This window comes from Photinus pyralis, unplaced genomic scaffold (genome assembly GCF_008802855.1).
Source record: "Photinus pyralis isolate 1611_PpyrPB1 unplaced genomic scaffold, Ppyr1.3 Ppyr1.4_LG6, whole genome shotgun sequence".
NCBI classification, from domain to species: Eukaryota; Metazoa; Arthropoda; class Insecta; order Coleoptera; family Lampyridae; genus Photinus; species Photinus pyralis.
This window is the reverse complement of record NW_022170663.1, coordinates 16,506,815-16,566,747: the sequence shown is the minus strand read 5'-3', so window position 1 is coordinate 16,566,747 and position 59,933 is coordinate 16,506,815. Positions and strand designations below refer to the sequence as shown.

At 35.9% G+C, this 59,933-nt stretch overlaps 1 protein-coding gene across 2 annotated transcripts; it reads right to left on the bottom strand.

Annotated features, from left to right (window-relative positions):
* Window positions 1–19,608: 19,608 nt before the first annotated feature.
* LOC116173369 (supervillin) lies at window positions 19,609–44,665 on the bottom strand. 2 transcript variants are annotated; one of them, XM_031490799.1, is made up of 8 exons: window positions 44,517–44,665; window positions 24,648–24,882; window positions 24,199–24,421; window positions 24,037–24,147; window positions 23,665–23,988; window positions 21,268–23,211; window positions 20,937–21,220; window positions 19,609–19,896 (listed from the first exon to the last, which is right to left on the bottom strand). In XM_031490799.1, the coding sequence occupies exons 2-8, from the start codon at window positions 24,777–24,779 to the stop codon at window positions 19,654–19,656; spliced, it is 3,261 nt and encodes a 1,086-aa protein (XP_031346659.1). In that variant the 5' UTR covers window positions 24,780–24,882; window positions 44,517–44,665; the 3' UTR covers window positions 19,609–19,653. The 2 variants fall into 2 exon arrangements, with proteins under 2 accessions (XP_031346659.1, XP_031346658.1); XM_031490798.1 differs by lacking the exon at window positions 44,517–44,665 and adding an exon at window positions 31,149–31,286.
* Between the last annotated feature and the right edge of the window lie 15,268 nt (window positions 44,666–59,933).

Below are 59,933 nucleotides of genomic sequence, written 5' to 3'. Positions count from 1 at the left end.
ATCCAGCTGGACCTTGAGATGCGGATAAAAATTTTGTTTTCATTTTAATTACAACTGAGCTAGCTAGAGGTAATTCGTGGGATTCCCAGAAGTGAAGGTTAGGTCTCACAACAATAATTTGGCGCCCAACGTGGGGCAATTTCAGGGAAACGCGAAAGTAGGTAAAAAAATTTTGTAGGTAAATTCAGATTAGGGTTGTTTTGTCGTTCGGGTAAAAAGTTATTTTGGTACCCAGACATGTCATTTTTCAGGGAAAAGAGGTGTCCATTGTGGAGGTTAATTGTTATAGGAATTTGTGGGATGCGTAGGCGTAGGAACTTGTTAAAATGTGACAGGAAGAATTTGGTAGGGTGTGTTTTTGCAATTTAAATTAGATTAGGATGTTTAGGATAGGATTAGTTACGGGGTAGGTAGTGTTAGAATTAGTGTTAGGATTTTTTTTTGGAACGTGATTTTTATGCAAGACGAGAAGAAAGAAGAGTTGTTCACGATGGGAGTGTCATCTATTCAGGCAGCGAATTTTGCGGTGTTTATAGAAGCGATAAGAGAGTTGAAGAAGGATTTGGGCGAAGAAATGAAAGCGCAGAATGCGGAATTAAAAGCGGAATTAAAAGCGGAATTAAAAGCGGAATTAAAGGAAGAAATCAGACAAGAAATAGAATTAATGAGAAAGAAGCGATCAAATGAGATGGTAATTAAAGAAGAAGTTGAAGTTAAGGATGAAGTCGAGATTGAAAAAGTTCATAGGCAAGATGAAGAAGTCGTACAAGAGAAAGAAGATGAAGGGATTTTAGTTGAAAATAGGGTTGAAGTAGGTAGTTATTTTATTGCAGGAACTGGTAGGGGACCAGAGTTGAAGGTGAAGTTGTATTGCGTGAATTATAGGAAGTTTGAAATAGAAGATGAGAATAGGGATTTGAATTATTTAATAGCGAAGAGTTTTGTGGATAATAAGATTTATTGTAGGGGTAGAAATTTACAGGCGAATTTGTTTGAGATTAAGTATGTGAAAGGGAATAATAGTTTAAAAAGGAATAATAATTTATGTGTGGATGTTTTATCAAGGAAAGGAATAGGCGGGAAGGAGATAGGAACTAATTATGAGATTTTAGATAACCAGATAAGGGAGAATTATTTTCAGGATTTTTGGAGGAATTTTTATTATGATAGGGTAGTAGGAGACTTAGATTTGGAATTATCGATTGAGAATGAAGGGAATTTGTGTAGCTTTGAGCAGGATGAGGATTGTAGGAAGCAGGATAAGATTAAAAGAATTAGGAGTAGTGAGTTTTTGGAAGTAGTAGGCATTGATTATTTGAATAATTTAATTATGAGTGAAAAGGGTAAACGGATTGTTGTAATTAAAGAATTAAGAGATTGTTTTATGTGTGGGATTTTTATAGAGAAGCCCTGGATTAATTTAGAAAAGGGGGGAGGAAAAGAAAAGCGAGAATGGAAAAAGTTTAGGAAAAAGATTAGTAAATTAGTGGTAGTTCTTAAATTTTATACTAGGTTGATGAAATTTCTCAGGCTCAGCTGGTGACGTCACCGTGCGGGGTTTCAGTAATGACTAGGGAGCTGTGTTAGGCGATCGTGTCCGAATACCTAAAGCAGGTCCCGAAGTTGTTTTTAAAGTTAATTGGTAAATTGAAAAAAAAAAACCCTGTAATTCCAATATTTTGTTTTGTTTTCATAGTCAGGGGAGGATTGTAATTTTGTGTTTTTGTGTTCAATTTAAAGGGGGAAAATGTTGTGTTATTTTGTTTTAGTTGTAACTTGAAAGAAATTATAGAGCGTCTGGATGTGACAAATTTGTTTAGTTCAATTAATTAACCGGGGGGGTTATTAATAATTTGAGACACAGGATTGCGTAAATTTCATGTTATAGTTTTGGTTCAATTTCTTAGAAGTGTTCTGTTTTTATTTTATTCCTAGAATTTTTCGATGTAAATTTCTTTTTAAATTTTATTTGCCGTTAACGAGGTATAGCGCGAAGTAGAGATAAGGTTCTTCGCAGAATTGCCGGGCGTACGTGCCGTTTAGCAAGAAGTTGAAAAATCGACGCTTCGCGTGATTGGCGGACGGGGTGTGGAAGAAAGGAGAAGGGCTTTTGGCTTAAATAGAAAATTTTGGAAGAGAGCGGGGCTTTTTGGTCGTTACAAAGCCAACCGGCGCTTCTTCGGTTACGTTATTTTTGAATTTTGTGGAAGTTTTCCTGCGTAGTTGGATCCAGGTTTAATTAGAATTTTGTGTCTGCCGTTTTAAGAAGATTTATTGAGAAGTTTAAGAAGTTTGTCGTCGTCCTGTTTTTTTTTATTTTGCGGAAACACGGAAGTTTTGAATTTGTGGGTACCCGAAGAGAGAAGACGTCGGTGTTTGAGTGGTTGGTTTACGTGATTGTGTACGGATACTTCTTTTTATCGGAATACGTTATTCGGACTAATTTTAAAAGTAAGTAGTAGTTAGTGTGTTGTTTTGTCATGTTTTTTTTTTGTAATGTTTGAGTAATTTGTTTTTTTTTTGTGTGTGTCATTTATCTGTTTAAAATTGTAACATTTTGTAAAACAGAAATTTACGCAATTTTTTGTTTGAAATTAAACCAGTCATTGCAATCCAGGTTTTGTTTATTAGAGTCAAGGAGAGGTAATTGTCGGCGTCTCTTACTTTGTTTCAAGTTGATTAAATCTGGGGGTAAAGTTTCATATTGGAATTTAAGGATTTGGTTAAGCCACCTATTCATGTCATTGTTGGAATGCTGTGGGGTGGCAGAATCCAGCTGGACCTTGAGATGCGGATAAAAATTTTGTTTTCATTTTAATTTCAACTGAGCTAGCTAGAGGTAAATCGTGGGATTCCCAGAAGTAAAGGTTAGGTCTCACAACAATATATGAAAAATTATTTGAAAAAAATTCAAAACTAGAATTGGACGGACGTTTTGGTTCTTTGGTTTTGGCCCACTTGTTTCAAATTTCCAATCATCTCGGTAACGCGATCGGGATTAAACAAGTAAACAATTTTCTTTCTTTAAGAAACTAATATCTACTCGTACTACAAAAGATCAGATCAAATGTTATGTAACAAATTTCGACTAGCTGCAAGAGTAAAGCCTTCCGTATCAGAAGTGGATTCAGATGTACGCTTATAAATTTAAAACTGTAGAAGAATAGATGGAGGAAAACAGATGGTTCGCGATAGTGTCATTTTATTATGCAGCTTGACGTAGAAGAATGCTCTTAAAAATAAAAAACCGAACGTTTACTTAAAATCTAAATTTAAGTTAAGAAAAGTTTAAGAATAAAATCTTTTAGAGAAACAAGCAGAAAACGTAGCAACCGAATCGTTAGCTGTAACATCGTTGAACTTTAAAACTAATAAAAAGGCCAAATGAAGAGTAAATATGCAAACTGTTTCTCAAAAGAATAAAGAAACAGGAAAGTGTTAAAATCCCTAAAGAACTTTTTCGTGTAAACTTTTATAGTCGCAGGACTATAAATTTGATCAGACTTATTAGCATACGTTTATGAACTTTGCGATCCTTAAACGAGTTGACGGTTTCGCAAGGGCTGGTCTCGCGAAAAGGCTTCTGCATTGTACGAATGCAAAGTAACGCGCCCTCTCCCCCATCCGGCAACATAAACAAAACTCGACTCTAACTTTTCGTCACTCTTAAAACCCTTTTAAATACTTAGGGTTTACGTACAGATCTTAAATTATAATTATCGCAGAAAGACGGCTGCGGCTATTATTTTAATAATTCCCCACTTTCAAACTTTTGCAGTTTAATTGTTCTTTAAAGAGCTTCTAATATGGTACATTGAGCGGATGCGATCCTTCAAAGTGACTCTGAAAACGGTGCTTCTCTATCGAACTGCTTTTTTCGCATGTAGAGTCCGTGTCATACTACCGCAATTATTCGTAATTGGTCCACCCTTTTCTTCTTATGAGGCCTTAATTTCAAAACGAACCACTACAAATGTTAATTTTCATCAGAAAGAAATATTTGCGAGATTTACCGATGGCGGGTATAGTTTTGTATTAGGATTTACCGTCACTTCAATTGCAACCGCTATCCCCAATCGTAAAACGTCCCTCTAAGATTTACACATTATTGTATATGCAAAAAAATTTTTTACAAGGATATTTTCTCGAGGTTAATACAATGCCGAAGATGAGAGCGAGCCACCCTGTAGTGAAAAAAAAACGTAATCTCGGTTTAAGTATTGGAAATAGCAGTCGGGACATCCTGTATGTAAAATCATTCAAATTGTTGCATAGGATCTGAGTAATTTAATTCAAATAGACACAGAAATAGAAGTAAAAATAAACGAGACTGTTTTTCAGGTGGATCGTAAAGGCGTATGTCTGCGGGAAAAATTCAAAAATTTAAACCCAAACCTAAATGCTCTTGTTTACAGCATGTACGAGCATGATAATACGAAGATTTTTTAAGGAATAGTGTGTTGGTTAAACCCTTTAGAGATTCCGTTCCACGTAAGACCTTTACCAAATGTTACCCGAAAGGTTTTTACAAAATCTTCCATCAAGCAGGCTCGTGAGAATTTCTGCACATATTATTATTTTGTAGTGCTATCTGTCCGTCTGTCTGTCCGTGTGCATGACAACGTCGGATAGCTTTGAAAGTTGGTACACATGTGACATAAGAAAAGTCGCTATTATTTTTCAGCTACGTAGACTAACGGGTCAAAAATTTACAGCCCAAAAACGATCTCGAGGGTCGTTCGGTATTCAGCTGTAGCGGAATTTTTAAATATCCTTTAGCCGAATTAACTTATTAAAGGTTTTCCAAATCCTGTATTATGGTTTTAGATAATTTCACCATATACATCGGTAGGTACTCCAATTTTAGGGACGTCTTATTTTTTGTGATACTACATTGTTTTGTGCAATACAGAGGGAAATCTTATCTCCACGTGGATCCATCGAAACTATACACAGATAGTTACGTATATCTTATCAAAACATGTGTATTATTAAAGTTCGAAAAATCGATGTAAATAAACTAATTATTAAAACACTCATAATTAAATTAAAGTAAAACTGTTGCAGCTTGGGTGGGGTAGAGTGGGCACAAAATAGATATTGCCACAAAATTTTGAATTTTCCTATAAACTTTTCGATTTACTTACTGCAATTATTTACTGTGAGAGTTTTAATTTTTACAACTGTAACGGGAGCCCGCTAGAGTATTTTTTCTTGTGGCCCCTATCTCAATTTGTGACAAATTTAGAATATTTCGACCAGGGGGCGAGCGCCAACTTTGTAACCGTGTTGCGTAGGGGGTCTTGGTTTTTCGCGAGGTTTTTTGTTGTTCTTCGAGAAATGGTGAAAATCTTGCACCATAGGCGATACAGCGGTGTTTCAATACTTGAAAGGTGCAAGGTAGGTATGCATTTTCAGACCTTCAGACCGCCTAGGTTCGCGAGAATTAGTGTAACGTTAGGTCACTTCTTTCGGTGGCATCCCTAAGTACAGTATCCGATATGGGCTCTACTCACAATGCTATATACATTTTTTTCTCCTAGGAATTTTTATTAGATTTTGGTGTTTGGAACGATGCTTTACGGTGGCTTTCCCAAATTAAGAAATAAATTTCTAGCTCAGTGTTAAATATGGTGGTTCTGCAAAAAAACAATGTGAACTAGATGTGTGAAATACGAACTAATCACGAGAAAAAGCGTGAGAATTCAATTCCAATTTCTATAGTAAGAAAAAGGGCGACGCGACGGTATAAACTTAAACTCCCGCAATAAACAACTTTGTGTTTAATTAATACAGCTGGAAACCAACTCGATCATTTGGATTCCGCTAAATCGAGCATTCTCGGGAATTTTGTGAACGAATAGGTCTCCTTCCGTTACGAGCCAGGGTTAAACGACATCTATTCTTGACCCCATTCCACAAATCCTAAAATTGATGATGTCTCAGTTGCCCAAAGTTGAAATGGCCGGAGGGTAGATTTGGGCGCAATATAAATAAGGTAAATTGTTTTTTTGTATTTACGTTTTAATACGGACCGTGTCCTAAAAATTTTGAAGTTTAAACCTTAAATAGAACCATTGAAGCAGTGTATTCCCATATTTCTAAATGAAGCAGCATTTTCCAAGGAGAGGAAAAATCAATTGTAACATGACCGAAATTTATTTAATTTAGTACGCCACGTACGAGAACGCAGTACAAATTTTGGGATACTGGATGTTCCAACAAACATAAAATTGATTTTTTGGAAGGCTGTAGAGGAAGGCAATATATTGTATTTATTTGCTATCAAATGGTCGAAGTGGCGGAAGAGATCAATTTTTGAATTTTCAGGTAAAGAGCCCGTTATTTTTTTACTAATTGGATCAAGGTAATTTTAACAAAGTGGGCTAGCCGTGGAAACATTTTGGGACATAAACGTAAATGTAACCATTCTTACACACCGTATTCAAAAATTGTTGTTTCCTTCTTTGATTATACTTAAAATAGTTCTAGAAACACCATATACATAAACACAAAAGTCTTTTTTATGAAAAATTATGAATAAATACTATTTTACGTAACAGTTCTCTGGTACTAGGGTAGCAGTGCACGAAAAATGTTTTTTACATCGATTGTTTATGATTAAAGAGGTTTACTCAACCTCATGTTCATCAATATAAAAATTTAACCCCTAGCAGTTTTAAAATTATGATTTTTTTATTGAAAACTCTTACTTATACCAAATTTCTAAAATAGGGGTTGTCAGTTTGCTTTGGTTTGGTCGGTTTAAGATTTTAACAGTATTTTTGGAATTTGTATTTTTATTCAATATACCGCTTCATAGCGAACGTGAACAAGAATATGTCTAGCGATTACAACACGTACATTTTCGGTAAACGTGTGCGATAAGCGAAGAGAGATACCGGACCGTAAGGGGGTTTATCGGCAGACGAGTTTAGACTTTCAAAGAGCTAGCACGTGTTATTTAATAACTGCGATTATTTCGCAGCTAATTTCGCGAGTGGTTATTTACCATAGGTGCGCTGAAACTTTTGTTTTGGGTAAGTTTATCTACTTTAAAAATTCTAAATAAGAACGTAGCTGCGAGTTACCTGCACGTTTAGTTGTGCGCTGGAACGTTTTAGCCTAATTCGTAACAAGGTCTTTTATTTACGGGTTGTAAACATTGTTCAAAGGAACATTCTCGAGTCGCTGAAGCGCTCTTCAAACAGAAACGGGGTTTTTAAAACTCACATTAAAACTCATTGTGATAAACAAAGAAACATATTTTGGACCGCCAAATGTAACGTTAACGGTTGGTTAAAGGCAAGTTCCTCAAAGTTGAGTGTAATCATTAGACAGCGCATTTTGTGATGAATAAAAAAAATGTATCCAACGGCATACGGCAGTGAATTTGAGACAAATACCTGCAATGAAACCTAGTTAATAAATTGGAAAACATTAATACCAACACAGTGGTACATTGGGTTATTTATTCCTGTGCATAATCACATTAAAGTAGTGGTCGGTTATTTTTAGGAATTTGCATAAGGAATTTCGTTTGAAGTAGTTAGGAATCGGCCCGTGAAAATTACTTGCACGAAACAGATTTTGTATTGTACTTATTGTTAAGAAGCGGATCCAAACAAAGGATTTTGGTTATTTTGTTCATTGATTTAAAATTTTTCATTTAATTTGAGTGATACCATTCCTATGGTTGGATTAAAATTTTGTTAGCATTCAGAGGTATGTGTATATTTTGAGTAGGAGAATGTACCAGTAATTTATTATGTGTCAAAGACGACAGTTTAGACAATCATCAAATTTGTCATGGACACGTGATCACGAAATAGGCATTTTTTATATTTCTTTTTATGAAAATCAAACCAATACTTTACATCCAGGAAAAAATGGAAATCGATCGCCTTTGTTTTCATTAATATATTTAATCAACTAAGGTCATATGAGTATTTATTTAAAGGCCAAACTTCCGTGTGGTAGGTGGTATAGAAAAGATTCTTATTACTGGGCTAGCCGTGGGTAAAAATTAATTGTCATGTTATAATTGAGCGAGATCTTTGATCCTTCTAAACCGTTACATAAGATGCCTTTATCATCCCTCGTTGCAACAGAACCACCCTGAATGGCTGTTTTCATATCCTTAACACCCTCCACCCCTATCTTATATTCACAAAAGAAATCGAATCTGTTAATAAATCTCTCAATTTCTTAGACTTCCAACTCACTCCTGCAAATCAATGTCTATAGAAGACCTACCACCATGTTATCCCCTTCGATGTCCCCCATCCCCTCACACACGGGTTATCCTTGCGACGAACTCAGCAATGATGACCCCGCAAACCTTATAATGAAATGGTAAAAATAAGTTGGATCAAAAGCTAAATGTGTAATTCCCAAAATAGAATTTCATTTTAAATAACCTTTGGTAGTGGGCAGGGTCGATACGGTTGATCACGGGCCCTACCAGAAGTTGCTACTCCTTGTTCCTGGTCAAGGTCAGGGAAATGATTCGGGTCACAGATAATTCAGTTGAAGAAAGGGTCAACCCAGGGGAAGGGTACGTGTTCAAGGCGGTCGATTACTGGCTAAACACATAATTACGGCACACGGAAAATAACAATTTCTCAAAGCGAAAACGAGAGAAAAAATGCCCCTTTCTATATGTACGGATGTTTGTTGAAAATCTTCTAATTAACCACTAGTAAAAAATTCTCGGCTCACTCGTAATTATTATCTTCGTACACTTGGGCGTCCTTGCACATTTTATCCTGGTTTTCACTTATCATTGCAACATAAATTCGGCAACTAATAAATAAACGGAACTGAAATCATAAAATATGAGTTTTCTCCTAGGTTTTCTCTCATGTTCCAAATGACGAGAGCTTTCGGGTACTGCAAAAGTAATTTAAATATCCCCCGGGAACGGTTAGAAAACTGGTCAATTATACACTCGAAATAAGAGGATCGCCTCAGTATTCCTTTTATTTGGCAAGATACGAATAATTTGTTATACAATTTTTTATGTGACATATCTGATCGCATATTGAAACTTACGGCACCACTTTCGGTTGGAAATCGATGCAACTTTCGTTTTTCAAATCCTGTATCCAGATATTTAAAAGAGCAAATCAATCTGTACGACAACATAAAATATGCATATGGTTGATATACAAAACAAGTAAAAAGGTTTTTACCTTAGACAAGAAAAGAGACCTTGCCTAAGGTTTTTACCCTAAGGCGAGTAGCTTTAGAGCATTTTCCAGACATTTATCAGTACTTTCCAAACGGGTATAGCTATGTTTTTCTTTATTAAAAGCATCTATGGCTAAAATTCAATGAAATATCTCAATAAATAAGAAAGTTAACATTGCTTAGTCTACGCTTTCGCACATCTTATTTTGCAATATGTGATATGTTTGCGTTTACTAGAAGCATCTGTGGTTAAAATTTCAACGAAATATGTTCATAAATGTTCGCATTGCGCAGTCTGATTTTTGCTATATGCGATATGTTTGCCTTTACTAGAAGTATCTGTGGTTAAAATTTCAACAAAACATATTAATAAATTAATCGTCAAGATTTTTTTTGCCTCAGGTACCAGAGCTACGAGTAGGATACGAACTAAATATATTATTGAAAACCATAGGACTACACCATTTCCAACTGTAGTTCAAAAAGAATCACATTTATTTTCAAATATATCATTTGTATTTTAAAATTGTCGGATGAATATTCAAAAGCGTCATTTGTAGTTTAGAATGGTCAATCGAATATTAAAAAATATCATTTTTTGGCAACTCCATCACCATCTACACTTCCGGCCGTTCATTTTTGATGAAAGCCTTAGATTTCTAAGATTTTCGAAATCCACTCACAAACAATTTATAGAAAATCTCCAAACAATGAACGAAAATCTTAATAATTTTCTTGGATTAACTCCCTTGTTAAACTTTCAATCTTTTCTCATTTATTTTTAAGAAAATGTAATTCTTTTTGAGAGAGCTATTCCCTCCAGCAGGAACCAGGTATTTGCACTCCATCAATTTTCATTAACACTTTTTAATTCCTCAAAAAACAATAACCGGATTTGTTAGATACTACCTTCCCTAATTTCCATTATTCCACTACTTCCTCAATTTTTTTACCCAAAATCGTCCCGAAACCTTCATTTTCATGCTTACTTTCTGTCAGTACATTAATCAAAAGTTTTATATTAAAATTGAAATGTTATATTAACATACGATTTCGAGTAAAATTTAATACAAAACTCGTCAGCAAATGACATTACTTGACCCAGAGGTTAAATTACTCGGCTCCAAAGGACCTCGCACTTCAATATTTCCTCACCAGTAATGCGTCATTTTCCTGACTCTTATGTAAATAACTATTCCATGACATAGGCAGAGCGGACTACGTTTTCTGCCGCTTGCCAGTTTACTGGCCGCATCTGTGACATTGCTAAATGTTTATAATGCCTCCTGTCATCACTGACAGATTGACATTAATCAAAAGTTCTAGATACCGGGTGTTCAGAAAAGCTGGTCGACTCCATAAATAATACGGTGTAGCCAACTTCGGGTATGAAACTTCAGGGCGGGTGCTTTGTTACAAAAAGTTATCGCCACCTCCCTCGTATCACCTCCCCTGGCATCCCCGGGGAATTTCGAGACCGGATTTGGACTCTGAGACTGCGAAAACCCCCCAAGTAACCATTTCGGAGCAATTTCTCGGCACTATTAATTGGGGCGATTGAGACGTCTGCAAGGAATACATATATCCATTGGTGATGTCAAAACAAAAGCTATTTCGGTTTAAAAAACAATTTATACTTGTTTGTCAATGTCGCCTTAATTAATTTTTTTTCGAATAATTCCCCATATGCCTCACTTTTATTAAGCGTAGTGATCTTGTTTTTCGAAATTAAGCAATAATATTAATCCGAGTAACTTTGATAATGGGAATGTTTGATTTAGTAATAGGTGCAGGGTGTTTACAGTGAAGTGGTACATTTTCCTAATTTCAAGGTGCCATAACTATTTTATTAAGGATCCTCAGATCCTTTATAGTTTTGTATTGTCGTCCGTCCGTCCGTCCGTCCGTCCGTCCGTCCGTGTGCGCTCTAACTCTTTTTAAAAGTGGCCGATTGTGTTGAAATTTGGTATACGGGTACGTTGGACATTAAGAACGGACGCTTTTGATTTTCAGGAAGCTGGTTCAACAGGAACAAAAGTTATACGACTTCGAGTGAATCGGGAACAGGAAAAACTGCGAACTCAATATAATAAAAATTAACATATTTCATTCCCTAGGTCATGTATCGAGTTCGGACTTTCGCTAGATTATTCCCTATGACTCTTAGATGTGTAACGATTCAATATAACTCTTCTCTGTGGTCTCGGTCAAAAGTTTTAGAGCAAAATGTACCCAAAATTATTCTTTACACATGAATTTAGAGTTGTAAAAGCTTTCAAACGCATTATCTTGATGCTGAAGGAGTTGATAACGTGCACGTTTGATAACCGCATGTGTGTGATTCAAAAATGTTAAATTATTTTTCTGAGGCCACATGGATTTTGATCAAAATATGTCAAAATCGTTAATTATGCACCAAGAGCGTTGGGAAAAAGACTACGCGCATTATCTCAATGCCCAAGACATGAATTTGATGCATTTTTGGCGACCACGTGGATTTTGATCAAAACATGTAAAAATCGTTATTTATGCACCAAGAGCGTTGGGAAAAAGACTAGGCGCATTATCTCAATGCCCAAGACATGAATTTGATGAATTTTTGGCGAAAACGTGGATTTTGATCAAAACATGTCAAAATCGTTATTAATGCACCAAGATCGTTGGGAAAAAGATCAAGAGCATTATCTCAATGATCTAAACATGAATTTGATCTATTTTTATGGACCACATGGATTTTGATCAAAACATGTCAAAATCGTTATTTATGCACCAAGATCGTTTGGAAAAAAACCAAGAGCATTATCTCAAAGCCCAAGACATGAATTTGATGCATTTTTGTTAACTATAAAATGTATTTTGTAAGATTAAAATAAATTGTCGTTAAAAGTGATTGTAATACTGAGGATCCTTCGATATTTCGTTGTATCGGTTTATTTTCAAACGGAACTATCACTATTCCAGGAGTAATTTTATAGAACGAGTGGCAGTGCCATTTACATACAGTATCAAACATAGGATGTTATCGTACGAACGCCAAAATTCTACCCCATTATCAGTTAAACTAAATAGCATACCTAAGTATGTTACGTTTAAATGAAACGATAATTATTGATAAAAAAATGCGAACCTGGTATTGCAACAGTGATTAAAAAATCTATCCCGCGCCATTTGAAATGAAGTGTAAAATTACACATTCAACACGCATGGTTTGATTTACAACTTCATGAGCCAAATAAATATAGGTTAAATAGAAACTGAGTTCGATTACCACTATCAAAAGAACCAGAATAATGAATTATATCGTGTGTGCTCTACTCCTAACATCTTCACTTTTGGTTTGTATCCAATTTTTTTTTCAGTTAGTAACATACTAAGTTTTTCGTCCTTAGGGAACCTTCGTAGGACCAGCTGTTTTAACAGGTAGGTAGGATATCGGCTAAGTGGAATTACTGCGTACTTGCATTGCTGCTTCTCACAAAATGTATTGGTTGGTTGGTAACTCTCATTCAGTTCATGGTTATACGATTTTACTCATTACAGGTTTTGGACGAAGGTTTAATGCATTTCATAAACTTCTGTTTCCAGATACGGCCATGGAAAATGCCGATGGAAAACCAGACCAGACGGAGGAAGCTGACACCTTGCCAGAGTCGCGGTTCAATGCTGCAGGTGATGGTGGTTGTGATCGCTATTCACTACCCAAACTTGGTACGTTCGGATTCCACAAACTAAACTCATGTTTCATCGATTCTTCTACAGATCAATCCGACTTAAAAGAGCCATGTAATATATCTCGTGAAATTGATGACTCCCTCCACTCCGATCTTACAAGTTAAAAACGAGTAAATAGTTGAGCAATATAAAACGGGGCTTTTTAGTTCTTAGCCATAACCTATTTCCTAAAGCAATTTGTGAAACTAGCCATTAACGGCAATCAGAGATTTTGGACGCTGTGTCCAAGACACCATGTCTATCATGGGGATCTTGGAAAAAGAGTTATTATGATGGTAAAAAAGCAACCTAAATATTCCTGTGTCCAAGACACCATGTCTATCATAAAAGAGTTATTATGATGGTAAAAAAGCAACCTAAATATTCCGAATACGAAGATTATCCAGAAAAACCGAAATGTTCTCATTTCGTGAGTATTTTTTTCTGATGTTTTTTGAACAGACACAACAAATTTTAAAAAAAAGCACTTTCTCATTGCTACTTAATACGGTGACAATTTACAATTAAATTGGTTCAAATTCCATATGAAAATGAAGAAAAAAGTCGTAAAACTGAAATTTCTTTGTTCGTGTAGCGATTTTTTTGAAATTTCAGCAGTGGCTCTTTCTATTTTAAAGCTATCGATTCCAAACATATCACTTATAGCGTGCGTTGTGCGTGTGCGCAAACCAAGTGATTGGTGAAGCACGTAGGGGCAGGTCAGAATTGTCAATATGAACTTCTCTCCGAAAAAGAGGTATCGGGATAAGAGGGTGCTCACAAAATGATATGGATTAAATTTAAACTGCAGCTGATTAGACGAACAAATTTGGCGCTCTTTCTTCTGAATGTTCCGAAAGTTCATTTATGAAGGGGTTCAAGTTTTGGTCGAGACACCCTGTGTAATAGCAAATTAAGTACCTGTGGTAGGATGGTGTCATAAGGAACTAATCGAGTTATTCGCTCGGCCACAAAAGAAATTAGGAAGAGCTCGTTGATTTTCTACAAAATTGACGTCGAAAAATTCATTCAAAGTTTTGTAGAGATACGTATCCGGGCGGCATTTCAGAAACAGTACATTATTGTAATAAATCTAAAACATCAAGTCACCTACTTGCTGGAAAGTTTTCCCCCGATTCATTTCATCTTTCATAAAATAGGAAAAGTGTATAGGTGATTTATTATGTGCTGCGAGATTAGAATGTTTCTAACACGTCTTAAGGCAAACGCTATGAATAACAATAATGTTGCAAAGTAACGCCTGTGGGTATGAGTGACTATGATAAATAACCTCGGCCGTATTATAAATTTAGGTACCGAAAAGTTTCTCGTGAGTAATAAGGGCGCACTGTCTACAAGTAGTTGCGCGCGTAATGAGTTCGCGCCCTCCTCTTGTTTATTGTGCGCGGCTGTCGACGAAGAAACAAATTGGTCGGTAAATCTGAATACCTGTAGATTAAAAACCACGTGAAAATCGCTCGCATTTCAGATAGAGTTGTATAAGTAGAAATAAGGTTGTAGCAAAAAAACAATTTCCAAAAAAAACAAAAGCTTATAAGTAACTTTTGATGTACTGATTTGATTTCATTTCATCGCACAAAATCTGCAGCCCAACCTTCAGACTGTTTGAGTTTGTGGATTCTACAGGCCAAATTCTATACGAAAATGTTTTTTTCCCGACAACGATCTTCCTGATGGTGGAGTCAAATCTTCAAACGCGAATTGCGGGTGAAAGCAACGTCGGAAGTGGGTACCGTCAAAGGGAAGGTGATAGCCCCAGACAACGATCTTCCTGAAGGTGGAGTCAGTATAGGAGCCTCTTGAGTTAAGTAGGTATTGCTGTATGATAACGAGCATTGTCTTGCTAGAAAAGTTGAATTCCAAGCTCATGAAAGAACTTAAGGAATTCCTCCTTTGCGTAGATTTCTTCCAATGTCTTTCTCATTGAACTTTTTCTTCTTTTTTATTTAATTTCCTATAATTATTTCTTTCCTATTATTTTCCCAAATCTCACCTCTAAATTCTAATCGACGTTCTCCCTTATTTCCTCGTTCAGCTCTAAACTTAAATACCATTTTCCTTAAATGACTTTGGTCTGCCTCGTGTGGTTTACTTCTTTGACACTTCCCTATTCCTGGACACTTACCCACCATACAACAATATAATTGCTTATATGTAACCGGATTTATTGTTTTAGCAGTACTGGCCACGTTGCGTGAACAAATAACCATTGCATCCATCCAAAAACGACTACACTACTTCAACCTGCTGCTAAAACCAAATGTTCTTTGAATTGACACATTATGAGAAATATGGAAAAGGTAAGAGAAATTAACATCTAATTATATTGTCTGTTTTCTAAGTGGACCGAATTTCAGCCAAAGCCTCCGTATCATCCAACCCGCTAATACAAAGAAATATTCATGCGTGGTCCTGATGTCAACCAGGGACCTTAAGTACCACAGTCGATCCTCCACTGAAATGAACCAAGGGGCGAGCACCACCCACCATAATATAGTATTCGGCATTATGGATAAACAGAAATTTTCTGGTGAGTTGTCATAAATTCGTTTTGCGTACCAATACCAAATGGAATTCATAACTTATGGCCGAAATTTTACGAGAAAAGTATATCAAGTGTCAAGCATCAAGAGAGAGAAGTTTATAAGAGATTTTAAGAGAAATTCAAAAAAGTGATTCAAAAAATTTAGGAATGATTCAAAAAACTGATTCAAAAAGTTAGGAGTGATTCAAAAAAGTGATTCAAAAAAGTTTTTTGAATTCTAAAAAGATGTCAAAAGGAATGTTTAAAAAAAAACAAAGAAATTTTAAACTTTTTTATTCTATTTTTCAATAGATACATTATCCAGCTACCGGCAAAGTGCAGTCAAGGCAGTACAATATTATTCTAGAGATGAACAAAGGAAATAAGTTTCATTTTTTGTATTACAAAGATCTTCTTGTAGCAGTGATAACTTAAAAAATAAATAACTTAATACGTATATTTTGTTCTCAATTTTAAACCTATGCATGCACAAATGGAAATTGAAGTTACTAGTGAAACACCATAGTCATTTACTTTGATTGACTACTAGTAGCTACCTTAGAGTAAATCTGGATGACGGATGGACCGGAATGATGATGATGACAGCGCCGAATTCGAAGTGGTGATGGTGAATAGTAGGTACTCATCCCTACAACAATAAGATTATCTAGTAAACGTGTAGACAGGATTTCTTTGTCCTACCTAAGAATGTTGGTCTCTGTTGACAACTGCAGAGGTGATTAGTTCCTTCAGTCTTCGCATCGGAAAAGTGTCGTCGTTTCAGATAGCTAGCGATGGAGATAGGTACTGCTTGAGACCGCCTAAAAAGTGAAGATGAATTAGAAAAGATCTTTTGATGGGTAAGTACCTATGTATCCCAAAAGAGCTGAGATATTAATGAAATAAATCGAGCAAATCAGTTGAATTTGGCCTGTAGAATCCATAATTTCAAACAGTTCTAAGATTGGGCTACTAGTTCAAAAGTTACAGCCCTTTGAATTTTCTTTCGAAATTGGTTTCTAGTCTATAACTTTTGATTGAAAAGTCTGATCGAAAAAGTACGAATTGTTTTGGATTCTACGCACCAAAATTAATAAGAAAAAGTGTTTTCCCGAGAAATTTTGGTGTATTCGATTTTTGGTAAAACGAGCGAAGAAAATACCGGACAGCTTGAAATGATGATTTACAACACGATCGTAGCACCGACAATCTTATACGGAATTAACACTTCAGCGCCAACAAAGAGCAACAGACGAACATTGGGGAGGGCGGAGTGGAAGGCACTCAGGATACTGAAGAAAACAGCAACCTCACAACAAAGCAGAGAAGAGAACTATTAGAGGAAAAGACGTTTGCCAGGAGACTGAAGATGAGGCAGATGAGATACTGGGGACATACCAACAGGAGGAACAAAGACCATATCATTCGGGCTGCCAAGATTCTATGTGCCTCGGAATGGAACGTAGGCCGACCCTGCCAAACATGGAACACCACCATAAACCAAACGGTAGAGGTCTCGGGAATTACCATGGGAAGATGGGAAGAGAATAGCAGAGACAAACATCAAAGGAAGAAAGAAAGCAGAAGAATACTGGAGGTGGAGGAATAATCAGCCACAAGGACAAGTAGCCAAGGGGAGGAGGAAAAGGGGACAGAAAGTAATGCGGGGAGAGAACAACAATAAAAAGAGCCTAACACGAGGGAAAACAGGGAAGGGAACGAGACCAAAGGATAGGAACATCGGAAGCCAATGAACGCCCGGGGAAGAAGCTGTCACTAGAAAGCAGAGTTCCCTCTAAGGCAGAATACCAGTGGCGAAGCTGTGGCCGTACCCGTTCGGGTCGGATAACACCCAGTTAGCCGCCCCCCACAACCCCCCCAATCCACAAAATCCACCACATTGTTTGGCATATGTCGCGGCCCAGCGCGATGGCAACAAAGTAGTGGAGAAACGTCCCTGATAGTGTCTACCAGGGACGCATCCTCACGACAGTTGACTAAATCCTGGGAGAGGCGGCGACGCCAGGCATATGTCAAAGTTTCAAGTTTCAAAGGAAGGTTATACACTGCCTTCTTTTGAGCCCCGAAAAAAAAATGGTCTCAGATCGACCCGGAACAAAATTTTCTTATAGAATGTGGCCTGTAGAATCCATAATTTCAAACAGTTCCAAGATTGGGCTACTAGATCAAAAGTTACAGCCCTTTGAATTTTGTTTCGAAATTGGTTTTTAGTCCATAACCTTTGATTGAGAAGTCTAATCGAAAAAGTACGAAGCGTTTTGGATTCTACGCACCAAAATTAATAAGAAATTTTGGTGTAGTCGATTATTGAAGTACAATTGCTCTACAAATCCTACATGAAATTGCACATTTTCAACTGCCCTTTAAGGAAAATTGAGTCGGACGTGGCTATTAAGTGCATAAATTAAAATGTACTTATGAATGTAGTTACGTACGTTGCGACATCTCATAGGAAGTGGTTCAACTATTACACGAATTTAATTTGGAAAAAAACCAGGGGGTGATTTTCAATTTATCTTAATCAATGGTAATACGCGTCCGTCACGCTCCCACCTCCCTTCCCGCATTTCCGCGTCGGTTTGAGTGGATCTTTAAATTCTGCTTGCGATAAAAAAATTAATTTGACCAGCCAATTTGCAATTTTTTTACCCAAGATTTATGCACTTTGCTTTTTTAACAAATCTGTTTATGCATGTTCTCCTCCAATACCCAAAGCTTCCTTAAAAATACAGAGTACACCACATCCTTAAAATTTTAATCATACTTGCCTTAGCCATTTTAAAAACCATACGCCAAAGTAGCGCCCCACGTCGGCCGAGAAGTTCGTCACAGTTCGTGTATATATGCAGGACCTCCGATGCCATCATCCAATCAGAACTTACGTGTACACCCATACAGAATCCAAATCACCTAGGATCTAAGGCTACGTTCAGACACGGCGGTAGACGCGGTTTTTTGATGGTGATATTAAACAATCACAGAATTTTGAGCAAGACGCATTATTGGTCCATACCCTCCAGAAATGTCAATTGTCCAGAAAGATCATATGATTTAACCCTGCTACTCTCTTGTAGAGTTTGTTAAAGTTGCGGGTTTATGCCAATATTTCGCAATCGACAGATGTCTATTGAACAACAGGGCCACCGTAAGAATCCATGGAGTACATTTGGACAATATTATATTCCAGAGATAGGCTTTTCAAATAAATAAGGAATTTTGTTAATATACATACCTCAATCACAGTTCTGTTCCATTTTAAAATTGTGCTGTCATTATACTACCGTTTACTGCAACCAATGAAAAAGCGAACAATTTTATGTAAAATTTCAATTCATTAAAAGTTATATACAAAACACGCAACAATTTACACAACGATCTAGGTCTAATACAGGTTTAGTACAAAATCTAATTTAAGTTATTATTAAAGAGCTACATGAGATACATACAAAATTTATCTTGTCTATAAGACAAATCACAAAAGTTATATTGTTCATTACGATAAAAAGAGAATTCAATGTAAATTTTCAATGCCGAAGAACCTCCAAGGCACGGTAATTATCCAAAATGCGCCAAAATGGTCCTAATTAACAATAAATGCGTTAATACCAATTTTTTACGACATACAAATAAATAAGGGAGTATAATGTGCATTAAGTACAATAAGGAAATATACAGATGGCAGTATTTTTTATAAGAAGTGCATTTAATTCTCTAGTTCGAACTTGACAATTTTCGTGCACGCGTATCACGAGAGATTGTACAAAAATATTATTTACAAGACCAACAATTTACAAGGCAATTGACTTTAATGTGTAACTCAGTTGATCACAAATCCTATCATTACAATTTACAAACTATATACACATATTAGAAACACTTAAAGCCCTGTGGTATCAGTCGAGATACAAATACTTAAAGCACATATCACCAAAACTTTGTGCCAAAAAAACACTTACACTAGAGAGAATCACAGAATACAAAGTAAAAGGTGGTTACAAAACAAGGAAGCGAATTAATATTTTTTTTGTACGATTAATGGCACTTACGAATTAAAAAAAGCTTCAAATTTTATTACACGTACTTAAAACATGCGGCAAACCTCACTTCCGACTTCACGTCCTGAACAGTACAGGGTTTGGCCGTTTAAAACACAAAATATAATCAAAAAAACATATAAACAGAGGTCAAAATAGACCTTTTTCTTTTTTTACTGACGTCTGCTTCCAAGTCGGAAGTTTTTTAAACTCGTCCAAGGTCATGGACATTAATTCCGAAAACTCCTCGGCGGACAAATAATTTTCTAGGTGGGTAGGATCGACGCCGTCGGGTAAGGGACGCTGCAAAAGCTGCTCGAGTGGGTAGGACGATCTGGTAAGTAGTGCCAGTTCCTTTTCTACAGCTATGATCTCTCCAGGTTTTCGCCCATCCTAGCGAAATGTAAATTTAGTGTTGTATGGTTAGCAAAGGGAACAGAGTAAGGCTTATTTTGAAGTTTTATTTATTAAAATCGGTCGATTCGTTTTCGAAAAAATTTTGGATCTGACACAATAAATTAATTTTCACTATCCCAAGATTGTCACAAAGGTAACTGACAGCAAATTAGACTCTTTCTCTCCCATCGGATGAGGATAAGGGTATCTTTTTTACAAAGTTCTGTCGTGTGGGTAAGTAAGGGACCGAAAAGGGACATATAAGCCGTGAAAGCTTTTTGATGTACTATTTTTGTAGTGGTACAAGATCACGGTCAACCTTCGCTCATCTGTTTACCCAATGAAATACATTATTTACCAATTTTAATATGTAAACAAACACATTGCAAATGGGTTGACTTAAAAAATTAAGTCAAGACTACCCATAACTAAAATTAAGATTAAGGGATGTCGAGGAGACAAACTCTGGACGGCAACAAAATCAAATTTTTACGAACGCAAGGGCTGTTATAAAGGAACATTAGAATGTATAAGAAAAAGTGAGCGAAAAGGGTTGAAACTTTTTCGAGGCTTAGGGAAATTTGGTGATCCACTTCCAAAAAATTCAGAATCACTAGAAGACCTTGACTCACGTGCGAGTTCCCGCATTCCCATCCATGCTCTGGCTTCCAAGATTTAAGGCCGGCGCGCACTTATGCGCGACGATGCGTCTTTTTCGCTTTCATTAATTTCATACGCCGATTCGCTGCGCCGCTTGAGTGAGTGATTGCCTATTTAATTCAATGTAAGCGAAAAAGGTGCTTCACCGCGATACGCCCCGCCGTTGGCCTTTATACACCATTTCCTGACGATAGAAAAAATCGCGCTGGTCGCGGGGTTAGTAATGCTAATGGTGGACCACAGCGGCAGATAGTCACTAAGATAGTAGGGTTCAAGGACTTCAAGCACCCACAAAACGTGTCCATTTAAATGACTATGAGATCCAAATCATAACTATAAGATAGTATTTTTGGGGAACAAACTTGCGAAAAACTTACCTGCATATTTAGCTCGGTCACCTCGTCGCAGTCTCTCCAAAATGGGAAAAGATTAGTAAATGCGAGTGGTTCCAAGCCGGCCCAAACCAAATACGCCGGTATTTTCTTTTCATTCGCGTCGCGCTTACAGTAATTAACTACGGTCTGCATTGCAGCTTTGCGCTCTTCCTGCCAGCGAATGGCGCCTGAACCAGTTTGATCGGCGAGAATGCTGTCACTTTCGACCTCAGGCCACCAGCCATGCCATAACCAAACTTCATACATATTGTCCAACATGAATAAAGCTAAGGAACTTAATCAATTAATCGATTCTCGAACGCAAACAACGTACCTGGTTGACTAACGGAGTATAAGTCATTTTGTAGGTAAGGGTAGGGGGTAATGTGGTTGCTTCGGTGCGGGCACGCCAGCTCTTTTCCTTCGAATTTTCCCGATAGACTGGTGAGGTGGAATAATCTCGGGGTGAAATTGAAGACTTCATTATTTTTGGACAGAGACACATACAACTGACGTTTCTCTCCTCCTAAAGCTTGCAAAAACTCCTTAGTCTCGGAATTCTCTTCGATCATATTTAAACTGAATGCGTCGCAGTTGGACGAGAATTGAAATTCTCGCGGGAGATTTTCGATTATTTTCTCCGCCACCCTTCGGGTGACTGACAATGTTTGACTAGAACTTTTACTACCGTTCCATACGGTAACTTCGCCCGTTTTACAACTGACCAGGATGTAACACGATCTGCTTCTGAGAGACCGCATGCTGCAAGGTACCTCAGTTAGGAAGCTTTCTAATTCTATTTCCCCCCTGCATATATACAGACGGTGTGTGCGACTGGGGGGTTTCTCGTGCTTTCCGCTATGAATAACCATGTTGCCTTTGAATAAGTTGAGAAATACGGGAGGTTCGGCGCCTTGCATCACTCTTAATTGTCTCGCGTTTTCCGAATCCAACTGAACGGTGAGAAGCGCCGCGGCTCCTTTTTCGTTAACGGTCGCGTTGGTACCTTGCCAGCAGAAGTATAGGCACAAATCTCGGCCGGACTGCATATGTTTTGAAGGTTTTCCGCTTAAACCACGGCCGGTAGTGTTAACGCAGTACTCCCATCGAACGATGTAGCTATTACCGTCATGGAATTGACCGATCGATTCACTAGAGAGTTCTTCGTGAGAATAATCAAAAATTACCCAGGTTCTAACTGAACGCGTAGAAAAATTGCACATACGATTCAACTCTTCGTCATAAAAGCTAATTCCGCGCCCCAAATGCAGACCGTCAACCACCAAGTCTGGCTCCACGTATTTGTCAACGAGCATTTCTTCGATGTCGCATGGATTAAAGTCAAACTTCGCCTCAATTTGTTTATCGTCACCGTCCTGTTTCACCCTAATGACCCGACTGTAGTCCGGCCAATCCACGAACTTCTCTTTAAATAATACTGTTTCTCTATGCTGCGTTAGTTTAGCAAACAACGTCCATTTAGGCCGAAAAGTGGCGCTCAAAGCTTCAGTTTTACAATCCCGCGCGCCCAGGATAAGAGAAACGCTAACAGGGTTAATCCCACAATCCGCATAATTGTAACCCTCGTTCCACAACTCGCGGGCCAACCTGATTGCCTTCTTCTTCTCTTCGAGCAAGGCACTTTTTCCGCTCCACACGTACATTTCGCTACCGAAATCGAAGACGAACGTTTTAAACGGACTTAACATTTCAATCTTCGGCATCGCGCCCCAATAAACATCCAAAGGTATCAATTCGTTATTCCTGTACTCGTAAATCATATTCGTTCCCAATATTGACGTCTCGTAGATCTCGTCTTCGTCTGGATGCCCCGCTTTAGTGACACAAACGTCCGAATTTGCTCCCAGTAGTTTCCAGAACTTATCGAGATCGCCCTCCTTGCAGCTCGAGATCTTCTTCGAGTTAATCGTGACGATTTGATCGCATTTACAGCCGAGATCGCCGTGACGTTGGATGCTATTCACGATATCGGCGCTACGTGACTGCTCGATGACGTTGGCGTACGCCCCAATGTAGTTGTAAATGGCGTTCGAGGTAATCAAGATGTAACAATCCCCTTCGTTGATAGACGCCGCGATCGGCTCCACTAACCTTGTCTGTACAAAACGCCTGCCTTTAACTTGGAGCAGCATCAAGTCTGTGAATGGAGGGTAGGTCGAATTCAGTGACGTTGAACGTTTTAAGGCGAAAGAACTGAAATCTTCTTTGCTGGCAAGTCCCGCTAAGGCTTCTATGGCGAAATTTGATGATTTTGCAACTAAACAAATTTACGAAAAAAATCGTTAGCTTGTAATTACAAGACAACATCTAAAGGTTTGCGTGCTTGTGTAGGTAATTAGATGATGACTTGCTGAAAGTGCAACTTCCATCAAGGTTATGAACAATTAATGAGTTAACGAGTAGGGAAAATGAGGATTGAAACAAAAAGGAAGAAAGGATGATCGGAGTGTGAAGAAAGGAAGCGCAAAGAAGATGTCCTGGTAGTCAATAAAAAAAAGGCAACCAAAAGGTGTGTCATAGAGCGTTTCTTTTAATTTTTCGTCAAGAAAGTGACATGACTCAAAAAAGGACGTGACATTTTTTAATATCTGCAGATCAAAATATCATGCGAGGAAATCGGGGGAGCCGCAAGCAATTTAGTGAAATAAGCAAATCAACATGCATTTATTACAGCAATGCGTAAAGCTACATTAACACTTTAATAACATACTTTTCTCCACATTTATTCGCTGCATCTCCCGTTCGGCAAGTCCAGTTTTCACCTCCGTGTACTCGTACGAAATGTCGGGGCGAGCAGCAAGCGCCTTAAGAGGATTTTTCGTGGCCTCCCTTCGTCTTTGAACTCGCACCGTTCGCTTTTGACCAAGAAGATCTCCGGACTGCCTCGCGACCACATCGAAATCGTCCACTGAGATGTCAGGTATGATCCAGGTCCTCTTCGAATCTAAGCTCTCGAAGAAACTCGTAAATGTAATATTGTCGGGTCTTTCAACTTGTACTCTTCGGCTCGACGTAACCGATACTTCTTGCGCGCCTGAAAGGGTCTAAGATGAGAACTCGCGCGGTAGTAATTGTGACAAACCTGAATCTGTATCTCTAGAACCTGGCAGGGAGATGCTTCGTTTGACTGTGGAGGAATCATTCTTTTCTGGAGATGACGGTAGAGAAGTACAGTCGTTGGTGACATCACCACCTGCATAACATCGACCAATAGAGATGGAACGCAATAAAACATTTGCCTTACTCTCTTTTCCTTTGAACGTCTTCGCCACAGGTGTTCGCTTGGTTTTAATCAGCGCCGATATGTTGATGGGAATGGCGGGTGAGTGATTCTCCTGTTGCATGCGTCCAGCAACGGAGAAATTAACAGCATCGGACTGCTCTACGCGATTTTTCCATTGCTTTGACGCCGCGTCCAACTCGTCCTTCCTCGCCGCCAAAATCGACGTCTTCTCCGTGAGTTCCTCCTTCAGCAAAAAACGTAAAACTACACATGTGGTAAGCGCGGCCAGCACGGCAAACAAATCCAAATAAAACCACATCTAAATACTGCCTAATCAAACGTTCGCATGGAAATGAACCGCGATATGACTACGCTGATAAACTACGCAAACGTACGGAAATAATGTTAGAGGTGGTATTTCATTTTTAGCACTCTTCACCACGTAATGTCAAAGTTATTAAATTACTTACATTGTAGATGTTTTTCACGTTGAGCAGACTAAGTTCTTCGTTGGCGTTGTTAAGTTTAGGTATGCGTTTTCGCCAGTCGGTATCGCCGCTTTGCTGAAGTTTCGCCTGCAGTTCCGCTATTTTTTGTGGCATCGCTGCATTTGTTAGGGAACGTCTAATTCCGGATGCTCTGGTTTCCTCCTCATCTCGTACTACACCTTGACTTTTGCTTTTAGAAAGAAAACCATCACTCACGCTGAAAAAAAATGTCGTGTAAAAAAATACGCTTATTATAGAAAAAAAATCTATCTGTGACACATACAATGACAGGTTTCACATGTGTACGTAACAGATGCACCCAAAAGTTGCTGTCTAAAGTCTTGTGCACCAAAAAAACTCTCTTGGGATTATCATTTGTTTTTCGGATATAAACTAATAAAATGCTCTTATGGTTCTACGTAAATCTAACACCTTACAAAATATTTCAAGGAAGGATTTAAAACAATCCATTTACTACAACTCAGTGGCTCTTTACCTCAAAAGTTACAAAGGCATCAAAGAGCCTTTAATTCCAACAGATGTATTAGACTGAAATGCACATGAATGGTGTTGTCTGGAGCACGAAAAATAAAAAATCTTTGATCTCCTTTGGAAATAGTTATTTACATAAAAATCAGGAAAATGATACGTTACTGGCGAGGAAACATTGTAGCACGAGGCCCCTTTAGGGTCGAGTACTTAATTTTCTAGTCACGTATTAAATTTTACCCGAAATCGTATTTTAATATAAAATTTCAATTTTCATATAGCGCTTTTGACTAATGTCAATCTGTCAGTCTCATTGTAGACATTTAGCAATGTGACAGGTGCTGCCGGTAAAGTGGCAGGCGGCAGGAAAAGTAGTCTGGTCTGCCTCTGTCATGAAAATTAAAATTTCCTGATATAAAATAGGCTTGATTTCTCAAAACACCTTTTAATTATTCACAATCGAAAAAGTGACTTTTAGCAGCAAGTCGAGTGTTAAAAGGTGTTTTGTAAATGCCTAGGTTTTGGCCAATAGCGTAGTTTATGAAGACTCGAGTGGAAACTATACTGATTGCTATATCTTGTAAAATAAGAAGAAAATCATCAGAAAAATGTTAGCCTATCGACCTTCGAAAAGTTAAATGTTCCACTTCTACACAATTTCCTTGACTAGCAAAAAATAAGGACAAAAACTACGGATATACGATCATTGGTTCTTGCAGGGCGCAGTAATTTCATTCTATAATTCATGTTACTATATCAGTTTATTTCTACAGGAAATATGGCTCAAAAAATTAATACACTTGTTCCATACGATTAGTATATGTTTGTTATACGCTGAACCAACAACGAACCTTAATTTTATTGTGCTACTGTATATTCAGCTCCAGCTATTGACAAATCAGCATGAATTCAATATGTATGTATTTAGTACTGCGAATTTTCACTTTAACTTCACTTGGAATATTTCATTCTCTGGGAAGTATAAAGCGTGCAGCCACCATGCGATCAACTTTCACGCCTGATATTTCAACCAAGATTGACAGTAAACTAAATAAAATACCTCTCCGATACAGAACGATAAACCCATTAACCCCTGGAAGACAATAACCCTCGACAAAAACCCCCTATGGCATGTTCTACAGTTTGTAGATATGTGTATGTGGATCCTTTTCTAAAGCAAACAAAAATTCTTAAGAAATTCACCAGAAGGGTGACACCCCGCAGTGTTGGACACTAGGTTATTTCAAGGTTTAGGTTATTTTTCTTAATTTTCCAGGAATGCATAGGTATCAAGTTTGTTCGGGGGTTATTTACTGTCCTAGAGTTATTTATGCGGAGGTTATTGTCACCCGGGGGTTTTTGTCGGGGGGTTAATGGATAGGGGTTTATGACCGGGGGTAAGTGTCCTTTGCTAAGCTACAAGCAATTCGTTAAAGGGATGAAAATATTATACATACCAAGGGAAAAGTGTGTGCGGGAAGAAGTTTAATCTCTTAAGGCTTAAATGAATGACAAAACACATTGATTTCTACCACGGACTGCTTAAAAATCCTTCAAAAAGTCCCCCCCCCCTCGCTACGGCACTAGTTTGCACCCGCATTTTAACATTTTAACCCTTCGAGTTATAACCCGAAATTTGTATAATTTTCGTTATATCACAAGATTTAAAAAAGGTTAAATTTCCCCTTCCAACCCCGCTCAACATGGAAGCTTAACCAATAGCATTATATTATCACATTTCGGAAATGACATTGCCAATTAGTTGTTTTTCTATTTTCATGGTTTCGTGTATCTGCGTTTGTCTAATTTTTTTAATTTTGAAAAACTTCACTGGCATTTCACAAAATCGCACCGTCACGGCGAGGTCACGGTCACTAAATTGGTTGCAGAAAATACAACAAACACTGGGAGCTACCAAAATATGTACTTTACGTTTGTCACCATCATATTTTAGTTTTAGGAGGCAAATAAAATAAATAAAAACGCTTCGTTACCGATCTACAGGATGTTCTACCGTACACTTTACAATATTTAAACCTTTAAGTTATAAACTTATGCAAACACAATAAGATATAATTTTCAATGCCAACAGCTGCCAAAACTAATAAAAACAAGATATTAACCAAATGAAACCAGAACCTACTAGACCATTTTAAAGACTATAGATACGTACTTTTATTCTAACATTTCTAAACCAATCAGACAAGTAAGTTCTCGTTTCACAGTGACGTATCAAGTTCAGAGGTAGAAAATGGAACATGACCCCTGAAAAATCAACACTCTGTATATACTCACTACCATTGACTTGACCAATTATCTAAGCCATTCAGCGTAATTTTCTTTCAAATATGAGCGAAATCTCTAAAAAGCTGCAAGAAATATAAAGAAAAAACTTACAATGTACATCGATAACGAAGCGTTTGCGGCCCTATTTTTATATGAACTTTTAGTCATGAAATTAGCACCTTCCGTACTTACATCATATTTAGGAACACCCTGTATAGGTACAAGTAATCCCATTTTAAAAATTGAAATGAACCTTTTTTAATGAATGCACCATTCACAATTCAAAAATACTTAATATACAGAGTGTAGCATCTAAGATCCCTCGGATCATAATTCCTTTACTATAAAAGATACGGAAAAAAGTCTTAGAGCAAAATTGTACACAATTATCGTCGCCATGTTTCTAAAACATTTTTCATCGCCAGGAGCGTGCTGTATTTCAGTGGCTTATCAAATTTGCGGTTTTTTATGGAACACCCCCTACTTTATTGCAGATTTGGAAAGTACTTATTTTTTCATTAAACACGTTATACTCTGAACCTTCAGGGTCCTTTCTTCTTCGAGGGATCCTTACACGGTAACCGCTATTTAAGGGTCCATTGTAACGACTTGGCGGAACTCATGAAAATGTACCTGTAGCCGTTCCGCTCGGGAATATCTTGATGGAAGGTTTCCGGACTCATGGATTGGCCGTAGGGGCCCAGTAAGGTGGCCGCCAAGATCGTCAGACCTCTATTTTAAGTTAATAGATTTGCTAACCCCTATGTTCGTGTGTGATTTTCATTTTTTGTAGTTGTAAATCTACCTACCCACCACTTTTTTCAATAAGCAATCATATTTTTGTTTAGTTAACAAAAATGGCAGACTTACGTTCGAAAAAGAGCGTTTTTCCAGAAATTCGCGTTTCATCTTTTTAAAATCGTCTTATAGTGGAGCGAAATCGGGCAAAAAAGTCGTCTAGAAATGTGACAAAAATTTTTGAAGGTATAACAAGATCAGACCTAGTAGAGTATGTAGATATTGTAATTCTTCATCCGAAATGGCGTTTTACGACATTTTCCGGTGGTCATGACATTTTTTATAGTCAAAAAACCACTCAAAAGTGTCTTCATAAAAATTTATGTTTTTAGAGATTTACTCCGGAATATCTCGGCTCCCGCACGAGATATTGTTATAATTGTTTCAGTTCTATAATGCCAAATAGTAAGCGCTTCTAACTATGCCTATTACATCGAAAACATGATATAACTACATTATCATAATTGCCATCAAAGTCGATAAATCGATTATTGAGAAGCGTAAACTTCACTCTGCGAGAAACTTTTTTATTATTTGAGGAATCTCTATACATGTATCGTACGAATTGTAGCTGATAGTCACCAAAAGTTTTTGGTGAAAGAATTTTAGTGATAGGTCTTACCGTTTTCGAGTAAATGTAATTTACAGCTTTTTTCTGAAATCAAATACTTTGTACTCCTCGTTGTATTCAGAAGTTACGTTCAAATCCATTATACGAGTAGGGAATATCTATTTGAATATTAACCAAAATTTAATCAGCTAGTCCCTTGAGCATTGTCTACATATTACTAAAAACAGAATTGGAAAATTCGAAACCGATCCTGAGTGATCATGTACACAGAGTACAGACAGACGGACAGTCCAAAATCATGGACTCGCTTTTTGTCGCTCGTTAATAATGCATCCTGAAATTTAATATTGTTCCCCATAAACCTTTTTTAACCACTTTAGTTTTGAAACATGTATAATTATTGTAGAACTTAGAACTAAGACCAATCAAATCTCCCAAACTTAGTCGATCTTTGGGTACGACCGCGAAGACGAAAATGAGTGTTTTTGTACATTCCTCCTTTCTCATGTAACCAAATACAATAAGTAATTTATGACTCTTTCACAAATTGCATTACATCTATTGGTTTTAGTGAAATTCTGTTAGGTGTAGAACTGAGATAGTGCAGTATGCGGGCGTAGCTATATAAAAGAAAATCGGGAAGCCCGCTAAAAGCATTGCTTCATAAGGTTACTGAACCAACGTATCCCTTTCATTAAAGACATATATTTCTAAAACACGACTCGCATTTTTAATTCCACCGGGACCCGGGTAAGGGCGGTTATATCACGACAATTCAACCTCAATTTGATTGGTTATTCGATTGTAAATGAGGAGAATATTTTAAAAGCAAATTATTCATGAGGGGACACTGCATACCGCCTAGCAGACCTGTAAAAGATACTCGCAAAAAGTATCTAGTTACATTATAGTTACTTCTAACAAAAAGTAACTATTACTATGCGTAAATTGTTACTTCACATAAAAAGTATCTTAAGTCCCAGATACTTGACATCGGTATCTAGATACTGTAACTAAATTATATGAATGTATCTCAGGTACCTGAAAGTATCTAAGATACTTTGAAGTATTTAAGATACTTTACAGTATAAGTCAAGGGTAAAGCTCGGCATTTTTTTGATATTTATTGTGATATCACTTAAGAAATTTGTTTATTACCTCAAAATCAAGCGAAATTGAGTGAGTATATGGCATGGATACACTTTACTATAGAAAGCATTAATGACCTAACCAAAATTTCTACATTTAGATCATACATAGTGGTACAGGTTTTTGTAATATTCAGATACTTAGATTATTTAAAAAACCTTTACATGAAAAGAAATTAACAAACAGTTCAATAAGCTAAATCCAATAAATCCCCATACATAGATGTATGGTGTAGGGAGGATATAAATTTTGTACTTCTATTACATGTAGGTATGTATGTATGTACCTAAGTCACATTTATCTTAAACGTTTTTATTAGACCGTAAAAAAATTAAACGTTCAAAATTTTCGTCACTTTTGTATGTAAGGTACTTTTAAAGTATCTAAGATACTCTGAAAGTATCTTAGTTACTTTTCGTGGTATCTAAATACTTTAGAAAAGTAACATGTACAAGATACTTTACAAAAGTATCTAAAACATAGTTACTTTTCGGCTCAAGAGAAAAGTATCTTAGAAACCTGGTATCTTAGATACTTTCAGTAACTAGATACCGAAAATACTCTTTTTCTAAAAATATTTACAGCTCTGCCGCCTAGGTATCACGTTGAAATAAATCTCGAATTAAATTACAATTGATTTGTGTGTAATTTTATAATAAATTTTATAAACTTTGCAGGAAGGTTTTCAGCGAGTGATAGCCACACAGTATTTCATTAGAATGAGATTCCTAAGATTTCTTTAGGTTACCTAGACATATTAATATCAAGGAAAACTACTAAGAATGTTTCCAAAAAGGTTTTCAAAAATATTCCCAAAAATATTACGAAGAAATGGACAGTAAACTTTCCAGAAAGATGGTACCAATCGCAAAGATGTGGTGCTAGTTATAGTTCTACATTAAAACTTCATTGCAAATTCCACATTTTCATCTTAAAAGGCCGCCAAATACAACTTTCGTTAATTAATTACTTAATTGGGGGGTCACTTTGAAAATATTTTTACAAAATCGTAAAACACAGACCCAAATTTCTATCTATCGATAATAGCAACTAAGAGTGCTATCTAAATAACTTACTGTGAACCGGAAAATTCAACTGCACTTTCTCGATATAAATAATTTCCGTAGAAATTTACAAACAAGCTACCTTGTACCAATTTGGCTTCGTAATGACATATACAATATACATACCGCATTGAGGTTATCAATCATTTTATCTCGGTTCGGTTTTGCAGAACAAAATACTTGCAAATTCGTTACAGATGAACGATCCCAAACTACACCCGAAAATGTTAATACAAAATCCCTGGTTTCCTGTTAAATTCGGGCGCACTTCAATTAACCTACGCACCCACACAAAAACATAACAAAGGTTACGGACCATAACAGAAAAATAGAGGAATCCGAGCATGCGTAATCGAGAAGCCTTATCTAATCTGGTACATTTGAAAAGTTACTAAAAAGTCCCTACTTTATCTAAAGTAGGCTAAGGAAGGATTACAAGGAAATGCCTCTTGGAAGCCCTTCAGACTTAATCCGAATTGAACTAAATTTACCTACACTTTCATTTTGCAAATGAATGTGTCAATGCCACCGTTACCACAGCGATATTCCACTATGTAGTATTTGTTTGCAGTACTTTGAAATTTGCAATTGAAATTAGTTATGTAAGTTGAATTCCGGATTGTATAACGTAGATGATGTCCGCAAGTGCGACGAGCTATAATTACCCGAAGTAGGATCAGATTAATGATATTAACATCAATTAAAACTGAGCAAGTCGGGTTCTAAAGAGCAGGATGAAACGTAATTTATTCCCCGAAACTATTATAAAGTTATATTTGGCCGAGATAATTAACTGGATTAATTTCTGACTCAGTTTCGTAAAAGTGAGGTAACTTGGGGGAAAACATTGACTTTACGAGTGCTTTGTTTAGTTTTCGGCGAATTATCTCGGTAAAACCTTGATACTGAAATGTGTAATGTGTTTTGTCAACAATGACAAGATAGATATAGATGTCAACAATGACAAGATCAGGAGCCGACTGGCCCGGGGGGGCGGGTGGCGATTGCCACCTGGCCTGTAGGTCATATTGGCCCGTTGGAAATTTATAAGTATGTGCTGTATTTAGTTTCTTACGCTATTAATAAATTACTAACACGTTTCTCTCATTGGGGTTGATGTTAGGTTGTTCATTAAAAAATTCTGTTTTTATATAAGTGTTTTACAATGAATTTATCATTTTTTCTCGTATTTTGCAAGTGCTGAAACACAATTATAGGCGACTCGCCTCGTTTGTACCTATATTTTGTTACTTTTAATTATCAGCTGCAATTTAAAAAAAACTATATTCTAATTGATTATCGAGAAAGGAATACTTTAAAATGAAGCAAAAAATGTGTTTGTGGTGCACCGCAGAGCTCCCCCCCCCTCTTCATTACACTAATACTTTAATGGCCCGTAACCTATGCAATTCCACCTGGCCCGTAAGTACCCAGTCCGCCCCTGGACAAGATATAGAATATCTCCAAGAACGCAGGGATTTAAAATTAATAGGCATCTCTTCCCAAGACTGGGAACTGAGAAGCGAGTGCTTTTACGGGCATCGCTGATCACCATTTTAGGCTTCTGCTTCAAAAACAAAATGGAGTTTCATGGAAAATATTTTCGGTTTTATATTCCTCTACTCATAGGTAGTTGATAGTGTAGTGGTTCCGGTATAGTAGACCGTAAAATTCTGTTAGGTTTCTTAAAACAAGGTAAGAGTGTCACAAGGGCATAGTATAGAAAGTTGCTAGCTAAAATACGCGCAAAAATTGTCTAAGAAACTTGCCAAAGATGTCTTCTACTTGCAAGAGAACAAACAATTGATTAAATTCGAAAGAAAGGGCACATAATTTGTCGGCAATTGCGTTCGTTTCCCAAATTTTGCGTTCTTTACTTTTCTTTCTCAACAACCACGAAAGGACTTTTGTTTTACGTAAGTTTCTGAGGTTTTCAATGTTGTACCCCTAGAAAGAAAATTGTAGCTGTACATACAACCCTGGACACTACAGTAGGTGACTATTATTGCTTAGGGGTGTAAACTACCTCCACATACAATAATAGATAAATAAACTGTTCAAACCAATATAGACAGGAAGCGATTTAGTGCTACAGGGAAATTTAAGAACAAGTTAAAAAAACGATTTACATAAAGCGCATTTCCACTTGCATTCATTTCTTATTTGTAAAATGCAACTTTTGTTAAAATTGTAAAAATCCGGCCACAAATATGAAAGATAGCGTTGCACATGTGCAATCCATTTTTGACGTGCTACTTCAATTTCAGTTTATAAGAAGAGTTTCATTTCAATCTTTTTCTAAATAAAAAAGTTGGAACTGCGCATGCGCAAACCTAAATTTTGAAGCTAACGTTAGATTTTCCTTTGTTCCAAGTGGCTATGTATCGAATTTCATTTAAATCCCTCCATAAATAAGAAAGTTGGCACTGCGCAAAACCAAATTTTGAAATTGGCGTTAAATTTGCTTTTATTCCAAGTGGCTATGTATCAAATTTCATTTAAATACTTTTATAATTAAAAAAGTTTGCAATTCGGTTTATAAATGGTCCAGATGCGAAAAGGGCACTGTGAATTTTGAATCGATTCGACTCAACTTTTGGCATTGCGTATTATATGGCTAAAGCTATGCCCATATTGAATTTCATGCAATTCAGTTCGTAACTAACGGAGATGTAAAAGCGATCGGACATTTCTAAACAAAGTTATGGTTCACACGGACAGATAGAGGGACAGACAGACAAAGGAACAGATGGACAGACCAACAGGCAGACGACAGACAGCAATGCAAAATTATAAACGATATCTAGGATCGTTAATAAACGGCAAAAGTGTAAAATTATAGAACATGTAAAAAACGGTTTTTTGTTTTTTTTACAATAACTTTTTTTATAAGCGGTACAGAAAAAATTCCTTCCTTGGTGCAAGACTCGACACCATAACGAACCAAATAGAATGGAAAAAAGTAGAACAATAGCTCTTAAGATAAAAAACTAGTAGCGTCTCAAAACGAGCGGACGGACGGACGGACGGACAGACGGACGGACGTACGGACACAGTGGCCACAATAGCGCATTTTTTTTATTTTTGTGGAAATGCGCTAAAAAATGAGCCACTTCAATAGACAATATTTCGCAGCAGCTGCCAGTTACAATGTATTTAGATGATTGATCTTTTTAAAATTACTACTAAACTGGGAGTAGGGCCCTGAATTTACCTTTTTTTAGTGTCTAATTACAAGGAAAAAACGACGCACTTTTCTTTACCTTAGACATTTATAACAGCTATGCATGTAATAATAAATTGTTCCCAAGTAATGAATTGTAATTACCCATTGGCGATTTATTTGCATCATCGGAAGAAATTTGATATCACTAATCACTTGTATTTCGCAAGCAAATTTCCTTCCTGCTAGAAAACCTACGCAATTAATTATTATTGCTTTTCGATGTTGACCATGTACGTTTTTATTTTTATACGCGTCTAAATTATCCTTGGCCTTTATGCGGCTCAATTGCGCTCTAGCTGACTTACAAGATGACATACTGTTACGAACTCGTTTCAGAACCATACAAGTACATGGTTCAGTAACCGGCAACGAAATTAATCCTCGAACGCATGAATGGAATAATACAAACCGAATCGAAAGCAAACGTCCGGTTAATTTATCACGAACAGAAATAATAATCGCTGACCATTTCCAGTTAGAAAAAATAATGTTTCATAACTTAAACTTATGACCCGCTTACAGTTGCAATCAAACGTAAAGATTTCCGATACGAAGTCACAACCTGCAGCTCACACCAATTGAAGGCTTCGATAAACATCAAAATGAGTACTTTGATTTCTTCTTTCGGTCACGGTGTGTAATTTGTATAAGAACAAACAGGAATGACTTCATGATGCACATCGATTTGAAAAGGTCATTGCCAACAACTGTTTTTCTCATCATCGCTCATCTCTGCAAATTTGGGAATTAATTGGCGACATTATTAGGCAAAGACGCTCGGATCTTCGTTGTTTCGCGTGTTTGGCTTCTCCTAACTCTTAAAGTTTTTTAAAAAACATTTGTAAGGGTAACAACTAAAAAATTGTTTCCAAAATGCGAGAATTTTAAACAAGCTTAATTACAGGATTTCAAAAACATTTTCAGTATTTCTATTACATTTTGAGATGATGACAAGAGTCCAAAAAAGTAGATAAAGTCACTCGTTAGGAAAATGATAAATTTCCAGAATATAATTCACGAAGATTCAAGATTCGTGAAAATTCCAATCGAACGAGGATCTCACAAATTTCAAATAGGTGTAGGTTAAACGGATATTTTTGGATAAGACAAGTCAGTATTGGTGGTTGTGAAGTTCTTTCTTGTAGAATAAAGTTTAAATTCTGAGAGGTTTTAATTTGTCTTTTTAAAGGTGAATGTTCTAGTTCGAGTTAAGCTCAATCGCTGTGTCAAAGGGATTACTACAATACCAAAAATTCAATTGAATAGGATTTTTCTGTATATTACAGGCAGATTTAGGTGCAATGTTTTAAAGTAGCTGTATACAAATATTTAGTTTGATCCATACACCAATGGAGAACTCAAAGAAAACTTCCCAAAATCAGGGTAAAAAAACTTCTTCAAACAAATAAAAGATTGAAGAGTGCTAGGAATACAAGCCGCATTTCCGCATCGAATAGCGAACGTGATTTTTGGACATGGTAGTTCGATCTTAAGATAAGACGAGATTTGGTCTAAACTAACAAACTATTTAAACTACCAAAACTAAAATCTCGACAAAAAATTCAAAGCACCTGTCTAATAATAATGGATCATCCTGTATGAAGTATAAAGGAAGGGAAAAGATGTTTTAAATAAACGCTAAAAATATTCTTCCACGACTTTTAAAGTTTAGATCAAATTCAAAATTCAAAAATTGGAAAAATTTAAAGTATGCTTTCCCTCAAAATGAAACACATTTTCGTACACTACTTTTGGACTGAGAAGATTTATAATTTTAAAGTACGATGGTTTTAAAAATCAAGGTTATTTATCCCTAACAGACTTTTGTGTCAACAGTTTTTCAAAATAGTGAATTTTAAAGGATACATGTCGGCTTTAAAAATACTCTACAACGATTTTTCGGTTTAAATAATTCGGAGTTTCAAAAATAGAGCAGTGTGCTTTCCCTCAGGCCCTTAAACATGTTTTTACACTACCTACTTCTAGTTAAAAAGATGCAGAATATTCCAATCGCTTTCAAAATGAAGGATATTCACTAATTTTGTACGATTTGAGGTTTTAAAAATCAAGGGAAATTATTTATCCCTAACACATCGATTTGAAAAGGTCATTGCCAACAACTGTTTTTCTCATCATCGCTCATCTCTGCAAATCGACACAAAGACGCTTTTCGTTGTTTCGCGTGTTTGGCTTCTCCTAAAAAGTTTTTTAAAAAACATTTGTAAGGGTAACAACTAAAAAATTGTTTCCAAAATGCGAGAATTTTAAACAAGCTGGATTTCAAAAACATTTTCAGGAGATGATGACTTTAAAGTCAATGACTATAATTCTTCACGTGAAAATTCCAATCGATTTTTCAAATAGGTTTTAAATAATTCAGTATTGAAGTTCTTTCTTGTAGAATAAAGTTTAAATTCTGAGAGGTTTTAATTTGTCTTTTTAAAGGTGAATGTTCTAGTTCGAGTTAAGCTCAATCGCTGTGTCAAAGGGATTACTACAATACCAAAAATTCAATTGAATAGGATTTTTCTGTATATTACAGGCAGATTTAGGTGCAATGTTTTAAAGTAGCTGTATACAAATATTTAGTTTGATCCATACACCAATGGAGAACTCAAAGAAAACTTCCCAAAATCAGGGTAAAAAAACTTCTTCAAACAAATAAAAGATTGAAGAGTGCTAGGAATACAAGCCGCATTTCCGCATCGAATAGCGAACGTGATTTTTGGACATGGTAGTTCGATCTTAAGATAAGACGAGATTTGGTCTAAACTAACAAACTATTTAAACTACCAAAACTAAAATCTCGACAAAAAATTCAAAGCACCTGTCTAATAATAATGGATCATCCTGTATGAAGTATAAAGGAAGGGAAAAGATGTTTTAAATAAACGCTAAAAATATTCTTCCACGACTTTTAAAGTTTAGATCAAATTCAAAATTCAAAAAATTGGAAAAATTTAAAGTATGCTTTCCCTCAAAATGAAACACATTTTCGTACACTACTTTTGGACTGAGAAGATTTATAATTTTAAAGTACGATGGTTTTAAAAATCAAGGTTATTTATCCCTAACAGACTTTTGTGTCAACAGTTTTTCAAAATAGTGAATTTTAAAGGATACATGTCGGCTTTAAAAATACTCTACAACGATTTTTCGGTTTAAATAATTCGGAGTTTCAAAAATAGAGCAGTGTGCTTTCCCTCAGGCCCTTAAACATGTTTTTACACTACCTACTTCTAGTTAAAAAGATGCAGAATATTCCAATCGCTTTCAAAATGAAGGATATTCACTAATTTTGAGTTAAGAAAATTCAAAATATTGAAAAAATTTGAGGTACACTTGTTTAACATATTCTTACCCGACTTTTGGGTTTGATAAATAAATAATTGATTTCACCCCCATAATTAAAGATCCTCATTCTTGGAAATGTCCTTTTTTGAAAAAATTTAAATTTAAATAAATATTATTATCCCTCTCTTGTTTTGGGCCCTCAACAGGCATGCGCCCAATTACAGAGTGACCCGCATAATGCTATTTAGAGGTGCCGCTGCAGAAGGTCTTAAGTTGGTCTATACTACTCCGGTATTTACCTTACGAATTAGGAAAACTGCAGGAAAACCTAATTCCTTGTTTGATGTGGGGGGTTGATGTGTATAATTTTTTAAAAAAATATGAATAAATAATTAAGTAAATTAGTCGGGTACATTAGAAAATGCATAACGTCAATTTTGTTGTTAAATTAATTTGATTTGCGTTCTTATAAGAGTGCAAGATATTAAAAAAGCGCTAATTGAACATAATTACACGTATACATTAAGAACCGTTAATAAATTATGAAAAATTGCATCAAGTACTTGCAACAAACTTATTTGCCTACTTTCAGAAGTTACTCTACCCATCGCAAAGAAGAACTACGACCTCTGGAAATCTCTTTGATTCATAACCTAAACATAAACAAGAGCTACATTATCCAATGTCAAAACAAGATAATTACATAATAAATAGAAGTTGACCACAAAATTAATTAGTGACATTAACTAATTGGATATGAAATTAATACACACTCTCGGAGATTGAGCAAAAATCGAAGACATTAATAATGCAGCATATTTACACGACGCACCTTCCAAAGACCAACTCCCCATTAAAGCGTCACTCTATTATTAATGTCAAAACGATCAACGTCTGTCATGCCACTATCTCCTCTTAATGGATCATTAACTAAATCAATTAAGCTGTATACTTAAGAGTGTCTTGTTATCATAGATAAATTAAAACGTCTTCCGCGTTCCACGTTATACATCCCCATCAGCAATCGTTCCTTACGTGTCCGTAGTTCGACCCCGAAATACCCAATTATGGAAATGTAGCACTGATTCATGAATTTTACCTTCAATATCTGCGGTTTCGCAGATGGTGTGCCGCAATAAAGTCATTGAAACAAGTATGCAATTTACAGACGGAATTGATTACAGTAGAGCGTTTCGAATGCGTTTTCTATGTTCTCTCTTAAAATAGACCACCCGCCGGCTGCCTCTGACAATTAACACATCTTGGAGGATGGCTCAATGTGTTAATGTACATTCGAGTGTAAACTGCAAGTCAGGGGGAAAAATCGAGACGTTCAATAAATTCCTTGGGGTCCTCGATTTCCGTAAAATTGTGTTTTTTATATAGCTATGGAAACATCGTATTTTTCCAAATATTTTACACAATGCGACCTAAATTAAAATGCTGCTTATTACCAATATTGCAAAGCATTAAAGGCCAGATCTTTTGACGGTCTAGTACAGCAAAATAAATTATACATTAAATATTTTGTGGGTTATTACCTGCAATCAAGACTGAAACATGGCTTTTCCCAAAATAATGTATGATCTAAATGGGAAAATGCCACTTTAACTACTTTGTATATGATGAATTTTCTTACAGCAAATGTAACACTAATACTTTGATTGAAGCCCTAAGGTTCTTAAAAAATGATGATTTCGAAAAAGGTTCTATCTATAATAGCTATTTATATATCAAGTACATAAAGTGGGTCTTTATGGACGAGACGTTTATTTAGCCGAGCGAGCTTGCGAGCGAGGCACAAATAAACAAGGCGAGTCCCTATAAGACCTATTTATGGACGCGATATATACAAGGCTTTATGTACGACTGCAACAACCCTTAAAAATGAAAATTTCATGGAATTCAATAAACGATAAAATTTATATATCATTGACAACACATGTCAAGCAATTGTCAAGTATTTCTAAAATACTTGAATTTACCTTGGATTGACACCTAAGTACGACTGTCACATTGACAGGCGGCCGTTTTACTTTATCATTATGGACTAGGCCATAATATTGCAAATTATGGCCACTAATTGCGACTGAAATCACCGCATTATCAAGCAGTCGTACATAAAAAAATTTGCGAGAGACGCAACACGAACACGAACGATTTATAAAATAACAAGCAAAACAGCTATGAAAACAAAAAACAATAAAAAGTGAGAAATGTGTAAAAATTTTTAAGCTTAAACATTTTTGGAGTTGGCCAGTACAGCCTTTAGTGTAGATCTCTCACGAAATATATTTTATAAGATAATATGAAAAATCGAGTGAAAAATATTTGATTCGTTTCACAATTTTGAATGGCCGCTGTTTAAAGCAGTAAAACATACAAAGCGATAATAGAGCTAAATCAAAAACAAAAATCAACCCCTTTTTCTTTTGATTTTCTAATTGATTTATGATTGGTTTTTCCAGTTTTCATAAGAAAGCTCCTATCCCGTACATAATCTTGAAGGATATCCTGTTACATCTAAGAAATTCAATAATATTGCTAAAAAAGGAGTAGCATTTTTAGAAGTCTCAATAAAACTCAACATAAAAGTCACACAAATAGACCCGAATGTGTTCATATATTTCACTTCTTGTAAATGGCAAATGATGGAAGCAAAACTAGTTGCGCGCTGACCCAGAAATGCTCGCAATTCAATTAGAGAACAATATTTCTGATTCATAAGTTACCTTCAAACTCTGCGGTTTCGCGGATAATAATCAAGTCATTGAAACAAACGAAATTAACTAAATTAATAAAGAGAAAAGGCTCGAGAAAAGGTTTACCAGGCGCACCTTCTTCGCACCTCAATTACGCAACGTGGGAAGCTAATTAGATTGCGGATCGATCTTCCTCCTAATTAGGTTGTATAATCGTCAAACATCTCTACTCCACCAAAGGGTTTGATAACATTTAAATACGTACAGGCACATCAAAAACTTTTATCTTGATTCCTGTATAAATTCTAATACTCCCCACCCCCCGAATTGCTACAATAGTGACTCGAAATCCTAAATAGAAATAGGAGCAGCAAGATTCTCAAGGAATAATGTTTTTCTCTACTGTGACAAGAAAATCCCAAATCGTGGCCCGGGGGTGATTCGAATTTAAGCATTCCCATGGTATAATAAAAAAGCATTCCCTATTCAGGCCCATCGGTAAACCTTCCTGGGCGAAGGTGGAACCTTCCTGGGCGAAGGTGGAACCTTCCCAGTGGTACAGGAAGGCAGTCCTCCCACTCATTTATCCGATCTCATCTCATTTTTTGATAAATACCACAATACAAATCGGGTGCAATGAGCAAGTGAACCGAGATAATGATAAAAACATCGAAATTTAAATTTCAATTCAAAATACATCAGCACTTCACGTAATTCGGTTCATAACTAACGGAGAAAAGGGCCTTCCTTATTTTTTGGTCTACATCCACCTACAAAATTAAATTATAATCGGTCCATTCGTTTTCGAGATATCATACTAATGGACAGACAGACAAATACCGCAAAATGCGCTAGGAGCTCGTTAATAAAGAACTAAAATTTTGTGAAAGGCAGATTTGATTATTCGAAATTTCGTTTGTGTTCGAAAATTAAAAATCCTGATCTGAAATATCACGCAGGAAAAAATGACCCTAAATTTTGATCAAGTAGAAATGTCGAACGAAAAGACTAAAAAATAATTGATCCGCCAAAGCCCTGAATAAAAGATGAATTGATCTAAAGTGCAGGCAGGAGCTCCATTCTGATGAAAAATGAAAAATCAATCGATTACAACGAGGTCCATTGAAAACCCCCAATTTAAATTGAAAATTATAGAAATGAAAACAGTTTAGCCCTCTCCCCAAACTAAATTTTGAAAAAAAGACAACTTAGAAGTAACTTTAATAAATTTAGCAACTTTTGCACCAATTGAAATGGCACATCAAAAAATACACTCTATATACGGGATGGTGCATTGAAATTTTTAAGAATAAAAAAAGTGCTACTGTTTGCGTTTTGTCCGTCAGTCCGGACCTAGTTCTGTCCCCGGTTCTGTCGCGTTGAACTACTTTTAGGGGAATCGTCCTAGAATTGGTCTTAGATTTTGCATACGCATATCTTTAGTGGGGCCAAATAAAACTTTTGAAAAGACAATGGAGAAGGAATTAATTTCTACCAACCATAGTCCTCCTCCTCGGCCCCTTATCGTGATCGGATATAAATAATTCCTTATATCTCAAGAATAGATTGTCGGAGGAGGGTAATCACAAAAGACGATCCTGTCTCGAAGAAATATACCCATTGGTGATATCAAAATTTTAAGAGCAAATATCTCGGAAAAGGTTTGTCGGAGGAAAGTACTCATAAAAGCAAAGTTAATAGTCTGGACGAGACATCTATTGAAGTGAATATCATCTACAGGGTACAAAAAGCATTATATTTCATTTTATATAAATGATTACTATATCTTTAACGGTTCATTCACTAATTTCAAATCCGTACTTGGAATTGAGACCTCTCGGTACGGTTTCTTGTCCATATCTCGGCAACGGTGCTCTTTAACGTAAATAAGTGTTCTGATGTTCCGTTTTTTATTATCTTTCCAATTATCCCTTATGACCATAATCGAACAATTATAGTAACGGATCCTTCGAAACTGATGATGTCATAAAACCGGAAGTTAGATGCGAAAAGTTTGGCCCCCTTCCAAAATTAGTTGAATGTACCCCAAATCAACAATTTTGAATGGGGGGCCCAAACTTTTTCACGCATAGTAACTCACTCTAGAACTAACTACCACCCATTCTTCCGTTTTAAATCACTTAAAATTATGTGTATCTTTAAATTGGAACAAGAACTGGAGTAACCACACGTTTTTCTGAGTAAACCGTCCCTGGAGGTTCTCATTGCAATTGGTTTACTAAATCCTTGCATATTTTTGCAAAAAAAAAGGTAGCAATAGGGCCATATTTTGAAAGGTAACAGGACAAATTTCTCCAACTCCATAATTAATACCTTTTTTTCCATTTTAAATGGGTCCAAATTCTTTGGTATATCCCGCCCTTAAAGCACTTCACTATAATAAAAGGAAAACCAATAGCAGCGCTACGCCCACACAGTTTGTCTTCTCAAGTATTACAGCTTATTATATCTATGAAGTAAATATTGAGCTTTAAAACTATAGAGTCTAGACATATGGTTATGCTCTGTACATTCCAGTATTTGCCCAAATAACATCAGAAACAAATAAACGCTTTTCAGGCATATCTCCGAAGGTAATCAGAATTTTCTGGCTTTCTTTGCAGCATAATCAGCCCTATAATGTACCACTAACGTTAAAGAGTACAGGTTATCTGAAAAAAAACGTTATCTTGTCCATACTACGGGGCCTATTCCAGAACGCGTAACGATGTCGTTACACAGCGATTATCGTTCGGTAACGAGATGCTCTATCCTGTACGCTAAAATGGATCGTTTCGTAAGGATATATGGCGTTAATTTTGTGGTTATATTACGACAAGCCCTTAGCTACTCGTTCAGTCGTTATAGCCATAACTCACCTCATTTTTACTATTAAAAAAATATTTTGCCCGATAAAATGTACTTTCCATATTTTTAAAAATCCACCGGATGCATCTTAGTGCTTGTACTAATTTTTTCCAAGCATTCTCTATTACGTGAGGTTTATTAGCATCGAATTTGTCCTCCCTTGTTACTTTTAGTGTATTTTTCCTTTAAAATAGTTATAATGTCAACAAATTCTATTCATTCGGCCTACTGTTTTAATGAGAATTCATAACGATCGGACGATTTTCTCTGGACCGACAATGGTACTGAGTATAGTTGTCGTTCCAGATCAAGTCGTTACCATTACGATATCGTTTGTTAACACAACAGTATACGGACCCTTAAATAACGCAAAATAACGTGTTTTGGCAGATAACCCGTACGCTAAATTTGAGTAATTAAGAATGAATATGAGCCGGATTAAAAGTTTGGTTTCCGAATGCGAGCTAAGTGTCAAAAAATTCCCCTACTAAAAATCGTATGCGATTCTTCGTATCTTGTTAATATTCATATTTGGAGTTTTTATTTCAGCACATTTGGAGAAGTTTTTTGTATGTACCTACTTATTTTTAGCGGAACGTTCACAACTATTATTGACCTTACCAAAACTTTTAACAGAATCGAGGGTTGCGTGATAATTATCCCCAATATTTCCAAAATTAGTTTTGTATGACTTAATTATCGGAACTCTTTCCAAGATTTATAAATAATTAATTAAGAAACCTGAATAATTTTGTGCAGTTAACAAAAAACTCATTGTTAATTCTGTTTGGACGGATATTTTGCTTATATATAGCGATTTAAGTACATAATTACGTATTCAGTAACTATTATTCGTTTTGGGGTCGAAATCAATTAATATGTACTCAACGTTTTACAGTTGAACGTTCCAATTTTTCTTTAAAATAGCACAAACGAATTTAATTAATAAAGTAATGTTACAGATAAACCGTAAAATGAATTGAAAAATCATACATAATTAAAACGAAAGTCATATTAACTATTAAGCGTACCGTTTATTTAAATGAGCAGGTAATTATATATTGACTAGGCGAAATCGGCCGTAATTATTTGTATTAAAAGCTACAATGAAACTTTAATCAATACGTATCGAACTTCTGAAATTGCGACAGGCCGTGCTGGATCCTTGTTTGGGAAAACGAATTAGTCATCGTTTAATTTTAAGTCGATATATGGTAAAAAGCCGAAAATGGCAAGAAAAGGACCAGACAGATGGTCTATTCGTCAAAGGGACGCGATCAATACCTACGAGCACTCTGTGCGATGCAACTGCAATTTTGGAATGGGGGTTTTGTTCCTCCCGTCCAAGACGGCTCGCAGGAATCGATTTTCAATAATTTGCGAATAATTAAATTTTTCACTTGCCTGTTTCGTAATTAGTAGTAGTGGGCACGTAAAAAATGCGTTCATTGAGCTGTCACTCTCGGCATCGTTTCCGCGTTTGACGTACTACGCGCGCGACTACGGCTCCGACGCGTTTAACCTGAAGGTTGAGGACCCACTGAATCGACGGTAGTAATAGCAGGCACCGTACCAAGTACAAACAGCAGCAAGTACTTGTTACGTACACGATTATGGCCCCAATTGAACGGCCTCATCGAAGGACAGCGATAAAGTCTAGGAGAAAGTTACGTTTGGGTGCATAAATCTTCAAAGACGTAGCGGGTGCGACTCCTTTGATCCACACAAAAAGGTGGGCACCATTGAGTGACATTAATTTTTAAATTGAACTTAATGCAATAATAATGACAGGAGCTTTGTTTTTCTTAGCGATGAGCTTGTTTATAAATCTCGATCTATTATTAATGGCACGATTAATTAATTCTAATGTCCAAGTTTTAATTAAATAATCATTTACAAACTCACTAAATTATAAAATTTTAGAGTTTTTTAATTTATAGGGTCTTCGATTGCAAACACGTGCAGTCCAATTGACCATTTTGATTGGATCATAAAAATTTGCATTCGTACACCACAAGCTTTACGAATCGACAACTGAAACAAAGTGGAGTAATTTACATTTTCACCGTTACTTTACCTTCTTTAGGTAAACCGCAATCAAGTTTGGGTATTTTGGTTAACAGCCGTTCTTCCTACACCTTTACACGTAATGTCATTTTTCAACTTTATAGTTTCTCTAATGCTTAAATAATTAAATTTGAAAATTTGTATACTGTAGCTGTTGCTACTCGGCTCATATTCCTATCGTTTTTTACGATTTTAATTTTTATAAACCCACGCAGTTATAATACAGTAGTTCCAGCGAAATCAAATTTAACTTCTTGGTTCTGGCCCCTGGGGTCGTATATAAAATATTCTTGTTTCTTCAACCGATTATGTTTGGAGAGTGCACAAACAATCCTATAATGTCAAATCGTCGTCGTCGTCCCAAAATTATGTAGTAGTATGTACAGAGTGATTCAAATTCGCGGTTCATCATTAGGATCTCCATGTTGCCATGACAAAAAAAGCATTTAACATTTTTTTTAATCTTTGAAAATAACTGAGGCATCACCGAACAATTGAAAACGTGATATTTCTTTTTCATTTTCCCTAGCTTAAATGGTCGAAAATGGCAGTTCCCCGTAACACCTTCTGTGGACGCTTTTTTCAGAGAATCTGAATTTGTTATCAGAATTTCCATAACACGCTAGATATAGAAGTTACAGGCTACTACTTGCTTATTTCTTATGGGCGCCATTTTACATTTTTGCGGAATCAAATAGAGGACAAAAAAGAAATTCATTTGAATGCATCGCCATTATACCCATGTTCATTAGGCAAGATTTAGTTACCCGTCGAGAAGAATGAATGTAAAACATTTGATTATGAAATTTTTCTTATAAATTTATTTAAAAGTCATTATTTTTCATTTTTTGCCCTTTATCTCATTCCATAAAAGACTAATATGGCGCCCATAAGAAATAAGAAACTAGTACCCTGTAGTCTGTAGCTTTTACATCTAGCGTGTTATAGAAATGCTGATGATAGATTCAGATTCTCCGAAATAAGTGTCCCCAGAACGAATCGTCATTTTCCGACCGTTCAAGCTAGGGAAAATAAAAAGGAAATTTGGCATTTTCAGTTTTTCGGGAATGTCTCAGTTATTTTAAAAGATTTTTTAAAATTTCAAATGCATTCTTTTAGTCACTAAAGCGGACAACGCGTTAGGGAGATCCCAATGGTGAGCCACGAATTTGAACCTCCCTGTACATACTTTGACAATTTTCCGAGCGTCGTTTTATTAGTGAGTTTTTAGCGCCGTGGCTCCATACAATTTAGAAATTTGCATAAAAAACTTTGTTCAAAGTAATTTTAATATTCTTAAAGGAATCGACCTATGAGATACCATTTGGATGAACCGATTTTGTATTGTATATATCAATAAGGATGGAATCCAAACAAAGGATTTGGAGTATTGTGGTGCATTGAATGGAATTTTAATTTCAGTAACACTAGTCATTTGCGTAGAGTAAAAATGTGTTTAGTATGCAGAGATGTATGTATGTTTTAAAAAGGAGAAGGTACCAGGAATTGACTATGTATAGAAAAATGACAGTTTAGATGAGGATCAAATTTAGCATTTTTCATATTTCTTTTTAAGAAAAATCAATTTCAATGTTACATTAAGGAACGTGTAAAAAAATGGAATCGCCTTAGTTTTCATTAATATATTTAATTAACTAAAGTCATATGCGTATTTATTGGATTTCAATCGAACCAGAGCAATAGATTTTGAATTTCAGGTTTTAAGAGGAGATAAGGGACCAAACTTCCGAGAGGTAAGGGATATAAGAACATTGTTTATTACTGAGTTAGTCGTGAGTAGACTAAAAAATTAATTGTCATAGGTACATATTGAAATTTTGCCAGTGCCGTAGGGGTTCAGTTTTATTTGTGGAGATCTTGTAAGGCACTTGTAAATGTAACTAAGCGCGTTACATCTTGTATAAAAGTCTCCAAACAGGTACGGGACAATAACCCCCGTTCAAAATCACCCCGGGCAAAAACCGCTCTCCATTAACCCTCGGGTGACAACAACTTCCCCCGACAAAAACCTCAGGGAGACAACCCACCTATGGCATTTTGTACAGTTTGTAAATATGTACATGTGCATACTTTTCTAAAGCAAACACATACAAAAATTCTTAAGGAATTCAAAAAGAACCTGATACTAGGTCATTTGAAGGTTCAGGTTATTTTTCTTCATTTTCAACAAATGTTTCGGGGGTTATTGTTCAAGTCCGGGGAGTTAATGGATAGAGAAATCGGAAACCATAAAGGGATACACAGCAGGCTATATTAGAAAAATTGCGTATTTTGAGGTTTAGTAAAATGAGGTTTAAAAAATTCGGAAATTCCAATCAGTCAGTTTTATTTATTTCTGGCCCCGTTTATAAAGGTAAAAAAAACTTTCTCATGGGAACTGTTTAAGCTCTACAAGATGGTGCCCACAGATTTTCACTGCAAAATGGCAACATAGTCCACTAAAGCGGAGAGAAAACCAGCCCCAATTAAATAAGAGTTCTTATACGACTATATAAAAATAATATACAGGGTGACAATTTGAAAACTTACCACCCCCCATATCTTAGTAAATAAACGAGATATTCAAAAAAATCAAAATCCGTTTCGGTAATTCGGAGGGGGAATCACAATGACATAGTTGGTGACGCACCCCCTCACACCCCCTGCGCCCTAGCCACCCCAACTTTTAAATCTTAAATAGTGACTCCCCATGTGTGATACGTCATTGGAAAGCTCTGAAAAAATGCTTTCCAACCATACCAAATAGCATTACATTTAGGTTAGTAATTATCGTGCAAATCAAAAAATAAACATGGAAAATCGTATTTAACTTGAACTTCCAAAGCCGACTTGACAGCAACTCATTTTTGATCGCCAGTTATAATCTATTCTCAAACTCTTGTCGAACCTTTTCAAATGTTGGTTTTGCAATATTTCGACATTCTTGAATTATTCTCTGTCTTAGTTCGTCTATGTTCGCCGGTTGCGTTTTAAATACGACAGATTTCAAATGTATCATATTAGTTTATTTTTTGATTTGCACGATAATTACTAACCTAAATGTAATGCTATTTGGTATGGTTGGAAAGCATTTTTTTCAGAGCTTTCCAAAGACGTATCACACATGGGGGGTCACTATTTAAGATTTAAAAGTTGGGGTGGCTGGGGCGCAGGGGGTTGGAGGGGGTACGTCGCCAACTATGTCATTGTGATTCCCCCTCCAAATTACCGAAACGGATTTTGATTTTTTTAAATATCTCGTTTATTTACTAAGATATGGGGGGTGGTAAGTTTTCAAATTGTCACCCTGTATATGATTTAGCCTGTAAACGCCATCAAAATTAAAATATGTCACAAACGACTAAATTTATGTATTTGGCGTAGAATCTGAAAATGCACTAATATAGAGCGTGTTCCATGTAAAATAAGTAAGTAAAGGTATTAAAGGGAACTTTTTTCAAATTGAAAGAAATTGGCAAATAGAGAGATCTTATGGATTCCTCAAATGTTCTTCAAACATTCTTTTCAATTTTTTTAGATCTTTAGATATTTCTTAAAAATCTTCTTCTGTGTCCTCTGGAACAGTCAACTTTATACAAAGCGATCAAAAATGAGTGACCGTCGAGTCACCTTTGGAAATTTTGTTTACAAGGGAAATCGTACTTAACTTGTACTTCCAAAGGCGACTCGACAGTCACTCATTTTTGATCGCCCGATATAAGGGTGAGTATCGGGATAAGCTGTGATCTTAGGAACTCAAATGTGTATGAAAAGAATCTCTGAAAAATATGTAGAGAATGCGTGTCCCTGAAAAACCTCGGCGCAAGCTACTTTCTGAAGAATATGTGAACAATCTTCTGTGAATCGCCAAAAATTCTGTGAAGTGAAATTAATTAAATAAAGCAACCTATGAAGAACGTCCCTGAAAAATGTTGGCAAAATTTAAAATAAAATCAAATGTCCTCCTACCAAACCGTACTAAATGGAGTCCCGCAGGGGTCCGTACTAGGCCCTATGTTGTTTTGTATATATGTTTCTCAAATGCACTTATATTCCTCCTCGTCTACATTACACTGCTATGCAGATGACCCTCAATTGTATTTATCCTTCTATCCAACCGAAGTACAACAAGCAATAGCGGCTATCAATTATGACTTGCATAACATTGAACAGTTTTCCATTAAGCACTGTTTACAGTTAAATCCAACCAAATGCATGGCTATATTGTTTGGTAAAAAAACCGATCGACTCAAGTCTTTGAATGGCATCAAGGTAACTTGTTGTGGGACTCTGATACCACTAGCGGACACGGTTAGGAATCTTGGTGTTGATATTGACTCCGCCCTAAGATTTACACCACACATCTAATCTTGTCTTAGAAAATCTTATGCGTCGCTTAAAACGATATATCATATACGGAATTGCTTGGATCGGTCTACTCGTGTGCTTCTCTGCTCCTCTTTGGTTTTGTCACAATTTGACCACGCGGATGTAGTATATGGTCCTTGTTTAACTAGTTTTGATAACAAACGTGTGCAAAAAGTACAAAATAGTTGTGTGAGATTGATTTTCGGAATGAGGAAATATGATCATGTAAGTCACAACTCACAAGTTGATCGATCTAAAATGGTTAAATATGCATAATAGGAGAGTTGGACATGCTGCTAGCACGTATTATAAAATTTTAGTTAATAATCAACCCACCTATTTATACCGCAAATTAAAATACAGAACTGATGTACATACGCTAAATTTGAGAAACAAAGGTTTGCTTACACCTCCCTCGCACGCCACAGCTATGTATGAAAGATCTTTTACCTACAACATCAGCAAATGGTATAATTCCCTAGCTATGGACATCAAAAGCATGCCTTACAAAACATTTAGATTAGCTACCATGTCGAGGTTATTGCACGAACAATCTTCTTCTCAATGATATTTGACAATTTAATTTGAGGTTTTTTTTTTGCTAGATATATTATTTTTATTTTTATTTTTTTTTGTATTTTCTGTTAATGAACGGAATCACATGGGTTAGATGGAAGAGCAGAAATGGTATGTACATATGTTTCATTCCATTACTGAATCTCGCTCTTTGTACACATTTCTATGTAATGTAACCTATAGGTACTTATTAAAGACATTTATTATTATTATTATTTTGAGCGCATCTCCTAAAAAATCCAGCATTTTTATAAAAACCCCAGTAATCGTCAAACGAGAAGTGCAGAAACTCTCACGAGCTGGTAACAACTTTTATATGTATTTCTTTAAAAACTTCGTTGTTTTAAACCTTTTTGGGCTTCTATTAATTATTAAACCTTGAAAAGCGGGATTTTTCGGTAACTAAACCATCGATTTTAAAAAAATAAAAACTATAGGTTATTTGAACCCTCGCCTCAGTTAAGAATGTGTAAGGGGTTGCAACACCTAGAACAGGGCTCTAAAGTTGCAAGAATTATTTTTGCAAAAGAATTGGCCCCCCTACATAAGTATAATAGTCGGATTTTGAATTTTTGTCAAAACATTTATTTTGTTTTAGAGTTTCCATGGGGCAGCTTGTACTGTTTGAAGTTTAAATCCAAAAATGTTGGAAAATTCTACGTGTGAAAATATGCGATAAATTATGAATTACGAGAAAAAACAACCTACCCCTTTAATAAAACAAAACACATCAAACTGGCACAAAAACCTAATAAAGAACACTGGTAAATCAAGTCCAACATCATTGTCTCATTACACCAACAATGGCAAATTAACGAACGCAGCTGGGACGTTTGAAATGATAAAGTAATTAATTATTATTTTGAAGCTAATTTTTACACTTTCTGATTTTCACTTTCATTAGACGGTCAAATTTAAATTTCAATGCTAATTATTGGAGTTGTAATTGAAAATGGACGGATGATGCTTTGCGTGACCGGCAATCAGCAAAGCCGGTAATTACCGCATTTTCCCAAATCCTGAGTGGTTTTTGCGGAACCGAAAATAAATGCCCCACGCGGAGTAATTGAGATAACAGTTTCGCGACCGCGTAATTACGTTGAAAAATACTATTGTTCTTCAAAGTGATTAAGATCGAGAACGCTATTTACTAAATTTCGGTGTCCATTAGTACGCGTTGTGCGTGTCTGTCCAATTTCTGCGGCTTAATCCAACATCCATCACAAATTCTTTGGATATTTTCGAAATTGTTATACAGGGTCTCTCCCGACGTATGCCGGTTATCTATATCTCGAAAAGGAGGCGTTAGAATATTTGGACATTAAAATATGTCAAAAACCACTAAATTTAGGTATAGAAAATATACGCACAATTTTACCTAGTAATTTAAAAATGAAATAATCTACAGGGTGTTCCATTTAAAATAAACAACTGGGAATCAATTTCCGGTTCAACCGAAAGTGCTTGAAAATATTTGAAATGAATTCCTCTTATCGATAATAATGAATTGCTAAGTTTTAAAAATATTCCGAAGCCTTCTATTCGAGATTTAGGTAGCCGGCTTTCGTCTTTGAACAATACCCTGTATATCCTAGGAAATTCTTCATCCGCTATTCCGTTTCGCGACATCTTCAAACACGTTATCAAAAGTTACCCATGCATTTTATGAAAGTATTTTTCAAAGAATCTACTGGGAAGTTTACCAAATGTCCACCGGAGAATCTTCTGAGATTATTTAGGTACAGTAACACCCTGTATATCTTCATGTCAATTTTTGATGTATCACGACCTATATTTTTTTAAATTTTACCTATGAACCAAAAGTAAAACCTTACTTTTTACGATTTTTAAATAGTAGACCATGGATTCATGAAAATTTCGTTTTTTTAAATTATATTCAAGGCAACCGATACCAATCAATAAAAATGGCTGACGGTAGAAACATGTTATTTCAAAATTTTGAAAAATATGGTATAATATAATATACAATTATTTAAACAAATATATAGGTTGTGATACATCAAATCAAATACCAACATTGGGCAAACCTCAGAAATAAGACATTCATCGAATATGTAGAGGTTTATCAGAAACAGACACCCTTCTCTAGACGTTCGTTAAAAAATACACTTTCGTAGTCCTAAAAGGTTCATCACAGATTCTTCAGAGATCCCCACGCTATACCCATAGGTCCTTCAATTAATATGAAGAATGTCTATGAGATATTTGGAAATTCTAGTGCCATGTTTCAGTCTGTACCTGGAAATTCCTTTTAACTTCCTCAGAAGTCAATAATTTGAAAAATACCTAACGATAGCCTCAAAAAATTCAAAACACCTGGGAAGAATTTTTGAAGAGTCTCTGAGAAATCCATAACGATCTTTGAATAATCTTAAAATCAAGAATGATTTGAGAAGTTCTGAAAATGGTTCTAAAGCATTAAAGAATCGATAGGTATCCATTCTATCACTGTTACAGATTCATTTTGCCTAACTTTTTCAGTATTGCAAACGCATGAAAAAAGAGTGTGAATAGACAATACTTAACTATAGTGACGACAATAAAGAAATTGTATAAGTCCGGTTTTAAACCACGAACTGTACTAAAAAGTAAAACGTTAACTACCACTTCCGTATTCGGAATTTGATAAAAAATATATATTACGTGACTATATTTTAATTTTTGAAGACGACTCACGCAGAGAGTAAAAATGCACATAGGGATACAAATTTGGACACAATTGTTCCAATTATTAATAGGGTCATTTGTTCAATAAATTTTTCCGTTCAATAACTTTCACCATTGAAACTAATCTTATAGCACGTTTAAAACTACATAAACAAATAATCAGTATGATACAACCGGAAATCTGAACTGTTTCTTTTCTGTAACAACACAGTGGGTATTATTTTTGGATGCGTGGTGGAGGCGCCAAAAGAATCATTTCTGAAATTTTTTTCAAAGTATTCTCATCCATCTTACAGGTTCTCCTAGGCACTTTCTTCGAAGCATTTCTGGAATTCTTCGTTCCTTTTTGCAATGCAGGATTCTTAAGGGTCTACTTTAAAAACCTCCTTAGAAAGCGCCTCGATAACCTTACGAATGTCCGTAGAAAACTTAGAACAATTTTTCTAGTGCTCTTCAAATAGTTTGGAGGAGTAAACATAAAGATCTTTCTAGAAAATGTTTTGAAAAACATCTTCGACGTTTTTTGCAAACAACACGCTTAGAAATCTTTTCAGAAACTTTTTTTTTCCGTATCAACCGCTGGGGTTATTGGAAGTATCAAAAAGGAATCGGGGGAAAGTAGTGTAACGTCCCACTAAGTTTTATCGCTGTGCTATAAATAAAGATAGGTACAAAGCTGGTAATCCTGCGCGCCCTTGGAACCAACCTCTAGACTCCCAATGGATGAGCGAAGTGTTCATAAGCGCATAGACGTTCATAAATTGAATGTTCCACTCTACAATGCCTGAAATAAAGTTGTGTAGATCCAGTGGCGCGCGATATTTACGGTTTTAAGGTACCTACTCATATCACAGATAAAAGACACACGTTCAATGCTGACCTTTTCTGTTTAAATATTTAGAAGATATACTTACTGATCATGTCTAAGTCTAATTACTCTGTTAATTTATTGATTGACTTTTGCCAGTTTCGTTAGATTTCAGTTTGTCAAATGCAGGAAAACATTTAATAATTTCAATTGCAACATAATGATCATTTATTAAAAGTTTAGTTTACAAATGAAAATCAATAATATACACTTACTGTGTGGATGGTGACTATGCGAGACAATAAACGAATGAAAATTGGTTTCAATCACAATCAGTCATGGAATTATTGCCATAAGAAATACATTGTAAACATTTAAAAGAGGATGACAAAACCGCGAGATGCCTGCCAGAACGGTATTTTCTTAATTGTCTGATACTAAAGCATCATTTAAACATTTTCTAGGTCTATATAGGTACTCTAAGTTTCTGAATTTTCAATCCTCTTATTCGAATTTGTGCAATATTTCTTAGTTCTCAGAATGCTTTATTTTCTGAATTTCTCTACATGTTTTGTTTTGACTAATGAAGTAATTAGGATAATGGTCTACAATAATAAATTTCAAAGATCACTTCAATTACAAAAGATATATCAGTAGGTAGACTTACCATCGGTTATCTCAATAATTACAAACTCATTACTTTCACTACCTTAATTGCCTTATAAACAAAGAATAACAACCATTTCGTCCAATAATCTGGTTTTTATTATAAATAAAGGAGGACTAACTATAAGCTTTAATTAGTTTGCAAATTAGCGTTTGTTTATAGATCTTATCGCTTGTGAATAAAACTATTCATTCAATCAATAGCATAATGAAGTCAAAATAAACAGGCGTTTAGCATATATCGTACATAGCCGTTCATATGACCCGCCCACCCGTTTTAAAAAATTAATTTGGGGGGAGACTTTGTAATATTAAATGGGATGCCACATTTTTAATTCCATGCCTCGATTCTACTAAAAAATATGAGGAATTTCTTCGAAACATTCCTTTGCCTTGGTAGCATCTGGCGCTGTAATCGCAGAAACTAACTTTAATGTTGCTAATGTCCATGCCATTTTACGTAACCGCAATTTCAACCATAAACCATAAGATTCTAAAATTCTAAACCCTATTCTACTCAGTTCATTGCAAAAATTATTGAGATTTAAAAAAATTGTACCTAATTTTAAACATTTGATTGACAAAGATACACATTTACTGCAGTTAGTTTCTGTGATTACAGAGCCACTTGTTACCAAGTTTGAATAAAATCCTCACATTTTTTTTTAGTAGAATCGAGTTATGGAATAAAAAAATGTGGGTTCCCATTTGCAAATAAAACGTTGCCCCCTACACCCCAAAAGTGGGAATTTCAATCGATGATTAGGCCTAGGCCTTGGGAACGTCAATCCGTTTTGGCACATTTTATTTAAATCAAAAAATTCTCCCACCTACGTTTTATAAAAGGTTATGGTAGTAAGGACATTTTACGAAGTTGGTTATAGCGAAATTCTGCATTATTATTGTGGCCCAAGAGTTAAAAAATGGGTTATCACTTACCAGAATAAAAATTTAAAGAAACGTATAGCATCACACGTCCACATTTGTACATACGAGAAATGACCAGCTACTAATTTGTAAGCAAAACAAAAAGCGCTTAATCTATCCCTTATCGAGTTCGATAGTGGTCCGGATTCTGATTACTAAAAATTATTTACAACAATTAATTGCTTTTGTGGTGATTCATTTGAACTACTCAAATCGTGGGGAGTTGACTTCATAAGATTTGTTAAACTCGTCAAAAGTTGTGCGCACCAAATCCAAAAATATTTACCATTCGCGCTTTTGAACTGTAGTCAAGAAAGCAATCACTCGTGCTCTAAAATTTTGCAAAAATACTCACTGAACTCATATAAAGTGATAGTTAATTTTTATGTGGGGGTAGGTAAACTTAATTGTACAACATGGCACGTTAAAAATAAAAACTCAAAGTTCAATGCGCTCAATGTTATATTGGAAGTAATCAGATTTTTACTTATTCGTAGATCAAAGTTAATTTCCTGAATGTGGTTTCCGTCCCCCGCTTATTTACAATATTATTCTATAGTCATAGAATTCTTCAATTTAATCGAAACATTTTAATAATTTGCAATTCAACATGAAGTGTTGGTCCTGACTCTTCTTTTTTTTGGATCTAAGTTATGGATTTTTCACTTTTTCTATAGAAATTCGTGCATAAATAATGATACCGAAAATGTTGGCCAATCGAATTTTGTTCATCTATGAACTTAACCTAAGCCTAAGACCTAAAATATCGATGCCGAGACTGAAAAAATCGCGAAATTACAGGATAGATATACAGAAAAGCCACAAATTTCAAAAAAGTATTCTTTCACCCAGTGGCGGGCGTTAACTTAATAGAGAGTAAAAAATTAAAAAGAAAAGTCATACCGTCCCCCTTTGCCCCCCCCCCCCTATCCAGAATAATTGATTGGGTACATTCTCAACCAAAAGTTAAGGGCGAAAATTTCGGCCCGCCTTCCAAAATTAGTTGAATGTACCCAATCCACACTTGAAGTACAGCCTAAAAAAGTTTCAAATTCTAAATATTTTTGGAAGCCAAAAAAAATTGGCTCTCACTTAGCGACTGTCTTAAGAGAGGCAGATTCTGGCTACTAGGGAGGTGAAATAGGTCCTTTCTATTAAAAAAATTCACTCGCACTAAAAATGTTTCAAATTTTAAGTATCTTTAGAAGGTAGGTACTTATCACTTATCACTGTCGCCCGCACTTGGCGAGCGTCCAGAAGGACGAATCCGTTCTTAAAGTACAGAAAAATTCATCTATACTCGACCAAAAAGGATACAAATTCAAAATACTTTTAGCAGTACCACTATCGCCAAAAAAATTGGCTCTCACCTAGCAACCGTCCATTGACGTGAAATCCGCCCTTCATATTTAAAAAAAACTCGCCTAAAAGAATTGGTTCTCACTTAGCGACCGTCTAAGTAGAGGAGATCCACCCTTGATATTTAAAAAAAGTTCATCTAACCCCCGCACAACACAGGATTCAAATTCTAAGGATGTTTAGAAGGTGCCAGTGTCGCCAAAAAATTGGCATTCACTTGGCGACCGTTCAGAGGGGCGAATTCGCGCTTCAGGTACAGAAAAACACTCGCATAAAAAAGTTTCGAATTGTAAACATTTTTAGAAGCCAAGAAAATCGGCTCTCACTTAGAGACTGTCTAAGAAGAGGAAATCCACACTTGATATTTAAAAATAATATCTATCACTCGCACAACAAAGGGATTCTAAATTATAAGGATTTTTAAGGGTGTCAGTGCCGCCATAAAATTGGCTCTCACTTAGCAATCGTCTAAGGAGAGGAAATCCACATCGCACAACAAAGGGTTCAGATTTTAAAGATGTTTAGACGCTGCAGTGTCGTCAAAAAATTGGCATTCACTTGGCGACCAAATTCATCTGACACTCGCCTAAAAACGTTTCAAATTCCAAATATTTTCAAAAGTAAACATTTTGGCTCTCACTTAGCTACCGTCTAAGGAGAGGTAATCCGCTCTTGGTATTTAAAAAATTCATCTAACCCTCACAACTAAGGGTTCAAATTATAATGATGTTTAGAGGTGTCAGTGTCGTCAAAGAATTGGCTTTCACTTATATTGGCGACCGTCCGAAGGGTTGAAATCCACCCTTGAAGTATAAAAATTCATCTAACACTCGGCAAAAAGAACGATATTTTTCTCGCGCCCATTTAAGGAGGTGAAATCCATAACAAAAAAATTAATTTTGTGCAAAAAGTGCAAATTCTAATTTTCTTTATTTTTAGGATCAATAAAAATTTGCATTTATTTTACTAAGGAGGTGAAATGCGCCCTCGAAATGGCACAATATTCATTTAAGGGTTAATGTTTCAAATTTTTGTGTTTTTTTGTCCGATTTCACAAACGGTTTCCAGCCATTATAATATAATACCGTATCATTATAATATTTTCATCCTGGGTTATCTTCGTTATAGTTTGTAAAAGCGTGGACAAAGAAGCAGGACCAGATTTCGCTACCCTAGACGGCAGATAAGTGAATACCCATATTTTGGGTTACTAGAAATCAAATCCTTGCAGCTTTTTCAGTGAATCTTAGTATCTACACAACCGTCCTTTTAAACTGATATACTTATTTGTGATTCCCTATACGCACGGTTGCTAAATGAGAGGCAATTTACTGTATACGGGAGATCAATCTTAAATTTTGAGTAAACAGATGGAATATGAACCCTATTCCCTGTGATGTTCTGTCGGGGTTGATTGTATACCTGACTTATCTCTTTTCTCTTTAATTTTTGCTTAATTGTGGCTGCTGGAAACGGGGTGTAAATTTCATACAGGTTGCATTCTTGCATTATGTTTTTGTAAAAAAAGGCCTTCTTACCCATTTTACATAGAAAAGTTTTAGGACAACAGTATGTAGCCTTAAAGATTATTACGATTAATAAAATTAATGGTAGTCTCTAGAACGAAAGTGCTAAAAATTGATTGATCTACCCTTGACAATCTCTTACGTGTTAAATATCAATTTCGTGTATTAAACCAAAAGGACACACTTCATCTAACTCTTTATCCAACTATAGAAAGTGCAATAATCCTTACTTCTCATGACTGTTGTAACATCTAGATTCGAGAAATATTAAGACAAGAGGATCGTGACCAACATTTTCATTACAACTTGGCCTTTTTGATCTCCATCCGCAATAAAGGTAATAATAATAAAAAAAAAGATTTCTCTCAGAGGTAATTGTTATAGCAACATTATTTATTTATAGAAGAAATTCCAAACGAGATCTTATTAATTATACGACCTTCCCACATCTGGCGCAGTACAATGAAAACCTAATTTAACGTCCATTGCTTTCATCTGTAAGACGTAAGTTTTTTTTAAAATAATTTTTATCGAGTGTGACCGTCGATTTTTTGCTTAATCCCTAAACCCCAGACGGCATAACGTCATTCATCCGTAACACCGTTCACGCAATTTACTACCCGAAAGGCGACTATTGGTAATATGATATTATTTTTGGGTTATTTGTAAACATTTGAAAATATGTTTCGTTCTACGAATGGAACTATAAATCAGTCACGTTCGCTACTTTGTTTTAATTAAAGGAAGGGATGAAGGAACAGGCAGTTGGTTTTTATACAAATGGGCAGTAGCTGCGTATTTATTGGAATTGTATTAGTAGTGAGTGAACAGTGCGTGATTAAGTGTCTGTGTTCTTTTGGAGAATAGGTGAGTGAATCTCACAGAGCAATTCAGTTTTACAAAGCATGTTTAATTAGCGTTCATTATGAAATTGATATACAAATATGGTACCACAGTTTATGCATAAACCAGGTAGAATTATTGGTTGGCGTAATCTATTCCACGCTGCTTGTTGTTGATTACTGTGAGGCGCGTTGAATCCCCTCGACAGTGTTTTGTTGATGGAACTGTGCACGGTTCCAGGCTAGTACTTAGGGTAGGTATTAGGATATCGTGAATGGCGATTGCGTTGAATCCCCTAGGACTTGTTAACACTTAAAACGTAGTGATGATGGGTTCTAGGTTGCGTCATGCACGGTCGAGTTTAATCCCCTAATACCATTGCACACTCTATGCTAGTTGTTGTGGCACTTTTGGTTGGTGGAGGGTTGCGTCTTTGAACCCAGGACCTACCACACACGTTGAGCAGGGTGATGGTCTGACCTGGACTTTGACGATTGCGTTTAATCCCCCAACACCACTGCACAGCCAAAAGGGAATGGATAACTCTAATTTAATAACGAGAATGAGTAACTATAATATAACGAGAATTAAATAGAACTCTCATAGAATATCGAAAATAAGTCCAATCTAATGACGAAAGATTAGAACTCTCCTATGATTATTGAGATTATATTATGGAAGTTTTCCATAGAGAGTATAGTAATTGACAGTCAGTATTATTTGTAGTCATCCATGTTGGGTTGACTGGTTGCTCAGAGAACTATTTTCTAATTGCAGGTACGATCATCCGCTGCCAACTTTCAGGTCAAGTTTAGTTTGATTTTGATTCCTTGTTGTAAGTACTTACTTTATCATTGTTTTGTAACTAGTTATTTTATTACAATTAATCATCCTGACAAATTATGTCTATTCTTCAGCGATTTAATTATTTAAAATGATTGTGGTCAAAAACACGCCTTCCCCCCCTGTCAATCCATAATTACCCCCCTACAT

Coding starts and splice junctions, on each gene's coding strand:
- LOC116173369 (XM_031490798.1), bottom strand. Junction 24,422..24,647: donor ACGTGAAAAACATCTACAAT/GTAAGTAATTTA, acceptor TTTTTGCTGAAG/GAGGAACTCACGGAGAAGAC. Junction 21,221..21,267: donor ATACTCCGTTAGTCAACCAG/GTACGTTGTTTG, acceptor TAAGTTCCTTAG/CTTTATTCATGTTGGACAAT.